The sequence below is a fragment of the Chiloscyllium plagiosum genome, unplaced genomic scaffold (genome assembly GCF_037043375.1).
Source record: "Chiloscyllium plagiosum isolate Xiang-an unplaced genomic scaffold, Cpla_swu_hap1 HiC_scaffold_7, whole genome shotgun sequence".
Taxonomy (NCBI): Eukaryota; Metazoa; Chordata; class Chondrichthyes; order Orectolobiformes; family Hemiscylliidae; genus Chiloscyllium; species Chiloscyllium plagiosum.
Genome location: NW_028270145.1, coordinates 67176001 through 67248089, shown reverse-complemented (window position 1 = coordinate 67248089; position 72089 = coordinate 67176001). Strand labels below are relative to the sequence as shown.

The 72089-nt window shown below is 39.2% G+C and overlaps 1 protein-coding gene across 1 annotated transcript; it reads right to left on the bottom strand.

Annotated features, from left to right (window-relative positions):
• Positions 1-19010: 19010 nt before the first annotated feature.
• On the bottom strand, positions 19011-59020 carry LOC122551636 (sorcin-like). The gene is made up of 8 exons (XM_043693874.2): positions 58808-59020; positions 41051-41212; positions 29812-29881; positions 28965-29008; positions 26007-26154; positions 22088-22201; positions 20044-20102; positions 19011-19579 (listed from the first exon to the last, which is right to left on the bottom strand). The coding sequence occupies exons 1-8, from the start codon at positions 58829-58831 to the stop codon at positions 19553-19555; spliced, it is 648 nt and encodes a 215-aa protein (XP_043549809.1). The 5' UTR covers positions 58832-59020; the 3' UTR covers positions 19011-19552.
• Positions 59021-72089: the final 13069 nt, after the last annotated feature.

Here is a 72089-nt window from a genome sequence, read left to right as displayed (position 1 = left end):
GTAGATGTAATCTACATGGACGAAGAGTATGATGCTGGAAAAGCACAGCCAGTCAGTCAGAATCTGAGGAGCAGGATAATTGATGTTTCAAGCATAAGCTCTTCATCAGGAATGAGGAAAGAGCTTATGCTCGAAATGTTGATTCGCCTGCTCCTCAGATGCTGGCTGACCGTCTGTGCTTTTCCAGCACCACACTTTTCGACTCTGACCTTCAGCATATGGACTTTAGTAAAGTATTTGACAAAGTTCTGCATGGTAGACTAATTAGTAAATTTAGATCACATGGGAATCAGAGGGAACTTGCAAATTGGATTTAAAAATTGGCTGGTAGTAGGGGACAGAGTTGGTGGCAGAGGGTTGTTTTTCAAACTGGAGGCCTGTTACCAGCGATGTTCCGCAGGGATCGTTGCTGCGTCCACTGTTGTTTGTCATTTATATAAATGATTTGGATGAGAATTCAGAGATTGGTTAGCAAGTTTGCAGAAGACATCAAAATTGGTGGAATAGTCAACACTGAAGAAGGTTATGTAACATTACAAAGAATCTTGATCATTTAGGTCAATGGGCTGAGGAGTGACAGATGAAGTTTAATTTAGATAAATGTGAGATATTGCATTTTTTAAAACAAACAGTGGCAAGATTATATAGTTAGTGGTAGGCATCTGGGTGGCATTGTTGAACAGAGACACCTAGCGATTTAGGTACATAGTTCTTCAAAAGTCACAGGTACATAGGGTAGTTAAAAAGGCTAAATTGATGACTGTGGATGGTGAAGATTAGAGTCAAGATTAGAGTGGTGCTGGAAATGCACAGTAGGTCAGGCAGCATCCGAGGAGCAGGAAAATTGATGTTTCAGGCAGGAACACCTCATCAGGAATCAGGCTCCTGCCCAAAACATCGATTTTCCTGCTCCTTGGATGCTGCCTGACATGCTGTGCATTTCCAGCACCACTCTAATCTTGAGGGTAGTTAAAAAGGCCGTTTAGCATGCTTGCTTTGATTGAGGTTGTACAGGATGTTATTGAGGCCACTTTTGGAGTACTGCGTACTGTTCTGGTTAACCTGCTATAGGAAGAATGTTATAAATCTGGAGAGGGTTCTGAAATGATTTACTAGGATGTTGTCAGGAATCAAGGATTTAAGTTATAAAGAGAGGTTGGATAGGCTGGAACATTTTTCACTGGAGTGTAGGAGGTTGATGGGTGACCTTATAGGGGTTTATAAAATCATGAGGGGCATTGATCAAATGAATAGCCAAAGTCCTTTCCCTATGGTGGATGAGTTCAAAACTAGGGGTGATAGTTTTAAGATAAGGGGAGTAAGATTTAAAAGGGACCTGAAGGGCAACTTATTCACACAGAGTATGATTCATAATTGGAATGAACTGCCAGAGGAAGTGGGAGAGGCAAATACAGTTGCAATATTTAAAAGATATTTGCGATGACCTAGTGGCTTTACTGCTGAACTGTCGCCCTAAATAATGTCTGGGACCCCGGTTCGAATCCTGACACAGCAGATGGTAAAATTTGAACTTAATAAAAATATCTGGAATTATGAGTCTAATGATGACCATGAATGCATTGTCAATTGTCAGAAAAAGCATATGGTTCACTAATGTCCTTCAGGAAAGGAAACTGCCTTCCTTACCTGGTCCGGCCTATATATGACTCTAAAACCATAGCAATGTGAGTGACTCTTAATTGCCCTCTGGGTAATTAGGGATGGGCAATAAATGCTGTCTGGTCAGCAACATCCTCATCCCTTGAATGAATAAGGAAAAAAATGAGAAGGAAAGGTTTAGAGGGTTATGGGCCAAATGCAGGTAAGTGGGACTGGTTTAATTTGGGAAACTTGGTTAGAATGGACAAGTTGGACTGAAGGTTCGGTTTCCAGGCTGCATGACTATATGCCTCGCCCATGTCAAAATGCAACTAGACCTGGACAGTATCCAGGCTTGGGCTGATAAATAGCAAATAATGTTGATGTTACACAAGTGCCAGGCAATGACCATTGCTGACAAGAGAGAATCTATCCATTGCCCCTTGATGTTCAATGATGTTACAATCACTAAAACTTCACCATCAACATACTGGAGGTTACCAGTGACGAGAAGCTGAACTGGATGAGCTATGTCAATACTGTGGCTACAAAATCAGGTCAGACGCTAAGAATTGTCTGCTAAAAAAGATCATCTCTTGCCTCCACAAAGATTGTTCGCTATATATACACAGCACTAGTCAGGTATGTGATGGAATCTCTCCATTTGCCTAGATGACCGCAGCTTCAACAACACTCAAAGTGTTCAAGCGCAGCAGGTCAGGCAGCATCCAGGGAACAGGAGAATCGACATTTCGGGCATAAGCCCTTCTTCAGGCTTATGCCCGAAACGTCGATTCTCCTGTTCCCTGGATGCTGCCTGACCTGCTGCGCTTTTCCAGCAACACATTTTCAGCTCTGATCTCCAGCATCTGCAGACCTCACTTTCTCCTCAAAGTGTTCAACACCATCCAGGACAAAGCAACCCTTTTGCCTGCCATGCCATTCACCATTTTGAACATTCATCAATGATGCAAAGTAGCTGCAGGGTGTACCATATTAAAGATGCACTGCAGTAATTCACCAAAGGTTCTCCAACAGAACTCCAAAACTCTCAACCTCTAACAATTAGAAATGCAAGGGCAGCAGATGAATGGGAATACCATTACCTGCAAACTCTACTCAAAGCTACACACCACGCTGACTTGGAAACATATCGCTATTCCTTCACTATTAGTGGGTCAAACCATAGAACTGCCTCCTGAACATTGTCAGAGCTCTGACATGTCAAGGATTGCAGCAGTTCGAGAAGGTAGCTCATCTCCACCACCTTCTCTCGGGCAATTAGTTCTGGACAACAGATACTAGTCTAGCCAGTAATGCCCATCTCATTGAAACTACAAATTCACACAGGGATCAACCAAATAAGTACTAGAAGGAGGATTCACCTTACCAATTGGTGCATGTGGAACCTGGGATCACTGTCTCAGAGTAGGGGGCAGGCCACTTAAGTTTGAGGTAAGGAAGAATTTTTCACTCAGAGACTGATGAAATCTTTGGAATTCTTATCCCCAGATATCTGCTGAAGCTCAGCGAGTATGCTCAAAAGTATGATTGATAGATTTGTCCACATAAATATCAGCAAGGAATATGGGAAAAGTGGTGTTGAAGTAGAACGTTCAGCCATGATCTCATTGAATGACAAAGTGGGTTCAAAAAGCTGAATGACCTACTTCTGCTCCTATTTCTTAAATACCAGACCAAACATTGCATGCTCAGCCTCAACTAAGCCAAATCTGCTCCTGGGAAAGAAAGATAGATGTCCATAGTAGTCTTTTTTTTTTAAACAAAAAATACTCTATTACAAATATGTGTTATTTTACAATCTTCTAAAATTGAATTGTATCGAATTTATTGTCACATGTATTGAGGTTCAATGAAAAGCTTTGTCTTGTGAGCAATACAGGCAGATCACAGAGTTAAATGACATTGATAAGTAAATAATAGGTAAACAGCAGCAAAATCAAAAACACAGTTACAGGCGAATGCTATGAGTTTGAGAGTCGATTCAGAATTCTAACAACAATAGGGTAGAAACTGCTTCAAAACCGGCTGGTATGTGTGTTCAGGCTTCTGTACCTTCTATTCGATGGTAGAGGTTGTTGAAAAGCATTGCTATGGTGGGATGGATCTTTGAGAATGCTGGCGGCCTTTCTTTGACAGCGGGTCTGGTAGATGGATTCTACAGATGGGGCATTAGCCTTTGTGATTGTCCAGGTCGCGTTCACCACTCTCTGTAACTGTCTCCAATCTTGAATGGTACAGTTGCCATACCAGGTAGTGATATATTCAGACAGAATGCTCTCATTATTCAAATTTCCCAAGAGTGCTACTGCCCCTCATTCTTTAAATGCTTGACAGAACTTCCACAATCATATTGCACCAGGGAGCAACATGCACAACCTTTATTGTAAGCTGTTGCATCATAAGATTGCTGTGAAAGTATTTGGTTTTTGGTATTAAACTTTTCTCGAACAGCGATGAGTTGAGGTCTGTAAGAAAAAAAAAATCTAAGGTTTGCACCTTTTTTTGACTGGACAGCACCTTATACTGTCCGGACACTAGATTAGCATTCATGATGGACCCAAAGGTTTTTCAATTTGTTTCCTTTGGTTAACTCTGCCAAAAATAACATTGCCGACTGCTGGGAAACCATCTTTAGTCTGGGTACTGACAGCACCCCTGTCACATCCTTTCTAGATTCTGCAATATTTATTTTAATAAATCATTCCTGGAATGTGGGCAACTCTGGCTAGGTGAGCATTTATTATGCAGAGGGCAGTTAATTGTCAACCACATTGCTGTGGGCCAGACCAGCTAAGGATGGCAATTCCTTCGCTATTGGATGTTAACAAACCATATGGGTTTGTCTGATAATTGACAACGATTTCATGGTTATCATTAGACTCTGAATTCCATATTTTTATTGAATTTAAACTGCTCCATCTGCTATGGGAGATTGGAATTAGGATTGCTGAAATAACAGTCTACACTAATACTGCTAGGTCAATGGCTCCTCTCAATTTCTTAAAGCCAAACATTAAATTGACAGAGTTTTTACTTTTTAGAACAGACCGTGAAAGTGTTCAACTTTTAATATTTGATTTTTTTGCTGAGGGAATGAGGCACAAGTTGGCTATGATTGTTTTAGGAATGTTACTTAAAGTAAATGATGATGGAAAGGCAATGGCAAACATTGAACAAGTACATGGGTAACTGCAAAAATAGCACCAGACAGGAACAAGCAAAAGTAAAATGGAAAAGGTGGCCAGTCCACGGCTAACAAGGAAAATTAGGAATAGTATTAAATCCAAGGAAGATTCATTCAAATTGGGCCAGGGAAAAACCCAGACCTGACAAGTGGGAGCAGTGTGGGTTTTTAACAAAAGAGGACAAAGGGATTGATTAAGATCGGAGAATTAGAGTATGAGAGTAAGCTTACAGGGAACATACAAATTGATCATTAAAAAAAAAAGTATATAGATATGTAAAAAGAAAAAGATCAGTGAGGACAAACGTAGGTTTTTTACAATCAGAAACAGGACAACTTAGATTAGGGCACAGAGACATGGCAGAATAACTAAATTGTTTTAGCTCTGACTTCACAAATAACATGCCACAAATATTGAGCAACGCATGGTCTAGTGAGAAAGGAACTGAAGGAAATTAGTAGGGAAATAGTGTTGGGGAAATTGATGGGATTAAAGTTTGACAAATCTCCAGGATCTGACAATCTTCACCTCAGAGTACATAAGGACTCAGCCCTCAAAATAACAGATGTGTTAATGGCCATCTTCCAAGATTCCATAGAATCTGGAACAATTCCTATGGATTGGAGGGCAGCTAATGTTCTTCTGTAAATAGTGGAGGTACAAGAAAAAACAGGGAACCAGTTAGCCTTATACAGTGGACATTTTCCTAACTACTGATGTAAGATTTAATAAGAGTCCTTGGAAAACAGTAACAGACTGGACACAGTCAGCATGAAAAGGAAATCACATCTGACAAGTTTGGCAGAATCTTTCAAGGACGTAGCCAGTAGAGTTGACCAGGGAACTAATGGATGTGATTTACTTGGATTTTCAGAAGGCATTCAATAAGGTCCCATATAAGAGATTGGCATGTAAAATGAAAGCATATGCAATTTAGGGTAGTGTACTGTGTTGGATTGGGAACTAGTTGGAAGACAGGAAATAAATAGGAATAAACAGGTAATTTTGAATGATAACCAGTGATCATAGAACTAAGTGCTTGGATCCCAGTTAGTCATACTGTATATTAATAATTCAGAGAAGGGAACTAAATACAAGGTGAAGTAGTTATGTCGGCCTTCATAGCAAGAGGATTCGAGCACAAGAGCAGGGATACCTTGCTGCAATTGTACAGGGTCTTGGTGAGATGCATCTGAGCACTATGTGCAGTTTTGGTCTACTTATGTGAGGAAGGATGCTCTGGCAGGATGGAAGAAGTGCAAAGGATACTTACCAGACCGATTCTTGGGATGGCAAGACTGACATATGAAGAAAGACTGGATCAATTAGGACTATAAAGTCTACATTCACTGGAGTTCAGAGGAATTGGGATGGTGACGAGGTCAAATCTCAGATATTTAGAATATGCTAACAGGACAAGATAAGGTAAAGGCAGGAAGGATATTCCTGATTAACAAGGTCTTTAGAACCAGGGGTTACAGTCAAAGGATACGAAGTAGGCCATTTAGCACGGAGGTGAGAAAAAAATGTCTTCACCTGGCGTGGTGAGCTTGCTACAGAATTCTCTATGACAGCAGACAGTTGAGGCCAAAATATTGAATATCTTTCTTCATCATGATCCTATTGAATAGTGGATCAGGCTCAAAGGATTGAATGGCCTGTCTGTATTTTTTATGCTTCTATCTGATGCAATATTTCATCTTCAGTTCTGATTGAATAATCATATTTGTGCTCTTAACCTTTGCTCTGCAAGCAACTAAGAATTTATTGCTTAAGAGAGTTGGTCTAGAATTCAGCAAGACTAAATTCTAATTACTGTTTTTAGACATAACATTTTGATGGTTTTCACAACCCTGACAGCTTATTGGCTTGACAATATATGAACAAATGTATTAAAAGCAAGAGTGAGTGAATTGATCCATTGAACATGCTGGATCAGTCAATAGGCTCTGCTCGTCACCTCAACTCCACTTCCCACCTAATCTTGATAAACTATGACTCAGGCAGCAAATATTGAAATATGACATCAAGCCCAAAACCTGGGACGGGGTTAAATTAGGGCCCAATCATCGAGGCAGAGGGCTCTCGGAGACCTGTTGTGCTCAGATCAGACCCAAGTCCACTAGCTTGGATTAGGAGCTCAGTCCAGGACGCACAAGTGCTGTAACAAAATCAAGTTACAGGTGATTGAGAGGCAGATGTTAGAAGTGATAATGCATCCTTATCATTGGGTGTAATCCCTTTTTCAGGATGCCTGCCCATTTAACATGGTTTATAAACTTCAGACTAGCATCTTAGGCTAGCTAAAGTTGCTCACACAAAATGTAAAAATTACTGAGTTTCTGGCCAGTTTGCAAGTAAAAGTAAACATCTTTAAATTGCACTATTTAATGATCTGTGAATGCTAACAGAAGCTGGTAAGGAGGTCAGGAAGAACAGATTTCCCTCACTATTAAGACTAATCAAGACTTTCTAACAAATATAATGCATCATGCTTTGGGGATTTATTAAAGAAAAATAAAATGATTTGCTACTCTTCGGCCAACAATAATATGCAAAACCAACCAGCTTGGTGGATTCTTTTCTTGGTCTTTTGTCACATGGCTTTCTTTCTTCAAAAATCAGAGAAATGGATATGGCGAAATGTGCATGACTATAAGACCCAGTTTAAATAACTTGCAATTCGTTTAATACAGCAATTTTAATGTTAAGGCTCTCTCAGGGAAGCAATCAATGGGTTAAGTTCTGGGTAGCAAATAACCAGAGTAAACCCAGAATTGTCAGTTTTATGAGGACGAAACTGACCCTCAACAACAGAAGGCAATAGTAAAGATAACTGCCATAACTGCTATCCTTAGCTGGTCTGGCCTACATGTGACTCCATACTCTCAGCACTTACCCAGATGGCACTAAAGAGTCAACTTGTTAATTAGGAATGGACAATAAATGCTGGCCTAGCCAGCAACACCCTCAGCCCATAAATGAATAACAAAAGTTGTAAATTTGTTGAAATAGCAAATTTTACATCAGTTATTTTTCCTTTCAATCATTATAACTTGACTCAAAAGATAATGCTCTGCAAATCAACTATTGCCAATCTTGAGATTTGCCAAGTATTAATTCTACTTATGCTTACTATTTTCAACATGCTATAATCACATAGCAAGTCAATTCATTTCAACTTCCATCCATGACATTGGATTCTTGAGATTCAGAACATTTTCCATAATGATATGTATATATCAGTTGCATTTTGAACCAAGTTCACCCCTGCCCTACCTAGGCAAGGTGTATGGATTGAACATTGGGTGAGGTATCAATTGGCTGGACAGCTGGTTTTCAGAGTAACATCAACAGCATGGGTTCAATTCCCACACTAAGTGAGGTGGCCATAAAGGACACTCCTTTTCAACCTCTTCCAGCTCCTGAGGCATAGTGACCTTCAAGTTAAATTACTATCAGTCAGTCATCCCTCTCTAAGGAAAGAACAGCCTGAGGGTCTCGTATGACTGCAGCAACTTTACTTTTGTACAAGTTCTGTGACTTGAATTGCTTTAAAGTGATGGTGTTGAGAATAGGTCAAAATGTATTTTGTTGGGTGTTTTAGAGATTGTTTCTTTAGCTCGGAGAGCTTATGATTTCTTCTTTGGTGTAATAAACATCTGTTCTTTTGTTAAGAGATCTGCAACCTTGCTTACTATGTCTCAATTAATGCTCACAACAGAAACTAACTTTTAAAAAAAATCTATCAAGCCAGGACCTATACTGGAATCTGATTTGTTCAATAGTAGCATCAGCTGGGACCATAACACTTACATGTTGTGATTCTCAGACATTGAAGTGTAATCTAGTTTTACATAGTTTTGATTTTCCTAAGGTTGAGCCTACTCTACCTATACTGCGGTCTTATTTCGTGGAATATATTAGTAGAATGGGATCAAATAAACCAAGGTAGTCACCTAAAGCAAAACAAAAACTTTTTACTTCTTATTTCCAGCATCCAAAGTAAACAAATCCAGCAAGTCTGCTAGCAACCATGGAAAGGGAGACAGAGTTATTGCTTTGAACCTGATAGGATTTCTTCAGAACTACATTTCAGCTCTCATCTAACTAAGATAACTCAAATATTGCAATTTCCAAACAGATAAAGGCAATTGAAGCCTGGTGAATTGCACTTTGTTAAATATAAAACAAATGATATACATATTAGTCATCACTCAGATCATACCAAAAGCATCATTCATGCAAGTTAAAACCAATGACAAAATTGATGAACTATTTTCTGTTTCAAGTGAATACAATAAAATATGCTCTGCAAAGCCAGTAAAAAAATTTACATTGTCATTAAAAAATTGGAGACATGAATGGAATACATTGGCTTGCATAATATTCATCAATAAGAGTTCCAGAGCCTTTTTCATCTCTGGTAATTTTTAATTGTGAATGATTGCGGTATTCAGGGCAACATTTTTCCACCCCTAATACATTCTACGCTTACGTGAGGAACAAGAGGATAGCCAGACTGAGGGGGAGGCCGATCAGGGATAGTAAAGGGAACTTACACCTGGAGGAGGAAGTAGGAGAGGTCCTTAATGAATACTTTGCTTTTGTATTCACTACTGAGCAGGACCTTGACGTTTCTGAAGACAGCATGAAATAAACCTATATGCTCGAACAGGTTGATGTTAAGAAAGAGAATGTGCTAAAACTTTTGAAATTAAAGATAGAAAAATAAATCCCCTGGGCCAGGCGGGATATATCCTAGGTTATTTCAGGAAGCAAGAGAAGAGATTGCTGCGCTTTTTGTGATAATCTTTGCATCCTCATTGTCCACTGGAGTAGTACCAGATGATTGGAGGTTGGGAAATGTTATTCCCTTGTTCAAAAAAAAAAGGTAATAGTGATAATCCTGGGAATTACAGACCAGCCAGTCTCACGTTTGTGGCGGGTAAAGTATTGGAGAGGATTCGAAGAGACAGGATTTATGATTACTTGGAAAAGCATAGTTGGATCAGAGATAGTCAGCAAGGCTTTGGGAGGGGCAGGTCATGCCTCACAAACCTTATTGAATTATTTATGGATGTGACAAAACACATTGAAGGTAGAGCACTGGATGTGGTGTATATGGATTTCGGCAAGGCATTTGATAAGGTTCCAGGCTCATTCAGAAAGTAACGAGGCGTGGGATACAGGGAAATCTGGCTGTCTGGATATAGAATTGGCTGGCCCATATAAGACAGAGGGTGGTGGTAGATGCAAAACATTCAGCCTGGAGCTTGGTGAACATTGGTGCTCCGGAGGGATCGGTTCTGGGATCTCTGTTCTTCGTGATTTTTATAAATGACTTTGATGAGGAAATGGAAGTGTGGGATAGTAGGTTTGCTGATGACATGAAGGTTCCTGGTGTGGTTAGTAGCGTGGAGGGCTGTTGTAGGTTGTAACGGGGCATTGACAGGATGCAGGACTGGGCTGATAAGTGGCAGGTGGAATTCAACCTGGAAAAGTGTGAAGTGATTGACTTTGAAAGGTTCGGATTTAAATGCAAAATGCAGGGTTAAAGGCAGGATTCTTGGCAGGGGGAGGAACAGAAGAATCTTAGGGTCCATGTCCATAGATCCCTCAAAGTTGCCATCCAAGTTGATAGGGTTGCCAAGAAAGCATATGGTGCATTGTCTTTCATTTGCAAGGGAATGGAGTTTAAGAGCCACAATGTTATGCTACAGCTCTGTAGAGCCCTGGTTAGACCACATTTGGAATATTGTTTTCAGTTCTTGTTGCCTCATTATTGGAAGTACATGGAAGCTATAGAGAGGGTGCAGAGATTTACCAGGATGCTGCCAGGACTAAACAACATGTCTTATGAATAAAGGTTGAGGGAGCTAGGGCTTTTCTCATTGGCGAGAAGGATGAGAGGTAACTTGATAGAGGTGTATTAGAGTATGAAGCATAGATAGAGTATATGGCCAGAGACTTTTTCCAGGGCAGAAAGGACTTTCACAAGGGGACATAATTTTAAAGGCGATTGGTGGAGGTTTAGGTGGATGCTGAAGGTAAGTTCTTTACATAGATTCTGGATTAGTGGTGCTGGAAGAGCACAGCAGTTCGCTGCTCCTCGGATGCTGCCTGAACTGTTGTGCTCTTCCAGCACCACTAATCCAGAATATGCAAGCTAAGTTAGTCTGATCTTTGAGTAGTATAAAAGATCGGCACAACATCAAGGGCTGAAGGGCCTGTACTGTACTATACTGTTCTATGACCTAGAATTTCACAAATTCACTACTGAAAGAGAAGAAATTTCTCATCTTTGCCTTAAAAATGTGCCCCCAAATTCTAAGATTGTGCCTTCTAGTCCTGGACTCTCCCATTTCTTTCCACATTTCCCCCTACGAATCTGGTTTGTTTTAATATAGTCCCCTCTCATTCTTAATTCCATTGCATGCAGGTCTTTTAAGCCATATGACCTTTTTGAGGGGCTTCATTGTAATAATTTCCTGCATACTCACAATTAAAAATTAGCTCCTTATGAAATTGTTTTTACTTGTAAAAGAAATGCATTGTTTGCAAGTGTCGTGGGGCCAGGATCAATTGAGGCATTCAAGAAGGTATTAGATGATTTATCTCCAAATGTGCTGGCAGGTGGGACTAGATTGGGTTAGGATATCTGGTTGGCATGGACGGGTTGGACCAAAGGTTCTGTTTCCATGCTGTACATCTCTATGACTCTATGACAACTAGGAGAAAGGGAGATTGGCAAATGTTGCAGAGCTACTGGGTTGACTGCAGCAAGGATGTTATAGGGAGAGACAGCGAGCAAGAGAGCGAGACAGACAGCGAGAGCGCGGGAGAGACAGACAGCGAGAGCGAGAGAGCAAAAGAAACAGAGACCAAGCAAGTTCAGACAGTCTAGCGAGTGTGGGACAAGTGGAAACTACCATGTCACAAACATTAATTTAATGTTAACAACGTTTTTGTTACTTTGCCAGGTTGATTAAAGGGATATCAAGGAATGAGTGACCATGCAAATGCTTTAATATGACATGAAACATGCAAAATACAAAAAATAACCCCTTTACATGAACACTTTTTTTTAAAAAATGAGAATGTTAAAAGGGGCCATCAACCAGCTTCACAGTTTGACTGCACTGTATTTCCCACATTTAAATAAAAATCGCCAATAATTAAGTTCATCTGCAAATCAAACGTCACCCTTATTTGGAATTCTCTCATATCATTTGATTGTTTTTTGATCAGAAACCTGCAAATCATTCCCAACAGCAACATACACCCCTAAACCACATGTATTGCTCAAATTCAAAAAGGCAGCTCACCACTTTCTCAATGACACGCATAAGATCAAAATGACAATCCCTCAATCTGCTGCAGGCAAGTAGGACAATAAAATCATAGCCTGGTAAAGCTGAGTCAGAGAATGCATTGAACCTTGAGAAAATTCAAATCATGCCAGCAAGGATTATAGTGCCAAGTTTTCACAAAACCACTTCCTCCTTGTTCAACACATTTTGGTAGAGAACAGGTTAAGCGAGTGGGCAAAAACTTGGCAAATGGAATATTATTTTGGTAAATGAGGTAATACACTTTAGCAGCAAGAATAGAGGACATGCCTATTTAAATTGAGAAAGATACAAAAAGCTACAGAAGGGGTTTGGAAGTCCTCGTGTGTAAGTTACAAAAAGCCAGCATATATATTTCAGCAGCCAAGAGGCAGGGCAGATCGAGTGTTGGCCTTTATTTCAAAGGCAATACAGTATAAAAGTAGGGAAGTCTTGTTAAAATTACACAGGCATGAGACAGGCCCCTTATTTTAGGGAAAACGTACTGACATTGGAGGCTATTCACTACACTGATCCCAGAATTGGAGAGACTACGTTATGAATGAGGTTGTGCAAGGTGGACCTGCACTCACTCAACTGAAAAGAACGAGAGGTGACTATATTAAAACAAACAAGATTCTTAAGGGAAAATGTGGCATGAGGTGGGAGAGACTAGGGCTAGAAGGCAGAATCTTAAAATTTGGGAATACCTTTTTAAGGCAATGACTAGGAGAAATCTCTTCTCTTTTAGTAGCAAATTTGTGAAATGCTGGGTCATTGATTATATTCAAAGCTGAGATAGAGATAGAATCAAAGCTTATGGAGAAAAGACAGGAGGGTAGAATTAAAATGATCAGATCAATCGATCTCATTGAATCACAGAGCATAATCGATGGGTTGAATGGCCTGCTTTTGTTACCACATCTTATAGTCACTATCATTGATACCCTCCTGTTCCACATGATGTATTTTGTACTTCACTAAAAGCACAATTTTTAAAAAATGCATATGCAGATAAGAAACTTTCAATGAAGACACAACTGGCCATCATTACCAACCTCTCTGGCCCCCCAAAACTATCAACATGGAACGTCATTTCTCCAGAAGTTAATATTCTTAGAACATGGGGTAAACCCCTCTGCTAATTTAAAACCTGCAACACAGAAAAGATTTATCCCGTGCAATAATCTGAAAATTCGAGAGGTGAAGAATTATTTAAAATAAAAATTAAATTTCTTAAAAGTATAAGAGAATAAGTAACAACTATTTACAATTTTTTCCTCTGACCTATCTTTTACCATCCCCTTCCACAATACTCTTCCAATAAAACCCCCAATTAAGATTTACTAAACAAAATTTCTTATTTCAAAACCAGACAGCTTTCAGTTTTCTGTATTCGTGTCTTTTGTTTCACAGGTTACTGATTGATAAAGGCACCTTTGAGGAGCTATTTTTCAGGCAGTCTTTACATGCAGATGGCTTAGCAGTTCTCCTCTCAACTGTTCTATTTTTCCTGGCTGTATACCCTCAAAACATCAGATTGTGTCATTGGCTCTTAAGTTTGTCAATATACTAAATTCAAACTAGATTGGAGTTTGATATTTTTTGGGGTATAATCTAAACTGTTTGGCCCAAGTCAAACCTGTTTTGTCGTTTCCAGACAACGAGGTACCCTGGCCACGCCAGTAGCTGCAGTATGTTACATTGTATCCTTTTTCAGAACACTTGGTGCTGTCTGGTAGTTTTTAAATTCGCTTTTAACTCTAGAAAAGTACAATACACGCACATCTTCATAGCACCTCCCCCCCCCCCCCCTTAAGAAAAAGCAATTCTAATGAAAAGATGGCTTCATTGTTTTTAAAAAAAACATTACCCTAACATACAGATAATTTTAATACAAGTTCACCTTCTTCTCAATTTGATAGGGACCACTAAATCTAGCTTTGAAGGGATCTCCTTTCACTGGTAACAGTACTAACACATGTCATCCCCTCAGGAAAATGTCAGAGTCTCAGAGCTTTTATCTGCCACCTGCTTCATTCTACACGGTGCCCTCTTTAGGTGCTGTTTAGCTAACTCACCTAGTCTATTTAATCTCTCCCTCACCTCCGATACATAATCCAAGTGTAAGATCTCCAACTTCAGTCCTGTCAATTTTTCTTTAATTAATTTAATTAAATTCATGACTGAATTTTAACTTTAAGAGAGTGAACGGAGTAGATTAATCTCTAATAGCAAACAATACAAATGGAATACCTTTATCTTGATCATTCAGGTAGTCCTGACAGTATGCTCTCAAAATGTCTTCAAGGTCTGATGCCACCTTTCTGAAGCTCCCTGGGATTCAGGATGATACACAGTGGACTTAACATGCTGTATACATAAATCCTTGGACCACTCCATCTGCCTAGCCAATTTTTCAAATGAAATAAAGAAGGCTTCAACATCTCTCTCAAAATGTGGCACAGTTTTGACATCATTACTGTCTCTTTTAGTCTCCATCTTATTAACTTGACTTTGCTGACTAAGTAGGAGAAAGTGAGGACTGCAGATGCTGGAGATCAGAGCTTAAAAATGTGTTGCTGGAAAAGCGCAGCAGGTCAGGCAGCATCAAAGGAACAGGAGAATCGACATTCGGGCATACGCCCTTCTTCAGGAATGAGGAAGCTTTGCTGACTAAGTCGCAACTTCTCTAGTTCAAATTCTCTCTTTGCTCAGCCAAGAACCTTCTGTTTATCTTCTAACTCCATTTTCCTCAATTGTAATTTAAGTTTTTCTACCTCTACTGTGCTCGTCTGATACACCTAAGTGTTTGAGTGTTGGTTAAACCTAAATCCAACTTGATAATTTTAAAAGTACAGCCTTTTAGTTTCCTTCTAAATTTTCTTGGCAAATTTGAGAATAATCTTCAAATCACAGAACTTCGTTAGCAATTTTAAGAGCTATTTCTCTCTTTTAATTTACTCAGCCATACGTCACCGAAAGTAAACAAACTGCCTCACTTACATTTTATTTAAAGATCTAGGACACTAACTGCAAGTGTTTAAATCTATTGGGAATTTTTTGTACCCCCAAGTCAATTCAAATAGGTCTAAAAAGGTTCAAATCATGAACCCGAGCCCCCAAACTGTTACGACACAGGATAAACCCCTCTGCTAATTCACAGAAAAGGTTTATCCTGTGCAGTAATCTGTGAAAATTCGAGAAGTCAAGTAGTAAAAATTAATTTTATTTTTTAATATATAACAGAATAATCAACCATTTACAATTCTTTCCTCTAAACTACCTTTTACATTCTTCTTCCACTAGTCTGATAAAACCACTGATTAAGATTTACGAAACAAAACTTCACATCTCAAAACCAGGCAGCTTTCAGTTTTCTCTGTATTCCTGTCTTTTCTTTTTCTTGGGGATTCTGCTTCACACGTTACTGATCAATATAGGTTTCTTTGAGAGAGTTTTTTTTTCAGGCAGTCTTTATATGGTGGTGGCTTGACAGTTCTCCTCTCAACTGAGAGATTTTCCCTGGCCGTATACCCCCAAAGCATCGGATTGTGTCATTGGCTCTTAAGTTTGTCAATATACTAAATTCAAACTAAATTGGAGTTTGTTTTTTTTTCGGTGGATAATTTAAACTAATGGGCTTAAATAGAATCTGTTCTGTTGTTTCCAGGCAATCAGCTACCCTAGCTACTTCAGTAGTGGAGCACATGTTACACTATCTTTTTTCAGAACACTTGGCGCTGTCAGGTATTTTGCTAGCTTTTAACTCTTAAAAAAAAAGGTACAGTACACCCATATCTGCATAACAATATGTATTGAGATTTTTATTTTATTCCTAATCCCATATCTTTTTCAATCCTTATTCTGAGTTCTGTATATGTTTCTTGATTTATAATTTTATGATTTAGACATATGATTTGATGAAAAGCCTCACTACTTCTGTGGTGTTCACAGATATTAGAGATTCTCTGTGGAGGGTATCATACTGGATCAGAGCAAGTCTTTGTTGTGTTGGAAACATAGATAACATAAATAGTAAATACTCAATAATATGCAAATTCTTAGCAATTGACAATGTCCTTGTAACCTCTCCCTGAGTGCTTTTGAAATAAGACAAAATAAATCTATTGTTACTGGAAGTTTCCTACTCAACTGAAATGCATTGAAGTTATATTTTTCATGCTATGTATGGCTCATCTGTAGTCAATAATTGCACGTTACAAAAGTTGTTTTCAGGATTACATCCATATTGCTTAAAAGCAAATGCTGAAATACTGAATTTCTGAATTATCTATTTAGGATACTTAAGAATATTGACCAAATATGTTCAATGATATGACAGTCACTTTTGAAGAGCCTGGATTACAAAAACCTTTATTTATAATTACACCTTTTTGTGCTCTACTATTTAATGTATTTGTTTTCTTGGTACAGAGCTTTACTTTGAATGGAAACCTAGACTGTATTCAGGTTCAGTTTCCTTGCAATTAAAAGATAACCTTATGATGAACTCAATTGGGAAACTGCATTAAAAATAATATCCTGGAAGATGGTTCATCAAAAACCCACATAAGGTTCTCTGTGATATAAACACTGACCTGGAGGGTACAACGGAAATTTTAAATCAGCTACTGTCAGGGATTCAAGAATTCCTTGAGTTGCTGCTCAGAGTAATTTCTCATCGTCATAAACTCCACTTGATACAAGATCCATAAGCCAACTGCCTTCAGTACATGCACATGGCTGATGACATTAGTCACCAGAGAATTGACCTTTTAACCTGTAAAATGCAAGCCATAAATTTGTCCATGGTCAAAATGAATTGAAATCCCTCCTTCAGATTGGTTTAAATGCAGTTTTAGTCAGGCATCTTCCTTTCGTTTGCTATGCAAACGACCTGTCAATTCCTATTGCAAAGTCTTCTAAAAACACAGGCTACAATTGAAGTAAGCTGACCCAATAAATCAAAGTTGTCTGAATCAACATTTCCCCAAAAACCACAATTGAAAACTTTACTTTCAACTACAAGACATTGAAGAGATTTAGTTGAAGTAGTAAAATGGAAGCCAGTAGGCATTTCCCATCAACTGATCCCCAACTGCTTTCAGCTGTTGCAGAACACAATTACACCACCATTTTTGGCGAACCTTGAAAAATTCCTACTACCTTGGATTGTGTGATATGAAGTTTGTTAGAATTGTGTTTTTGCCAGGTTTCTCCCTTTCTCATCAACATGTCAGCTGTGGTTCACTCTTGCTTGGATCAGAAGGTTTCATTTAAATCCCACTGCGAAGACTTGCACACAAATCCAGGCTGATTATCCTAAGGGAGTGCTATCATGTGCTGTCATTTGAATGTGATGTTAAACATAAACCACGTCTTCTTCCTCTGATGGATGCAAAATATTTTATCAAAAAGGTGCAGGTGAGATACCACAGTGACGTGATTAATACTCATCTCTCAAATCAACACCACTAAAGAAACGTATCTAGTCATATGCTTGTTTCTGGAAGCTGGCTATGCACAAATTGACTGCCAAGTATCCTACACTACAGCAGCAACTACAGTTAAAAAAAATGCACAATTTCCATGAAGCACGAAAATGGGTTGACTAGTAATTAGATTCAATCAACACAATCAGTTTTTGCCAGGGCACAAATCATTTAAAGTCCAATTAACAGTTACACTGAGCAGGGTTCAATGAATTATAGTCCTGTACCAAAAGACAGTTGCTATTGCCTCAGTTACGATAAAATAATTCAGCACAGACTAAAAATCAAAACTGTCTACATTATTTAGTTATACAGTCCTATTCCCAAATGAGTTTCAGTAGTATTTCAAAGTGCTGTTAAAGAAGTGATTTTAAATGAAGGGAAGCCATCCTTGTCTAAAAGAAGTTCGAGCCAAAGTGATCAAAAAGGACATCACCTGGAAAGTCTGAATGTAAATTTACTGTGTTGGTAATTGTAATGTTAATAGCTAACATAAGCCCTTCCTGAAGAAGGGCTTATGCCCGAAACGTCAATTCTCCTGTTCCCTGGATGCTGCCTGACCTGCTGCGCTTTTCCAGCAACACATTTTCAGCTAACATAAGCAACCTGAAGAAGCCAAAAATTTATGAAGATTTTAAAAACTTGATCCCAGAAAAAAAGATAGTTTGGTAGCTTAAAAAAAAAAATCTGTAGCCAAGACAGTAACCCCTACTAGCTGGAATTCCCCAATCTTTTTAATCCCAGCAACCATGAAAGCTCAATGTGAAATGTGGAGAGACTCCAACATTTAACCACACTATACTTGGTGGAAACAACCATTAAGAACATTTCAGCAAAACAATATCTTAAAATTTACTTCTTGTATAATTAAGGAATATTTTAAGGAGAGAGGAAATTGAACTAAGCAAAGTTTGGAATAAGGTCCTGCATTTATGCAATAATGAAGAAAATTATCCAATTGATCCAAATATGAAGGAAGGAATCCCAAAACACGATGTCCTGGATGCATAGAACTTCCTTCTCAGTTGGATGATTAGTCACATTGACACTGATCATAAACATACAAGAGGATTCAGTATGCAGAGTTCAATGTTAATTTGAATGGATGAAAATGGAACACATTACAAACTGAAACTGCAGCCTTCTTGGATGGAAGATATTCCCTCTAAAAGTCTGTGGATGACAGGAGTAGAGTGTAGTCATACAACTTAAAATAACAAGTGCATGCGGGCCTGTAAGTCTTTAAATTAAAATAAAATGGAGAGAAGGTAGGCAAGGATTTTTTCTGGAATGTCACTAGACAAATATTGCGCCCAACACAATCAGATAAGGCAGTAATTTCTCATTTCTCACAAAGACACCTTATCTAAAAAAAAATTTGTCACTAGTTTTATTTTATTCCATTGACAATTGTATATCCAGCATTAAACAGAAAGTAAAAGATTTTTATTACATGGTGAGAAAAGCAGTATGAAAACGTGAAAAAAATATAATCTTTTAAAAAATTGCAAATGGAAATGCTATTCAAATGCAAAGTGATGTTTGGTTCACAAAAATGTGATTATTTATATTAACCTTGTTACATCATACGTTACAATAGGCTAAAAACCTAAACATTTGTCTTAAACTACACAAAGTTCCAAGAGGCACAATTGCAGCAAAGCCATTTACCTGTAAATTAATATTTTGCAAGCTATGAAAGAAAAAAAAATTTGGCAAGTGATAGCATAACAAATTGTGTACACATCATAAAATCGAATTTCCTTTTTTATTTTACACAATAAAAAAAGAAAATATACAAAACCACTAGACATGTATGCAATTTGAGCAGGTTCAATTTATCCTCAATGCAATATAAATCACTGGTTTCAATCAGTCATCAGCGGCCAGTCTTTGCATAATGGATGCAATGTTGCACTCAAATGGACATGGTGCATTGGATAAACTTGAAAAGTGAAACAGAATGAAAAGGTTAATATACATTGCAATTTCTAAACATGATAAACACCAACAAAATTAAAATGAACAAACTTAAGTCAAATCCATCTATATCCAGCCAAAACTTTCATGGATTGAGAATCAAACAAATGTAACCACTCTTTTGGATAAGTGTCACATTTCATATTTATAGCAGTTTTATTAAATAACTCGACAAATGCAAGAAACTGTTAACCGGTTATTTATTATGACTATAATATTTAACTAAATAAAATGTTCTTAAAACTCTTAAAAATGAAATCTAATAAAGACTCCATACATATCAATGATATCTAATATCACGACCGAAACTAAATTAAAAACAATTTCTACCATTGTGTCCATCAGGGTCAATGATTGACGCAGTTGCCACTGCAGACAGTCAGAGCAAATAATTTCAAAGCTAACAAATCATGCATTTTAGGAACTTACATCATCATAAGCAAAGTTCACATATCCCTGCTGCAGACTGTCTCTTCGTCTGAAAGCATCTGCAACAAAAAAAAATCAAAGTTGTGCGCAATGAGTTCAAGTCACCAGTCCAAAAATGATAATAAATGAAAAATATCCACAGTACCCAGTCTTTTTTCTGGTTTAACAAAGGAAAAAAATATACATCATAGTTTTGAGTTGCGGTATAGGAAGGAATTAGGAAGCTATTTATCACAAGGGGAACTGAACATAAGTGTGAACGTTATGCCTGAGGTACACAGTTAAAAATCACACAACACTGGATTATAGTCCAACAGGTTAATTTGGAAGTACAAGCTTTTGGAGCGCTACTCGTTTGTCAGATAGCTACCTAATTTTGAACTTTGCCCAGCCCAGGCTAACACCAGCATCTCCACATCACGAGCTACACAGGACCTTGGTGAAACTTTATTTGGAGTACTGTGCAGTGTTGGCCAACTCTCTCAAGGATGGATGTTAATGCACTGGAAGAAGTTTAGAGAAGGGGAGTGAAAGCGAGAGGTCTTCTGAGGACTGGGCTAGCTAGGCCAATATCCACTGGAATTTACAAGAGGAAGAGATGACGACTGAAACTATGAAAAGATCCTGAGGAGGGTTGACAGGCAGACAAGTGAGGGTGCTTCCTCAAATTGGAGACTGTAGAACTGACAGTCAACAGTTTAAAAATTAAACATTACCCATTTAAAACAGAAAACACAATTCTTTTCCTCTCAAAATCAAATGACTTAGTGCTCTCATGTTAAGAATGCTGTGAAAGCAAAATGTTTGGAATGTTTGAGGAGGTAGCAGCTAGATTCTTGTTAAACAAGACAGTGAAGGGTCACCGGAGTTGGCAGGAATGTATATACAAGACCAGCCAGGAGTTTGATGGGGCACTCTTCACATTCCTTGTTGAGTACAATTCTAACAGTATTCAAAAAGCGTATCATCAAGGAAAAAGCAACACCTCATCTACTCCCTTCATCACCAACGTAGTCATAGCCTGTACCATCTGCAAGACATATTGCAGCAACTCACCAAAGCTCTTCTGACTGCATCTTCCAAATCTACGATCCCCACCCTCTAGAGGAAAAACAAAGGAAGCAGCTGCATGGGAACACCAACACCTCCAAGTATCCCTCTAAGCCGAACACCAAACTGACTTGCAATTATATCATCGGTCCTTCAATATGGCTGGGTTAAAATCCTGGCACTCCTTTTTTTTTTAAAACTACACTGTGACTGCCCCTATACACCAAATGATGCAGAGGTTCAAGAAGGCAGCTCACCAACCATCTTCTCCAGTGCAATAAATGCTGGTGAAGCCAGCAAACCCAAATGCCCCTGAATGATTAAAAAATATATGTTAAGTCACTTGGAATGCTCAGCCTCAGAATTGCTGTTGTAACCACATATTTTTAGAGCTGCTCCTATTCAGTTTGTAGTCAACACTGACATAGGCACCAACTCCTCCAGGCCAACACAGATGGACAATAAATATTGTTGTGTCTCACATCCCATAAAGAAATTTTTTAAAAAACATCTATGGGTCAGACCCAGGGAGCATCTGTTATAACAGGTCAGATCGCAATCTTAAAATTCTTGGGGAACAGTTATATGAACGAACAAGATTATTGGCTACAGGATAGAAAAAGGAAAGGTTTAATGAAATCAGAGACATTGAAAAGAATGGAGTTCAGTTACTTTTATGATTAAAGGTACGACTTTGATTATGGCTGTTAAGGACACAGTGCAATGAAGTGTGGAGTATCTTACAAACTGAAATAGGTGTAGCCCAGTCATTCAAGATTTTGATTAAAATCTCGAAAAAAAGTCAACCTCAAGTTAACAAATTAACATATCATATGTCATCTAGGCAAATTAAATATTAACTTCTTCCACCTCAAAGAAATTTAAGCAGTTACTCAAACAATATCAATATGTAACTCAGAACTAAATTCTTCAGAATACAGTACAAAATTGTCCTCCAATAAAACTGAGTAAGATATTCGAGGATAATGCATACCTGTAACTGCCCTTAATTTTACACAGCAGGCAACATAGTCATCAAAGTAGGTCTTGCCATCTTTACAGTAACGTTTTATAATACCATTTATAGCTTGAGCACTCAGTCGGTACCCTGAAACATACAAAATAATATTCTGAAACAAATGACTGCCATAGCTCATTTAGAATATTTTATAAAATATTATAAGCAAGATAGAAGGCAGAAAAATGTACTGAACCTAAGTTAAATCCTTAAACAAGTATTATTTCAAGGCTCAAATGGGTCACAGATTCGTTTGAGATTTTGGCTTTGAACCATACTAGATAGCAGGTATTGCAAAAACCAACCTTACCCAAAACGCCAATTAAAAATAAATTAGTTATTACACGACACTGTTCTTCCTTGCACAAAATGTAGTTTGCACGCAAAATGTTCTCCTTGGCACATGCTCATAATACTCTTGCTCCTGGCAAGACAACTCAGACATAGCTTTTCATGAATTAATAATTGACTGCAATGGATTCATGTCTATCCAGGAACTTTTTATCAAAAAAAAATAAAGTTAATTTTTATACTCAATATGGCACTACCTAAAATTTTGAGAAAACGTGGAGGCCAGTGAAAAGCTGTTTCAGTAAAATATAGAAGATGGAAATGTAATTGCAGGAATTGGACAGAGTTACAAAATGCGAGAGAAAATAAATTAGGAAGTGCAAACAAGTGATCTAATAATTTCAAGGATCCATAAACTTTCAAATTGTTTCAGTTGTTCAGGATTAATAAATGTATAATTAGTCCTATTAACAGTTTTAACAGAGCAACACTGACAACTCAAGTATCCTGAAAAAAAACTGGTCAGGAACTGATCGTTAATTTTTTCTTATGTTTTAGGTTTTCATGATCAAACTTACATTACTAATTCTGTATGATATAGGATCTTGATCAGCCAAAAATAATATTTTTGGAAAACTTTCAGCTTTAAATGTTGAAAACTGATGCACTCTCAATAAGGAGTTGCAAACTGGATAATCCCAAGTGATACAACACAACAGGCACTGCCACTAGCTCCAAAGCAGCAGCATAATATGAATATTTGTATAATTTGCAAATACAACCATTCGAAATTTTCTCAACAAATGCATTTCCCAGAGATAAGCCATGTGATACAGCTATACATTTTTCTAAACATCAGTATCAGAAATAGAACATAACAGATTTTGAGAAAGATCTAAAACTTAAGCTGTGCCAAATAAGCCACTGTAGACTCTCTTGTAACGTGGAGGTGAGCTAAAGAAAAATTCAGAATATGTTACTCAAGAATAACGTGAAACTTGAGAAACAATACTCCAAAGTTTACAGTATTATTTAAAATGATTATTTTAAAATTACAGACAAAAACCGGATATCGCTTAAGCGGAACAATTTAATTAACTTTACACTCAACTCTGCACTCTTACAACGTGACTTGAGTGGTTATTCTACTTAGCCAGTAATAACTTTGAAGTTCAATACAAACTTTTGGTGGAAGTCTGCCAGAAATCAAATTTTAATATTAATAGTTGATCACCAATGGTGGGACAGATGTTAAGTCAGAAAATGTGGTCTCTCCCTTTTCATTTCGCTGTCTGTGTTATGGTTTCTGGATATCCTTTCCATCTCACTATTTCTTTTCTGCATTTACTTTTTTAGGTTTTCTCCCCCCACTTTCCATCCCCTCCAGTTTCTGGTGTCATTTCCACCTTCCATTTATGTGAAAAAATAATAGCAGGTGCTATGGTGGTGGAATGGTGTGGTGGGAAAGGGAGCATCAGAAGATTCCAAGCTCCATTTTTCTGATGGGCGCTGTGGAAAAAATAATGCTTGAAATTTTCTGCAGCTCCCTTCCTATACTCTGCCCCCATTATTCACAGTTTCCACTACAATCTCTTCTCTGTCTAACTACTTGCTTTATTGCTGAAACTTTCCTTTTAAACTATATGCTCAAATCCTGTATTTCTTCCTCATCCTATGTTGTTGTATTTAACCCTCCATTTTAGACACTCCTTCTCTTTCTCCAAAGGAGGTAGGTGGCAAGTGGTTCCTTGATGGTCCTCCAAGTTTCCTCCAAACACTATGGGCGCACGGTGGCACAGTGGTTAGCACTGCTGCCTCACAGCGCCAGAGACCCGGGTTCAATTCCCGCCTCAGGCGACTGACTGTGTGGAGTTTGCACGTTCTCTCCGTGTCTGCGTGGGTTTCCTCCGGGTGCTCCGGTTTCCTCCCACAGTCCAAAGATGTGCAGGGTCAGGTGAATTGGCCATACTAAATTGCCCGTAGTGTTAGATAAGGGGTAAACGTAGGGGTATGGGTGGGTTTCGCTTCGGCGGGTCGGTGTGGACTTGTTGGGCCGAAGGGCCTGTTTCCACACTGTAATCTAATCTAATCTAATCTAATTTTAAATTAAAATTTTATTAAGGATCAAATTATTAGATATTTTAACTTATATTTCCTATGTTTACAGGACAAGAAATAAATGATTTCAGTGAGTAATCAATATAGTCAGACATTTTCCTCTTGCACATCACTTGAACAAAGCTTTTGAAATTTGCTCTCTATCTTTTCTTCAAATAATATCCAGTCAGGTACCAGAGAATTACTATGGTTAAAGATATATGCTCAGCATTTCAATCTCAAAATATACCAATGCATCCTGGGAAAGCGGACACATCACTCAAGGAGTTTATCTAACAGTCAGATTTGGAGATACGGAGGACTTCAATTTAGTAAATGCTAATACATCATCATACTTCATTAATTTTTGATTTTCAGAAATGTACTTTTTGCTTAAACTTTAAGAAATTATTATTCAAAGATTGGCAGTTAACATTAAAAAATTATTTGTGGGAAGGAATAATACAGAAACATGGGATTTTGTAGAGGTTTTCAACAATGAACTTATTATCTATTGGGATTAACAAATACAGTATTCCAGATGAAAAGCAACATTGTGTGCACCACTTTTCCATAAATTTTTGTAAAACTTTTTAACTGGAGGATGTGACAACTTTTTTTTTGTAATCACAGAGATGCTTTCTTCTCAGCTGAGTTTTGACACTCCATAAACAACCAGCGAAAATCAATTAGATTGCTATGATAAAGCACTTACATGATATAGCATCTTCAAAGACACTTTTCCAGTATATGCTCAACAGCTTTCACAACCTAGAGATGGTTGAATTGCATTATTGAGTGGTAACACTCCTCGAAGATTTAAGTCTAAGTTATATTGTACAGCTTTCTTAAAAGTGCCAGCCTGTATTTATTTTTAATATAAACCGATCTATTTGATTTAATGTTTAAACGACTTCAGAGTTTGTGGTGTCTAGGATTAAAATTTCAAACAAATAATTATTTAAATTTTTTAAACATTAAATTCCTGTCTTCCAAAATTGAAGACTGAAATACTCTAGACCAATATTTTCTATTCTACAAGCACAACTGGAGATCACCCTGCATAATCAATAATTGCTTCTGGTCCTGACAATCAAAACAAGTCATGCTTACCTATACTTTAGTTAGGATGTTCTCAAATTAGAGCTTTAATTCTAAATATACTTTGTGCAACGGTTTGCAGATTTTAAGTAAATTCAACTTTGCCAATTCCCACAATCCCTTTTCTTCAAATTTCTACTAAAGAGCATTTAAGATTTATAAACATACTTCAAAAACTTTACTGGTTTAGAAAAAAACTATCCTTAAAATAAACTGACTTTACAGTCTGTTTTAGCATAAATTCTTGTTACCACCGTAACAACTAGTTATTCTGGAATTACATGGCGATGTAAAGTTACAAATGCAAGCAGGAAGTTATAGGAAATTCCATCCAGTACCTTCATAGTATAGCAGCTTCATAAAACTTCCAGCACCTTAAAAGCAAAGTACAAGTTTCACTACTTACCCATCGATGTAATAGCCTGACCAAGCTCAAGTGGTTCTACTGTCCCACTTCTATCCTGATCATACATCATGAAGTTCTGTTTCCATCCATTCAGTGCTGCCCATAGCTCTTTAAATTCATTAAAGCCCATCTTTCCAGTCATATCTCTCTGAAATACTCCAGTCAAGGGTTATATTTGTTGCTGATAGAAGTGAAGCATCTACTGTATGCAGACTAAGTTCTAACCAGAATTAAAAACATTTCACCAAAAACTGCATTAAAAATGTTTTTTTAAAGAAGACATGACTCAATGAGGCTTAGGGAGACTGGCATCTAAAGGCCACAACCATTTTTCTCTATGCTACTAAAAACTTCAGTGGATAGTTTTCCTAATTTCCAATGGCTTCAATATTGATTAATGACTCATTCAATTAATAGTTGTATCCCATCAAAATTGACACACCCCTCAGCTCTGGAAGGCGAGCTCTGTTGCTCCTGTTTGGACAAAGGCCGTAATGAGGTTTGGCGTCAAGTTATCCTGGCAAATGTCAAGTTTAGCATTGGTGAGCAATTGCCATTTGATAACACTGTCAACACCTTCCATCATCTTGCCAATGATTGACATGAGATTAATATGGCAGCAATGAACCAGACTGGGTTTACCTTGCTTTCCGAGAACATATATGAATTTCCTTCACTTGAGGACAAGTAAAACTGACAGATTTATCCAACAATTAGATTTGTCATCACCCTAGCTTTACAATTCTAGATTTTTGTTTTAAAAAGTACTTAAATTTCAATAGCTGCAATGATAAGCTTTGATCTCATGACCAGAGTGCATTTGGCTGGACCTCTGGATTCCTAGTTCAGTGACACTCCTGGAGCAACCTGGCCAAGATCACCTAATCTGGAGCAAGTCCTCCGTATAACAGGAGGCGTGCTCTATGTGGCCACAGTTTTGGCTTCTCCAGTGTGTTCAGTCATTTCTTGATACAACATTGAGTAAATTGAATTACTGAAGACTGACATCTACAATGTTGGGATCCTCAGAAGGAAGCGAAGAGGAATCATCCACTCAGCATTTCTGGTTAAGAGTAGTAGCAAATGCTTCTAAGCATCTTTTGCATGGATGTACTGAGCTCTGCTATCATGGAGGATAAGGGTGCTCTTGGAGCCATCTCCTCCAGTTAGTCATTTAAATGTTCAGCACAGCTCATGCCCATATGGGATGGGACTGCAGATCTTTGTTGGTTATGGGATTGTTCAACTCTAACTTTAGAATGCTGTTTAGCATGTGTGCAGTCCTTGGTTGTAACCACCAGGAAGGGTCATATTTTGGTATGATTGGTACGGTTCCTGACAGGCTGTCCCTCACTTCATCATTGGACTCCCTGGCATGATGACTGCAATGGTACAGTTAGGAAAATACTAAACTAAAACGATACAAATTTTGGTAGAAAACAATTCTGCTGTTGCCAGTGCCCACAGTGCAGCATAGATATGCCTAGTTTAGAGCCACTAGATCTGTTCTAAATCCATCCCCTTTTGCATAGTGGTAGTGCCACACAATCTAGAAAAGGGTATCCAGGTATTATAATCGAACGTCAGCTCACATGGGCAGTACTATTCCTATCAATAGCATGATGGTAGTTACATTCTTTGGGACTCGGTTAGTAGTGGTGCTGCTCAGCTACTCTCGAGTGATGGACATTTAAGTACATACGTATCTGCACCTTTGGTAGTCCTTCTACTAAACAGTGTTCAACATGGAGGACCACTGATTCATCACGTGAAGGAGGGCAGTACTTGGTAATGAAGGAGTTTCCCCTCTCCTATGCATGGCTTGACCTCATCCATGCATGAAGTCCTGGGTAAAAATGCTAATCTCTATTTCTTACTATATACAGCATTGCCACCACTTTTGCTAGGTCAGTCTTAGTGTTACAGGACGCATCCAGGAATAGTGATAGTATAATCTGGGACATTGGTAAAGGGAGAGGATTCTGTAGGAATGAATGTTTCATATTGTTGTTTGATTAGTTTGTGGGAAAGCCCTCCCAACTTCAGCACAAGTCCACAGGTGTTAGCTAGGAGGTCATTGTAGGGTTAAATGGACTGAATAAGTTTTTTTTTAAAATACCACAAATTTTATGCTTATGACAACGTCTGGAGTATAGCTGGATTCTAAAAGAAGTTCATTTTTTGATGATAATCCAGTAATTTCAAAAGTCACTGTTACTGATAAACATTGATAAATATATATTTATTAAATTCCCAGTTGCCATGGTGAAATTTGAATTATTATTTAGTCCAGGCCTTTGGATTACCAACACAGTAACTTAGACACAAGTTACAGGGCTATATAAAAAAAACTATTGAGATACATTGTGGGAGAAACTTAGCTTCAAAAGGAATTGCAATGGAGAAGAAATAGACCTTAATAAATGTACTCAATGAAAAGTAGCAAATGTAGCTGGAATGTGCATCTTGTCTAACAGAATCTGCATTCGCAGAAACAGTTGACATTTCAAGTGACGACCTTCTCTAATGAAAGGTCACAGACCTCAAGCACTTGTTGCTGTCTTCACAGATGGGGCCTGACTCAAGTTGAGAAATTTCAGTTGTATTTCATATTTTCAGCATCTAGGTGTTTTGTTTTTTTACATTATACTGTTTCATAAGTGAAATCTTCTAAGTTTTAAATACAGTGGAACCTCGATTATCCAAATGACATGGGCGGGCAGTATTTTGTTTGATTAATCGAATTCTGGATAATCAAATAGCAGACAACATAGTTTGGCCGAGCACTAGGATTTTGCAATCTTACCAATCCAATATTCGGATAATAGAATACTGAATAATCGAGGTTCCTCTGTACCACAAAAACCAACACATAAGATTTTGGATTATACATCTGCACAAGTCGCTGTTGAGAAATATTCCTATGCTGCATCATCACATCAACAGTTATTAGGATACATCCAGCATGGCGATCATGATTCTGCAGGTCTCCAAACTAAAAGCTGAACACAAGACATAATTATTAGGCGTGTGAAGTGAATACTGTGCAGTAAAAGCAAAAATGCATGCATTTCACAAGTAAAACTTAGCTAGGATTGCATTTCTCTTAGTTATTAATAACAGGACACAGCCCAAGTACATAAAATTATAAAATCTAATTAAAACTGTTTTTAACTGCAAGACAATTTAATATTCTTAGATGAACAAGGAACTTCCTTCCAACCACATTAAAAATGAACTGGTTATACAGATAGTAGTTTACAAAACTTTAGGGCATCCAAATCAAAATGCTGGAAAAAGAAAACCGGCACTAGAGCAGCATTTAGTCAAGAACTTTCAATAGGACCAATAGGGGAAATAGCAGCCAGTTTGTTTCTACAATTATATTGCTAAAGACAAATAAAGTGACTAAAATGCTGAACATTGATTTTAATTCTCATACAAACTGGTACGCAAACTTTATATCAAATTATAACTAATTATTCTTGCCCACTTTTCCCTATTGTCATAGGTTATCCTAGCCTACCTTTTCTATAATACAAGGGGGAATTTGACCTTATATGGAATTTAAATTTGGAAATACAAGGCAACTTTTTAAAACAAAGATTGTGATTGGATGGGATTGGAAATAAGTAGATAGGATTTAGCCAGTGATTTGTGAAACAGGTGAACATGGTGAAACAGGAAATACTGCCAAATGAGTTTTTGAAAACAGCCAGAACAGCACGTTCAAACAAATACATTTATGCTGTTATAATCATGTATTTAATGGTTTTTTTTTGAGAAATCACAAAGAACTGCTTACGTTTGTAGGTACCATGTATCCCAGACTGTGTTAAACATCGCTGCAGTTCCTCAGCGTCCACTTCTCCATCCTGTAAAAAGAGCTTAAAAATTAATTGATATAATAGCAGACAGGAGTTTGTATTGTACGCAGTTTCTAACCACTTTACATTTATCAAAACATTTGACATAAAACATTTACAACTTAAAATGTTGTTCCAACTACTCTAAAATGTGCAGTCAGCAGGTATTATTGTGTTTCAATTAAGATTGAACATATTAACAGGTTAAGTTACATTGTTCGTTACGTAGCAAAATTTTGAAATATGGATATTCATGAAAGTTCTGGATTGGCAGGTTCAACATCTAAAAAAAATGATTCAACTAAATAAAATGTTCAAAAAACATAAACCAGCTTTGAAAAGTATATGTACATGGATGAATTATCAATTACCACATTTGGAATAATTTTGTCTTTTAAAGAAAATCTACTTGCACTGTTCTGTATTCATCAAGGAATAGAAAACAATCAAAATGCAATACAAAGTAGATAGAATTAAAGCCAATTACACATTTTGCAATACCAGGTTTCTAGAACAAAAATGCATACACAAGCAATTCATAAATATATTGTTCAAGATAGTTTTCCAACAGGTTCAAACAGCTCATGACTGATGTACCATTTTACACATTTGCTCTGTTGCATTTGCCACCTTGAACACTATTCCTTCTGTGGGATACTTTGTTGTAGTCTCAGTTCTCTTAAGAATCACAGTCAGCATCTGTGTTTACTCCCAAGCATTCTTAGATTTAGATACAGTGTTCTTTGGCATAGAAAGAGACCCTTTAGTCCAACTTGTCCATATTGACCAGATATTCTATATTAATCTAGTCCCAGCATTTGTCCCATTAACCCTCCAAACCCTTTCTATTCATATACCAATCCAGATGCCTTTTAAATGTTGTAATTGTATCTGCCACCACCATTTCCCCTGGTAGCTCATTCCATACATACAACACCTTTGGTGTCAAAAAGTTGTCCGAAATCCTTTTACACCCTCCTCTCTCACCTTAAACCTATGCCCTCTAGTTTTGGACTCCTCGAACCTGGGGAAAGGACCTTGGTTATTCATCCTATCCACGCCACTCATGATTTTATAAATTTCTGTAGAGGCCACCCCTCAGCCTCCGACATTCCACAGATAATAGCCCCAGATAATAATTCCACAGATTCAGCCACTCCCTGTAGCTCAAATTCTCCAACTCCTTTCAAAAGTTTAAGAACATCTTTCCTATAGCAGGGAGACCAGAATTGAATACAGTATTCCAATTTGGACTAACCAATGTCCTGTATAGCTGCAACATAACACCCCAATTCCTACAGTGAATGCACTGACCAATAAAGGCAAGTATATCAAATGTCTTCTTTACTATCCTGTCTACTTATGACTCCACCTTCAGGAACTATGAACCTGCGTGTCAATGTCTTTGTTTGGCAACACTTCCCAGGACGTCACCACTAAGCAGATAAGTCCTGCCCTGTTTTGCATTACCAAAACACAATATCTCACATTTGTCTAATTGATATTCTACCTACCACTCCTTAGCCCATCTGATCAAGGTCCACTGTATTCGGAGGTAACCTTCTTTCCTGTCCACTACACCTCCAATTCTGGTGTCGTCTGCCAACTTACTAACCACTCCTCCTATTTTCACATCCAAATCATTTATGTAAATGACAAAAGACAGTGGATCCAGCACTGATGTTTCTGGCAGGCAAGTGACTGACCATGAAAGGAAGAAATGAAGTTGATCATTTCTAGGAAGCAGAAACCAGTGTAAAATCTCCACCCTGAAGGGTCACATATCATATTCAAAGTCCAAACATGTTGCACTAATCCCAATTTAAATGGAATGTAGCAAACTAAAGTTGTTATACTTTATTTTTAAAACAAAAGGTTAGATTTCAGGTGTATTAACAGTTTGTGATTACTGCTGAAAGTTGCTTTAGAGAGTCTCCATTAGAGAGAGCAAAGAACTTCTAAATTTATAGACAAGACTATCACATTCTTTTCACTTAAGTACAATTTACTGCTTTAAATTTTTGCTGCATTTTCCACTTGTAACGTGAACTTTAAACGCCAGAGGCTGTCCAAGTGAAAAGATTCTACAATACAGTTTCATAGGAGCTACAGTCTTTACTTGTGGCTACACAAGGGCCTTGTAATCTCCAAGGACACAAAAAACGCTTACTCTTAACCTCTTTTAGAAGCAGAAATTCTTCAAATGGTTTTAGAAGATTAGGAATAATGCTACTGCAATACTATACTCCATGCACAATGAAATAACATTTTTGAAACAGAACTCCAACACGACAGCCCTGGTAAGGCAAGGGAGAGATCACAGTTAAAAAAAAACTTCTAAAAAACCAAGTTTGAACAAAATCAAACCAAAGTTCAGGCTTGTCTGCTAATTAAACTCATTAAACCTTGAGCCAAGACGTTTAGTTCTATCAAGACTTTTTTTGGCTGAGCTGGTAGATTACATTTGCTACATGAGGTGCAACAGTAACAATTTTCCTCAGGCTCCAACAAAATACCATGATGGAATAAACAGCAATCTTATGGGATAAATGGGACTTTTAAAATGAAAACACATTCTACATCATTTAATGAATAATATCCTGCAGTGAATGCTTTTTCAGACAGAACAAACAACTGACCAATCTGGGAAAAAAAACTGCAAACTATTCTGGCTTTATGAACTCCTACCGAGCCCTGCTACAGTTCTGTATGACCAGTAGCTTGGGTAACAATTTTTACTTATATTTATCATAAATATTCCTTGCAATCAGAGAAGTAAAATAAAATCACTAAACTTGTTTGTATGTGGCTAAGAAATGCTGCATCACAATCATGTATTAGTCCCAATGTGAAAAATTAAAACAATTAAGAACAAGCCTTTTACTTTCAGTAACCATAGATTTAGACAATGTAAAGATCCCTTCCCTCCATCCCTTCAAATATCATTAGGAGGGACAGTTCAACATTTATCTACTAATTTTGCTATTCTCCTTTCTGAATCCAACTTCTGTCCAAATCATTTTAAGTCCCCAAGTTAAACCAGAAACTCTAAAATTATGTCACAGAGATGCAAAATATTGTCTGGGAAGTTAATTGCTTATGGAAGTCTTTTTTGTCCACATATCTTCCACCATCCACTGTCTTTCTTCTACAATCAACCTTTTTCCGGTACAAGGTTCCCTGGTTCTACAGAGGAGATATTTTAGCCTCAAACATACATTAGCTACAAAACTTGGAATATTGCTCGGCAAAAAATAGACAAGCTGTCAAAATTTCTCTCTAGCACTCATCAGGACTGAAACAGTGACACCAAATTTCAAAGTGAACAACAACTTAGACTGACTTAAATCACTGTTCAGCCCTACAAACATGAATGCCTTTTGCTTTTCTCAGTCAGTCAATTTGTTCAAATTTCAAGTCCTCAGGCTTGTTTAAAAATCAGGACAAATTTCTGCACAGGATTACGATGTAAGATGCACAAAGTAAAGCAACACAGAATAGCAATTAATGAACTTTCAGCTTACCACCTTCATCCGTTGCACGCAGAACTAGTCCTACTCAATTTGCATCTTCAGCCAATCTCACCCTTGGCTAGAGATTCACTCTCCTGGCCTCAAGAAAACTTTGTTTTTAGCCGTTCCAGTTGTCTCAAGTTCACTATTATTGTTAGCTCCACAACCAATTCTGCACACCTGAATCTTCAACCACAATGAAATTACTTCCATACTGCATTCTCTAAAATTTCCACCTTTCCTAGAATTTCTGGCCTGCATTCACCTGCAAACATCTCTAAACTCCAGAAACATTTCATTAATGCTCCAGGCTTACTACTTAAAGAAACGTTAACGCAAAGGACCTATTCTGCACATTTTCTATTGTTTCCTTTCTATTTTCTACTATGATACAAGTAACCTAATAACACAGTCAGCTAATCAGGCCTACTTAAGTCAGGTTTTAATTGACAATTCAAATGTGGTTACTTGCGCAGTTTAAAGTCAGAGGGTGAGAGAGATGTACAGCATGGAAGCAGACCCTTCAGTCCAACTCATCCATGCTGACCAGATATCCTAACCTAATCTAGTCCCATTTGCCAGCACTTGGCCCATATCCCTCTAAATGCTTCCTTTTCATATACCCATCCAGATGCCTTTTAAATGCTGCAATTGTACCAGCCTCTACCACTTCCTCTGGCATCTCATTACATACACGCACCACCCTCTGCATGAAAAAGTTGCCCCTTGGGTCCCTTTTAAATTCCAGGGAACAGGAAGAAGGGCCTGTGCCCGAAACGTCGAATCTCCTGTTCCCTGGATGCTGCCTGACCTGCTGTGCTGTTCCAGCAATAAAGTTTCAACTTTGATCTCCAGCATCTGCAGACCTCACTTTCTCCCTTTTAAATTCCACCTCACCACCCTAAACCTATGCCCTTAGTTCTGGACTCTCCCACCCCAGGAAAAAAAAACTTTGTCCATTTATCTTATCCATGCCCCTCATGATTTTACAAACCTCTATGGAGGTCACCCCTCAGCCTCAGACAGTCCAGGGAAAACAGGCCCAGTCTATTCAGCCTCCCCTAATAGCTCAAACCCTCCAACCCTGGCAACATCCTTGTAAATCTTTTCTGAACCCTTTCAAGTTTCACAACATCTTTTTGATAGGAAGGAAGGAGGTCAAAACTGATTGATGCAATAATTTTTCAAATTTTCTCCTACAACCCTTTTTCCCCCCCCAAAAAACAAAAAAAAATGCTTTTAACCCACTCCCACATGAACCCTCTCTTCATTTATCATGTTTCTTTCTCAATTACTTTATCATAAACCCATTCCCCAATCCTCAGAGTCCTTAACCTTCTTAATCTCCTGCTACAATCCAGACTTGACTCCATCTTAGATAGTTTTAATACATCCCTCTGGACATCTATTTACATTCACCAAAGGGTATAAAGAGGTACTTATTGCTGTTTCTCTTCAAGATGATACCTCCGGATCATCCATTCACTTGAGGTCAAGGTGCTCATCATACAGGAGCTCATTATAGATAATAGCCTTATGAAAACCGAGTAAGAGACTATGATAACTCCTCCAAAATAAAATCTCCTTGCCCATTTAGAGCTCCCACCATTATTACGATTTAGTCGGAGCAATGTCAGCATAGTTCTCATCATTAAATCACATTTTAAATTTATCCTCTAACTTTGCTAGTACTTTTATTCTCCTTTGAGTATCTCATTTTCTTCGAAACCATGAAAATCAGAGCAGGGTAGATAAGGAAAAACTGTTCCCACTTGTGAAAGGATCAAGAACATGAGGGAACAGGTATGAAGTAACAGCAATACTGATTAGAAAAATCTCAATTCGAATAAGTAACAAATTCTGATTTCCTCATTTGCCAAATGATTGTTCAAGGTTTTACATAACAGACAGTGGTCAAAATTTAAGTGGAAACATAGGAAGTTAAGACAGAAGATTAAAAACTGAGCAGCTTTTGTGAAGAAAGCAAAGGCAGGGTATGAATGAGTATCTGCTGATATTCTCAAAAAAAAAAATCAGAAACTTATGGAAGAATATATAGTAACCATATGGGTTAGTTCCCTTTCAAAAAAGAAAGCAAGACATGGCCTTGGGGTTCCTTAACTAAAATACTTTGTTTTGACTTTACTTTTAAGAGCTGGATGCCAGTTAGTGGACTACTGAAGGTGGTGTAGCTTCACTAGGCTTTATAAAAATGGCCCTTTGGATGCTAGCAAGATATGGTTAGAAATCCATTGACTTTGAAAGATGAACAGCCATTTTGTAGCTGAATGTATTGTGCATTTTAGAAGGCTATATACAAGATTTCAGATCTTCAAACATTCAGTGTTGCCATTTAAGTCACTGCATTGAGACAAGGTGTCCATTTTTAACTTTGAGTTCAGTTCTGAGATTCACTTTTGCAGTAGACGTCTGCTGTCTTAAATATTCTTGGGGAAAACAGTTATTTCCAAAGCTTTTATTCTATGGTGACAAAAGATGGATCATTCAATGGCCAGGGCATTATAAAATCGTCCAGATACTGGATAGAGGTGCTAATACAAAGAAAGTTTAAGACATAGAATGAGAATTTTGTGGCAGTGAGCTGCCTTCTTGAACGACTACAGCTCAAAGTACTTTTAGTAGATGTGGATACCATTGTGGATGGCAGGATGGAAGCTGCAATCACAGGCTGATGAACCCCAGGACTTGTGAGGAGCAGTTAAATAGATGCTTCAGGTGCAAATCAATATCATTGTGATGAACGTCCCAAAGCAAAAAAAGCAAAGTCCATTGCTGAACAAAAAACTTCCAGCTGCTGTATTCAGAACCATGTTTAGTGTTTTCAAACGCATTTCTCAACTTGCCATTAGCAAATTTTCCTGAATTATCAGATTTTAAAAAAAGGTGCCTCAAATATAGTTCCTATATATCTTTCCATAACTTCAGCTGCTTACCCTCATCATGCATCACGAGAGAAAGATCAAATTTGATGGTTATGTTTCTAAAGTATATAACAAAGAAGATCACACTGCCCTATAGATACAAGTCTGCAGCAGCTTTGAATCAGCAATCCTATTTAGAATTGTTCCAGGTCCTGATAAATTTTTTGCCAGAGCCCACATTAAAGAGAATCAAGTTGACAAGTTCTTGACATCAGGAGCACCAAGCTGCATTTTCGAAGAGTTCCAGGCATCCAGATGAGATTCTTGCTGGCGAGTGTGAGATGGCGCCCAATCAAAGCTTATTACATAGAACATAGAAGAATACAGCGCAGTACAGGCCCTTCGGCCCTCTATGTTGCGCCGATCCAAGCCCACCTAACCTACACTAGCCCACTATCCTCCATATGCCTATCCAATGCCCGCTTAAATGCCCATAATGAGGGAGAGTCCACCACTGCTACTGGCAGGGCATTCCATGAACTCACGACTCGCTGAGTAAAGAACCTACCCCTAACATCTGTCCTATACCTACCCCCCCTTAATTTAAAGCTATGCCCCCTTGTAATAGCTGACTCCATACGAGGAAAAAGATTCTCACTGTCGACCCTATCTAAACCCCTAATCATCTTATACACCTCTATCAAGTCACCCCTAAACCTTCTTTTCTCCAATGAAAACAAACCCAAGTGCCTCAGCCTTTCCTCATACGATCTTTCTACCATACCAGGCAACATCCTGGTAAACCTCCTCTGCACTCGTTCCAGTGCCTCCACATCCTTCCTATAGTATGGCGACCAAAACTGCACACAATACTCCAGATGTGGCCGCACCAGAGTCCTATACAACTGCATCATGACCTCAGTACTCCGGAACTCAATTCCTCTACCAATAAAAGCCAGTACGCCATATGCCTTCTTCACCGCACTATTTACCTGGGTGGCAACTTTCAAAGATTTGTGTACATGGACACCAAGATCCCTCTGCTCATCCACACTACCAAGTATCCGACCGTTAGCCCAGTACCCCATCTTTTTATTACTCTTACCAAAGTGAATCACCTCACACTTAGCTACATTGAACTCCATTTGCCACCTTTCTGCCCAGTTCACAGCTTATCTATATCCCGCTGTAACCTGCCACATTCTTCCTCACTGTCTACAACTCCTCCGACTTTCGTATCATCTGCAAACTTGCTCACCCAACCTTCTAACCCCTCCTCCAGGTCATTTATAAAAATGACAAACAGCAATGATCCCAAAACAGATCCTTGCGGAACACCGCTAGTGACGGCACTCCAAGATGAACCTTTGCCATCAACTACTACCCTCTGTCTTCTTCCAGCCAGCCAACTCCTAATCCAAACCTCCAACTCACCCTCAATGCCATAACTCCGTATTTTTTGCAGTAGTCTACCATGGGGAACCTTATCAAACGCCTTACTAAAATCCATATACACCACATCTACTGCTTTCCCCTCGTCCACCTCCTTAGTCACCTTCTCAAAGAATTCAACAAGGTTTGTGAGGCACGACCTGCCCTTCACAAAACCATGCTGACTATCCTTGATCACATTATTCCTATCCAGATGTTCATAAATCCTATCCCTTACAATTACTATCCTCATTACTATGAAATCACCTCAGTAATAGGCATGTTCCCATTCTATCCCCTGTAAGACAGAAACTGGACATCCAGAATTCTCAACATGAAAGTCAGAGCAGGTACCTGGGAATTACTTGTTCAGATCACTACTTGCTCCTCTGCACCAATATCTACAGGGAAACAGCCATACACACCCCATTTTCATGGACATTGGTATCCACCATGCCAACCTCTCTGCATCATCATGGCACATCAGGGAGTGCTTCTGAGTGCACTGGTATATTTAATTGGAACGCTGCTACAAGGATCCTGCATACAGGGACAGTAACCCAGCTCAGATTGATCCAGACTGCATCTCAGAGCTGGTCTCTCATCACTTCCTCTTTTGGTGTCGACTTGGGTGCTCACAGTATTCTTGCCTTGCCTTTTTGCACTTTGCCCAGAGCTTAAATGTTCAAGTGGAATGAAGGGTCTGTTTCTGTGCTATACATCGCTATGACTCTATACTGCCTTGCTACCTAGTACAGTCACAAAACCAGGCAGCTTCTTACGGTCATCAGTAGAGAAACCTCGATTATCCGAAGGATATGGGTGGGGAGTATTTCATTCGGTTAATCAAATTCCAAATAATCGAATGCTGGATAACGGTTTAGCCGAGTGTCGGGACCTTGCGATCTTGCCAGATAATCCGATATTCAGATAACCAAGGTTCCTTTGTACTCCGCTAACACACTGTACATACTTCAAGGGACATGTCTCAAAGTATAAAAGGAGAGTACTCCTCAGTCGAATCAAAAGGAGACACCCTTTTGATATGGGGTCCTGGCACCAAGTTCAGCCAAAGGGACCCTCTGATTCCAGTCAGATGCTTGAACACAGTCATTAGTGACAATTAGGGTCATGAGTCTCTCCTGAGGGAAGAAATCAGATGTTTGTTATTTCACCACCCATCTTAGCACTTTCTGTCCTTATTAATGGGCTGTTTTCTTCTACAAAGAGAAATGGAGGGATTGAGGGAGACTAAAAAGTATAGCACCAGTTGTTAATGCTGATGCAAGTGGAATGAAAAGGTAGTGAGGTACAACAATTTTTAAATAAATAATTAATATATACAACAATAGGTAATTTGCGCAGGTCAGGCAGCATCCAAGGAGCAGGAGAATCGACGTTTCGGGCATGAGCCCTTCCTGAAGAAGGGCTTATGCCCGAAACGTCGATTCTCCTGCTCCTTGGATGCTGCCTGACCTGCTGCGCTTTTCCAGCAACACATTTTCACCTCTGAACTCCAGCCCTCACTTTCTCTAATGGGTGATTTGGCCAAAATAAAGGGCACTATTGGGCCCTATTTAAAAAAGAAAAAAAACACAATGGCATATGTAATGCTAAGTCAAGTAGGTATCTTCATTATCAATAGTGTACCAAGTATCTAATGTTAAGCTGCATTCATTTAGGCAATTGCAAAGTCTTTCAACACAATCCTGATATGAGCTGTGTTGATGGTGGACTTGAGAGTCAGAAGGCAAGTTACCTGTTGCAGGATTTCTAGCATCTGGGCCTACTCTTACAGCCATACAATGTATGTGGCAAGTACCAAAACTGCATTGTAACAATAAGCCAATTTTCATTCCACATTACTACTGCCTCCCTTATTCCATGAATTACAACTATTTTCAAGAGTTTCATGTGGTACTGTGTTAAATATCATAGTATTTATACAGCTAGTCCAGTTCAGTTTCTGGGTAATGGTAACCATCACAATGTTGATGGTATAAGATTCAGCAATAGCAATGCCATTGAACATCATGGGGTGTTGGTTATATTCCTTCTTGCCAACGGTCATTGTCTGGCATTTGTGTTGCGAATAAGACCATAAGAAATAGGAACAGGAATAGTCAAAATTAAGAGACTGAGCTGCCACACAAATATGACAGTAGCTAAAATGCTTGGTCAAAGTTTTGAGATAGACAGTAAGATTAGAGGAATTCAAAAGTCATAGCATCATACAATATGGAAGCACCGCACTGCCTTCGGCCCAATTCGCCCAGGTTTCCTGAACTGAACTAGTCCCATGCATTTGTTACATATCACCCTTAACCTTTCTTACCCATGTAGCTGTCTAAATGTCTTTGAAATGTTATTATTGTACTCACCTCTACCACTTCCACTGGCAGCTAAAGCTGTTAGACCTATTTAGTTGATTTGCTGGGCAATTTAGGAAGCTAGTGATGAGAAATTGAGACGTTACAACCACTGGAATCTCCATTAATGTGAACATGTGAAACTGCGCAAGTGAAAGCTATCTTAGTCCCATAAGCTGCTCTCCGAGAGCAGGAGTAACAATGAATTAAGAGTTGAGGGTCAACATGCCTTAAGTAAGGGCCGGGATTAAGGAGTTAGATAGTTCATGGTGACTCAGTCAGTATGGGCTTTAAACCTACACTGTTGGCATCACTCTACATCATAAATCAGCCATCCAGTCAACAACCTCTCAAGAAAATGAAGGCACAAATGCAACAAAGAAATTGATAGATTTCGAAGGCAAGAAGAATGATTTTAAAAAGTTTCCTACTTTTCTATTGAGACCTTACTTTTTTTCAAATGAGATTTAATGCATTGCATTCGTATCAAGCAAATTGAAATTTCTAAATCAAGCAAAAGATGGAACAATTTCTCTTGTTTTGCTACCAGTTTCAGAGTCAAGCAGTCTATGTCTGGTAAACAGAGGTTTGATGTAGAAAATTTCAGATTCCTTTCATTGTCAAAATCAGTTTTAACCAAACAGCATCCTCTTTATACCGGTGTGAATTCACTACTCTCCACCATAATCTCCTTTTGATTCTCAAGATTAAGGAAACTATAACTACGACTGTTCCTATTTGGCATAAATGAATACAAATTGGTGCTGTAGGCTAAAATATTTCACATGCTGCTGAATACTATTTTTGTTACAAGGTGAAAGAGTAAAAAAAAAAGAAGTCACCCTGTGAATAGATTTTTAAGGGAAAGCAAAAGTTAAGATTCAGGGCATGATAGAAGAATCTATGGTTAAAAACAGAGCTGCATATCATACAAAGTGCTTTGCCATATTTAAACACTTAGAAACCAAATTTTGTGGTACTTACTTGCCCAGCAATTGCAGTGAAGTAACTCCACATTGGATCCACTGAAGCAGCAGAAGGATACCCAGTATATGCAGAGTAAGGCTGGTATGCACCTGGTGGGGCAGCATGCATTGGTCCACCTGGCCCTGCCATTCCAGTCATATGTCCACTAAAGCCTCCATACTGACACAAGACAGAATGCCAAAGTTAATATTAGAATAAAAGGAAAATACTATTTTCTATGGAGTGCATTTAAAATTAGTAATATATAAATAAAAAAAAGATGAAGTGCTTGTTCGCTGTACTAATTAATATACATAGACATTTTTCTCACAGGGACACAGCACAATGCAATTATTTGAACAAAATTTTCATGCAAACATTATACAATATCCCACACTGAGTAAAAAGCCTTTTGAACCATACTACCATTCACAACCCAACTAATAAATATGGTTCTGACTTAAGTAAATACTTAATTTTCAAATACCATTTTCTTATAGGACATTGATGCTACTCAAAGATCTAAATTTGGAACTATTTCACAATATACTCACCAGAAAATCATGAAAATCGAGCTGAGTCAGTACTAATTTTTTTTAAAGGGCACATCATGCGATCAACCTTATATAATTCTTTAAGAAAGTAGATGGAGAGAATGCAGTACTTTCAGTTTAATATAAATTTCAACAAATAAACAAAATAATTTGATGATGTCCCTCACAGAATACTTAAAAACACAAGTTAATGTACAGGGATGATTGGTTGGTTAGAGGGAAGAAAACAAAAACTAAAAAAATTACAGCAAATAATGTTCCATAAATGTGCTGGGGTTTCAGGAAAAAGAAACGAGTTTAACAGAAAGGTTTGAAAAAAAGAGTATCAAAATCTGCTCAAGCTACTAAATTGAAGTGTACAGTATATTATGACAAGGACTATGAAAATCTTCCGGTTAACTATAAAAGCCAGCAAAATAGGAAACAGAATGGAAGATTAGTTCCATGCAACACGAGGCGCAGAATACAAATTCAAGGATGTGATTTGCCTCTACACAAAATGCTAATCAGGATAGTTGGATTTATAAGGGTTAATCTACTGCAGCAACCTTGTTCATTAACCAGAAAGACATTCACAATAGAATATAAATTTAAGAAAGGAAAAAGAATTAAACAAGTTTGAAAATATTTTAGTTAACACAGAATTCTTGACATCATCTTTGGTGCACAGACAATAACTTTTCAGAAGAAATTAAAGGACAATTGGTACATCAAAAAGAATATCAAGAACATGGCAAACAAGCAAATGATGACACCAAATCACATGCAGAGACACATGGTAGACCTGATAAGCAAACATACATAAAGCATTTCAACTTTCAGCCCATTTAGTTTTTTTTTTATGCTACTCAATTATGGCCAACCTTTAACAATTTCATTTATCAGCCTTCATTCCACACTACTCTATAATAACGTCAAGTCTTGGAAGAGTCCACTGGCTCAATTAGATTATATGGAAACAGTATGGAAACAGGCCCTTGGGTCCAAATTCACACCTACCCTCCAAAGAGTAACCCACCCAGACCCGTTCCCCTAGCCTATATTTACCCTCACTAATGCACCTATCACTATGGGCAATTTAGCATGCCCTGACCTGCACTTCTTTGGATTGTGGGAGGAAACTGCAGCATCTGGAGGAAACCCATGCAGACATGGGGAGAATGAGCAAACTCCACACAGTTGCCTGAGACGGGAATCGAACCCGGGTCCCTGGTGCTGTAAGGCAGCAGTGCTAACCACTGAGTCACCGTGATGCCCAATAACCACTGACTTCACTTTAAAAGGAATGGGAAACTGGTCGTTTCAGATTTTACTTAAAGAGGGCAAATACTGCTAACCCTAATTGTGTAAAAGAGAAATAAGACGATGACAGATTTCTAATACCATTTTTGTGAAGAAATACTTTGTCACTCAAATTGTCTAGGTCTGACTCAAAGTTCCAGCAAACTAAGACATCCCTTTGCAATCTTTTTGTTCCAACTTCCACAAGGGCCAACATTCCATTTTGTTCTAGTCTACTAGGTTTTAGAACCTCTTTGTACAATAGCTAAATCCATTTTCTCCCATCCTCTCACTAAGAAATAAATGTACATTCATAACCACAGACTTTTCAAAACGTTCCGTCAATGGAGTAGTTTCGAAGTGCAGTCTCTTTTGCAATGTATGACATGCAAAAAGCAATTTGCAAATAATAAACTTCCAAAAACAAATGTGATAATGACCAGATCATTTATTTTTAGTGATACTGATCAAGGAATAAGTACAGGCTGAAACACTGGGAAAGTGATCCTGCTATTCTTAGAAATTATGTAAGGGGTGTTTAGACTTTGAGAATGCCTCAGTATTGAACTAGGTCAGACTTGACTTCAGTCATCAAAATCACTGGAGTGAAACAGAAACCCCTCACTTTGACTGATATTTTTGAAATACATACATGGAACATGGGCATTGCTGGCTGGACAGCATTTATTGCCTGACCTTAGTTGCCCTTGAGAAGGTGTGGTGGTGGGGTGCCCTGTTGAACCGCTGCACTCTGTGAAGAATGTGTACCTACAATACCTTTAAGGATAGAATTCCAGGAATTTGACCCAACAATAGTGAAACAATGGAGAAATATTTCCAAATCATGATGGTGAGTGGCTTGGAGGGGAAACTGCAAGTGATTGTGCTCTCATCTATCTGCTGCCTTTGTCCTTCGAGATGGAAGCAGTCATAGGTTTGGAAGGTACTGTCGAAATGACCTTTGTGAATTTCTGCAGTGCATCTTGTAGATAGTACACCTGCTGCTACTGAACATCGGTGGTGGAGGGAGTGGATGCAGTGCCTCTCAATAGGCTGCTTTGTGCTGGATGGTATCAGGCTTCTTGAGTGTTGTTAGGGCTAAGCCCATCCAGGCAAGTGGGGAGTATTCCATCATGCTCCTGAATGATGGCTTTGGATCGTGGACAGGTTTGGGTGTCAGGCGAGTAACTTGCAATATTCCTAGCCTTTGACCTGCTCTTGTTGCCAATGTATCTATACAGGTAAGTCCAATTGAGTTTCGAGTGAGCGAGTGGAGCGTCAAAAGCCAGTGATTATATAGTCTCTTATTGGAGATGGTCATAGTCTAGCATTTGTGTTGCGTCAATATTACTTTCCACTCGTCAGCCCAAGCCTGGATTTTGTCCTGACCTTGTTGCACTTGAACATGGACTGCTTCAGTAACAGGAGTCACGACTGGTGCTGAACATTGGCTAACATCCCCACTTCTGAACTTCTGATGGGAAGGGAAAAGTCCTACCTAACAAGTCACAGCTTTAAAGTCCTTTTTCTGACACCCATTATGTGTCAGCAAGTAGGAGAAAAATATCCATTTTATTTCCTCTGGTTAGAAGGTCAAAAATAATTGCCAATCCATATCACAAGGTTACCTCCAATTTTGTGTTAGAAAAACAATGAGGCAATCTCTTGTGCAGAATGTTGTGTTCTCTTGGAAGTCATATATAGAAAAACCATTCGTTTACTCATCTGTCCATCACAGGTATCTTCTCAAAACCTCAACTAAATCAGGCAAAAACGATCTTTCATACAGCCATAGAGACTCATTAACTAATTCCTGTTGAAGTGTTCAAATCACTCCACACACAGTAACATTTCTCCAATGAATTAAATGAAAACCAAAAATTTGTGGTAAGTTTATTTATAAGCTCCAACTTTACTCAATAAAGGTGCTGATGACCCACTTTCTTGAACCAAAGCAGTCTGTGGTGAAGATAATCCCATGGTGCTGTCTAAGAGATTCCAGGATTTTGAACCAAGCACAGTAATGTATATCCAAGTCAGAATTATGTGTAACTTCTATGTGCTAGTATTTCCATGCACCTCTCATCCCTGACCTTTTTATGGCGCATTTTGCAGATTTGAAGGAGACAGAAGGCACCTAGTAAAATGGTAATGGAAGAAATGTACAAATGAAAACAGAGTATTTTCGGAAGATATGGAACATTGTCAATGTTCTAAAGGACTTGCATGTCCCTGTAAAAGGAAGATATTGCATGCAGATTTTTAGTGTAAGGAAACTGGAAGAGAAGAACAAAGATTATCTTACTACTGTTATACAGGACTTTAATGATAGCACACCTTAAGTACTGTGTTCAGCTTTGATCTCCCTATCTAGGAAAGATATACATACCCCAGAGATAGTACAGTCAAGGTTCCCCACAAGAAGGTTGTACCAAGATGGAAGGCTGAGTATATTTGGCCTACAGTCTTAGAATTTGGAACAATGAGCAATGACAAACTTGATTTAGAAAGATTGCAAAATGACTGTGCTTAGAAAGGGATATTCTAGGGAGATCGTCCAGTGAAGTTACTTGGATGGGAATGAGAAATAAGAGAGATAATCCCTTTATTGGGATTGTACTCTTGACCCCCCCCCCCCCCCCACCCCAGTCGTCAGCAGAAAATTGAGAAGCAAATTTGTAAGGAGATCTCAGTTAACTGTAAGAATAATAGGGTGGTAATGGTAGGGGATTTTAACTTTCCAAACAGACTGGAACTGCCATTGTGTCAAAGAATTGGATGAAGAGGATTTGGTTAAGCATATATAATAAAATCATTTGATTCAGTATGTGGATGTACCTACTGAAGAAGGAGCAAACTTGACCTAATCTTAGGAAATAAGGTAGGGCAAGTGATGGAGTTTTCAGTGGAGGGGCACTTTGGGGCAAGTGATCATAATTTTATCAGTCTTAAACACATAGTTATGGAAAAAAAACATAGAACTGATCTAAAAGTTAAAGTTCTAAATTGTAAGGCGGCCAATTTTAATAGACAGATGTGTGCAGGTAAAGAGATGGCTGGGACATGGGAAGCCTTCAAAAATGAGATAACAAGAGCCCAGAGACAGTATGCTCCTGTTGGGGTGATGAGCAAGGCTGAAACATATAGGTAATACTGGATGACTAGAGAAATTGAGATTCTGATCAAGTAAAAGAGAGAAAGGGTCAAGTTAAAGAGAGAAGCATATGTTAGGTATAGACAGCAGGGATTGAGCGAATCCCTAGAGTAGTACAAGGGTAGTAAGAGTATACTTAAGAGGGAAATCAGGAGGGCAAAAAAGGGAACACGTGATAGCTTTGGTAAATAGAATTAAGAATAATCTAAAAGTGTTTAGAAATACTTAAAGACAGAGTAACTAAGGAGAAAATAGGGATTCTTAAAAAAAAAAATCAACAAAATCACTTGTGTGGAACCGCAGGGGATAGGTAAGATACTAAATGAGTATTTTGCATCAATATTTCCTGTGGAGAAGGATATAGTAGAGAACTTGGGGAAAGAAATATCAATATCTTGAAAAAAGTGTCCACAATACAGAGATGGTGGTGCTGGATGTTTAAAACACAGAAGATGGATCAATCCCTGGGACCAGACCAGGTATACTCTAGAAATTTTGGGAAGCTGGGGAAGTGATTGCTGCTTCTCTTGCAGAGATATTTTTATCACCGATAGCCATGGGTGAATTACCAGAAGTGTGCAGTTAAAAGGTTACAAGGAAAAGCCAGGGAATTACAGACCAGTGAGCATGACATCAGTGGTTAGCAAGTTGTTGGAGGTATTCTGAGGGACAGGATCTAGATCACCATGTATTTGGAAAGGCAAGGACTGATTAGGGAGAGTCAATATGGCTTCTGCATGGGAAATAGTGTCTCAATAAGTTTCAAGTAGTGATGAAGAGGACTGATGAAGGCAGAGTGGTGAACCTTGTCTACATGGACTTCACCAAAGTGCCACATAGTAGACTGATTAACAAAATTAGGTCACATGGAATAGTGAGAACTAGCCATTTGAATACAAAAGTTGGCTCAAAGGGAGTAGACAGGGCAGTAGTGGAGGGCTGTTTTCTCAGATTGGAGGCCTCAAACCAGTGGTCTGCCGAAGGATTGGTGTTGGGTCTTCTGCATTTTGTCATTTATATAAGTTATTTGGATGCGAATATAGGAGGTATGGATTAGTACGTTTGCAGATGACACCAATATTGGTGGTGGAGGGGACAGCAAAGAAGGTTACCTCAAAATACAATGTGTCCTTGATCAGATGGGCTGATGGAGTTTAATCCAGGTGATACACTTTGGTAGGGCAAATCTGGGCAGGACATGGACACTTAATGGGAAGGTCCTGGAGAGTGTTGCTGAATAAAGATCTCAAATGTTTCAATTCCTTGAAAGTGGAGTCGCAGGTAGATAGGATAATGAGGTGGCATTTGGTATGCTTGCCTTTATTGGTCACTGCAATGAGTGAGTATAGCTCCATGGACCTGCCTCTAGTTCATAACTCCTTAACAGCTTTACTAAACAGAGACTTCTCTCTGAAATTTAAAATTAACAACATTGCACCATCCACTGCCTTTTCGAATTAAGCTGTGGATCCAAATGGGAAAAGGAACACGATTGGACACCTTCTGTGAACATATTAACACCCCAGATGGCTGGAAAAGCCACATGGGACATTCTTTATCACCGTGTGACTTGTTTGTCTTTGTGCACAGATTGGTTCTTGTAAGCCCCTCATTGAAACAGTGGGAGGCATTGGTGTGTTGGCAATGTTACTGGGACACTACCACTGAGTTACAGGCAAAATGCCTCGCAGTCCCATGTACTAGCTCTTGCAACCTATACAGAATTTCTACAGCTAGAACTGGAAGCTGGTGATGAACCTGTCTTTAGTTGTGATTCAAAGCCAATTGCTGTTTTTCTTACTCATTCATAGGATGTGGATATAACTGTCCAGGCCACCATTTATTACCCATCCCTAATTGCACCAGAGGGCAGTTAGGAGTCAACTAATTTGCTCTGGATCTAGAGTCACATGTAGGCTAGACCAGGTAAGGATGGCAGTTTCCTTCTGTAAAAGGTCATTAGTGAGCAAGATGGTTTTGACAATGGTCATCATCAGATACCTCCACATATTTACTGAATTCAAATTCCACTATCTGCCACAGCAGAATTGGAACCTGGGTCCTCAGAACATTACCTGGGTCTCTGGACTGGTGATAACACCACTAGGCCATCAGCTCCCCATGACTTATTGTCAGTTAGTGTCCCTCAGGGAAGGAGGTCTACCATTCGTAATTGTGTGGCTTATATGCTTTTTTAAAATTATTCACTCATAGGACACCGGTGCTGCTGGCAGTGCCTCTTCCCTCATTGCCCCCTTAAGAAGGTGGTGATGAGCTGCCTTTTTTAAACAGCTGCAGTCCATTTGCGTAGGTTGCCCAACAATGCCCTTAGAAAGGGAATTGCAAGATTTTTACCCAGCAACGCTGAAAGAATGGCGATCTATTCACAAGTGGGGATGGCGAGTGGCTTGGAGTGGAACTTGCAGGGTGGTGGTCCCATGCTGCTCTTGTCCTTCTAGATGGAAAGTTTGTGGGTTTGGAAGATGCACTCTGAGGAGATTTGGTGAATTTCTGCAGTGCATCCTTGTAGGTAGTACACGCTACTACTATTGAGCACCTCCACAGGTAGTGGTGCCAATCAAGCAAGGGCTTCTTTGTCCCTGGATGATGTTGAGTTTCTTGAGCATTGTTGGAGGTGCACCCATTCAGGCAAGTGGGGACTCCTGACTTGTGCCTTGTAGATGGTGGACAGGCTTTGGGGAGTCAGGAGGTGATTTACCTACTGCTGGATTCCTAGCCTCTGCCCTGTTGTTTATGCAATTACACACCGTTTATGAAAACGTCAATTCTCCTGCTCCTCAGATGCTGCCCGAGCTGCTGCGCTTTTCCAGTGCCACACTTTTTGACTCTGATCACCAGCATCTGCAGTCCTCACTTTCACCCGTTCTTTAAAATGGCAAGTCTAGCTAAAAAAAAATTAAAGTAACTCTTAACAGTCTGTTTATGTATGGTCTCAGAAACTTTGAATGATTGAATGTTTCTGGTGTTGCCAGTGACATTTGCATCCCAAAGAATAAAGAAAAAAAACTGAATAAAATGGAGAAACAGACTCATAGCTTTCATAAGAGATTACAGCTGTTAAAGGTGCTATCAAAATGCAATTCTTAAAGTCATGAGTTCGCCACAAGGCATTCCTCAAATCTGTACATCTCACAATCAATTTTATAAACATCAAGCAACCCCATCCAAATTGCCAATATCTCTGCATGCGAATCCTTTCTTACACTAAAATAGCAAAAACCTGTTGGGCAAGATAAACTGCGTCAGGGATAAAAATGCTGGAGACAAGGATTGCTGCAGTGGGTAAAGGAAGTTACCAAAAGGAGGAAAATCCACAATGTGAGGATCAACTTTGTGTCAAAGTTCAATGTTAGACTAAAATGGCCACCATCATGCGGGTGGAGAAACATCACCTTGATAGCAAAGAGGTGCAAAAGAAATTTCAGATGCCTTTCATAGTCAGTCTCTCATCTAATGTTGCTTGCAGAACATTGTCACAAAAATTCTAAAATTGTTGCACCCCAAAGGTCTTTCCCCTACGGCGAAGCAGTCCAAAACTACAGCGCATAAGTTTAAGGTGAAAGGGGAAAGATTTAAAAAGGGAGCTAGGGCAAATTTTTCATAGTATTTATGGAATGAGCTGCCAGAGGAAGTGGCGACATTTAGACAGATACATTGTTTGGAAAGGTGTAGTGGGAAATGGCCCAAATGCAGGCAAAGTGGGAAACCTGGTCAGCATGGATCAGTTGGGCTGAAGGGTCTGTTTCCTGGCTGAATACCTCTATGACTCTCGGTGTTGGGAGGTCATGTCATGGCTGTATGGGACATTGATGAGGCCAATGCTGCTGTAAGAAAGATATTGTTCAGCTTGAAATGATTTAGAAAAGATTTACGAGGATGTTGCCAGGGTTGGAGGGTTTGAGCTATAGGGAGAGGCTGAATAGGCTGGGACTGTTTTCCCTGGAGTGTCGAAGGCTGAGAGGTGACCTTAAGTTTATAAAATCATAAGAGGCATGGATAGGGTGAATAGCCAAAGTCTATCCCCCAGGGTAGCAGAGTTCAAAACTGATGGGCTTAGGTTTAAAGGAGAGAGGGGCAAGATTTAAAATGGACCCAAGGGGCAACTTTTTCATGCAGAGGATGCTGCATGTATGGAATGAACTCCCAGAATGTGGGCAGCATGTTGGCACTGTGGTTAGCACTGCTGCCTCACAGCGCCAGAGACCGGGGTTCAATTCCCGTCTCAGGCGACAGTGTGTGGAGTTTGCACATTCTCCCAATGGGTGGGTTTTTTCCGGGTGCTCCAGTTTCCTCCCACAATCCAAAAATGTGCAGGTTAGGTGAATTGGCCATGCTAAATTGCCCATAGTGTTAGGTGAAGGGGTAAGTGTAGGGGAATGGGTCTGGGTGGGTTGCGCTTCGGTGGGTCTACGTGAACTTGTTGGGCTAAAGGACCTGTTCCATACTAAGTAATCAAAAAAAGGTAGTACCAGTGGCAAGCAGGTACAATTACAGTATTTGAAGGGCATTTGGATTGGTGTATGAATAGGAACGGTTAAGAGAGATATCGGCCAAAGGCTGGCAAATGGGACTAGATTAATTGACAATATCTGGTCAGAATGGATGAATTGGACTGAAGGGTTTCTTTCCGTGCTGTACATCTAACTGTATGACTCAAGGCGGCGGTTACAGAGGTTGATTTCCTTGGCTGAGGAACATAGAACACAGGAGCAGTGTTGAGATACATGGTCAATTATTTACAGCTGAGTGGAGAATAATTTGTTTTCAGAAGAGAGAGAGTGAAAGAGAACTACATCCAAACAAATCCAGTATGTTCCATCACACTCCTAACTTGCACTTTAGATGGTGGACAGGCTTAGAGTCAGAAAGGGTCGTATTCACATTAGAACACCTACTCTCTTTGTCTTAATCTTGTAGCTACAGTATTTATGTGGTTGGTCCAATTACATTTCTGGTCAGTGGAAACCCGGCTGGAGAAGATTTGTCAATGGTCATACCGATAAACGTGAAAGTAACATTTTGAGATTCTTGAAGATAGTTATTGTCTGGTATTTGTGTGGCATGAATACTATTTGCTTAAGGCCAAATTTTGCCCAAGTCTAGCCCTTGAATGCACCTGCTCTAAGGAACTGAAATGCTTCCAAATATTGCAATTACCAGGGAACATCTCCAATTTTGATTTAGAGATAAAGAGATCAATAATGAAGCAGCTGAAGTTAGTTGGGCTTAGGATAATACTTTGAGAAACATCTTAGGTGATTCCCTGTAGTGGTGACGATTAGAGACCAATAACTAATGCACCTGAAGAACTCTAATGCAACATATAAGGCCGTAGATCAAAGATTTGGTAGGATTGCTTTTTGCAGCTATGACAGATAGAATAGGCTAAATAGTCACCTTCCATGATGCAAACGTTTACATGGATTTCACTGTCACGTTGATCTGTTCATCACCTACCAAATGCCCAACGGCCAGGACTGAACCGTTGATGCTATCAAGACACTGATAAACTGTGATATTCTCAGCCAGCATGGTGTTCAACATGGAAGAGTACAGATTCATCAGTTGAGGAAGAGTTCAGGGTAATTGCTAAGACTTCATGTGGTCCACAATCACACTGTCTTTACTAGTCTACGGGATAGTTCTCACACAAGCTCCAAAACATCGATGAGGATACCTTTGCCGGCTCATCTGGGCTAGATGCGCATTTGATTTGCGCAAGCCCTATAAATCAACATCAAACCAGGTTCCCTGTCTGTTTATGTCTATTAATACTACGTCTAGTGATTTGGTGCAACTGAATGGCTTACTGAGCCATGTTCAGCAGGTGTTAAGAGTCATCATGTTGCTGAGAGTTTGAAATTATATATCAGCTCTACTGGATGTAAGGTTTCTTTCCTCAAAAATAAATCAGCAAATAAGATGGATTTTTACAACAATTTAGTAGTTACATAGTCATCATTACTGATACCAACTTTTTACATTTGAGACAGAATTTAACTGAACTTAAAATTTTCCAGCTGTCATTTTAGGATTCAAACATGTCGCTAGACCATCAGACCAGGCTTCTGGATTACCAGTCCAGTAACATAACCACTATGCTACCGTTCCTAGTAAATTAGCAGGTCTATCATTACCATTTTTTCACTCTACCTCTCTTCTTACATAAAATGGAGGACATTTGCAACTTTTCAACCAAAAGACAATACCTGAATCTAGAGAGCTTTGTAAAATTATACATCAGCAAGTTCCTTACCTATTTCTTTTAAAGTCTGGTGTGGAAACCATCAGGTCCTGGAGATTTGTCTATCTTAAGGCCCATTATTTTCTCCATTACCATTTTTCTTACTTATATTAAATCCACTGAGCTCCTCCCCTTGACTTATTTTTAGGTCCCCTTGTACCGCTGGTATTTTGTCCTTTTTCTCCACTGTGAAAATGGATACAAAGTACTCATTTAACAAATCTACTATTTCCTTGTTAACTAATATATTCTTACCTGCATCCTCCTTTAATGGGCCACATTTCCCTTTACAACTCTCTTTTCTTAATATTTTTAGAAAAGCAACAACTGTTGCTCTTTTTTCAAATTCCTTTTCGCACCTCATCACTTTCTTTGCATCTCGTTTCCTATATCTCTCAGTCTGCTGGATTCCACAAACATGTGTATGCATCGAAAGCATTCATTTCAAGAAAATTATTTCCAAAACTCATTAGGAATAGTTCTGAACAACTATGAGTGGAAGAATGCCTGAACTGACTAGACCAAAATACCAAGCTCAACTATTCAGAAGTCATACATAAAAAAAATTGCCATCCATCACACAAAGCACCCACATCTTTTAAAGATAAGAAATATATGGGCCAAGTTTAAAATAATAACTTGTTGGGAAAATGTCGCAAACAAAAAGTAATGCCAAGTAGGCATTAAAATACTTCACTAAGTTATCACAATCAAAAATATCTTGCATCATACGCTAGGTTAATCTTTTAGATCTAAGATGGGGAAACATTTCACAAGTTTAGATTGGGGTTATTTAGCTTCAGCCTTTGAATCTATTCATTAATTTGGACAGTTAAGCTGTGCAATTATGCATTCTACATTATCCCAATGTTTTATTTCTCTGGCCACAATTTTGCTAGCAGAGGAAAACTGTAAGGCTTGAATTGGAAGGTGGAAATTAAAAATCAAGCTCATGCACCTAAAAAGAATTTGTTCTGTTATCAGTCGAGACTTTTAATAAAGATGACATCTTACGAATTGTCAGTAGTTAGTTCAATCCAACTCTCTTCTCAGTTAAAAGGTCCTGGGGATCAAGTCCAACTTCAGAGATTGGAGAAAATAATCTAACACAGTAGTGAAAAGGTATTGAACTGTCATGGCGCTGTTTTTCAGATAAGATGTTAAAATAAGGCCCCATATTAAAAGAGGGCAGTTAGCTACACAGCTAGCTTGCAGTGCAGACCAAAAAGACCATCAGCATGAGTTCAATTCTTTCACCAGCTGAGGTTACATTAAAAATTCAGCTTCTCAACCTTTCCCCTTGCCTGATTAAACAATCACAAGTCATCTCTTTCTCTAATAATAATAAAAAAAAGTAGTCCTCCACTCTGGAAAGACCAAAGCAACGTTTCATAGTATCATCATGCAATAGTCACTGAAAGTAAGTGCGCATGTGCAATATGTTATCTCGCGTTATAACAAACTACGTTAGCCTTAGATTACCTTGCTATAATTATACCAGGCATGGACGAGGCTACATCTGGAATATTTTGGGCAGGAAGGATGTTCTTGTTTTAGAGGGAGTGCAGCAAAGGTTTATCAAATTAATTCCTGGGACAGGAAGATTGAAGCATAAGCAGAGACTGAGTGGGTTAGGATTGTAGTTACTAGAGTTATAGGGTAGCCAGGAAGGACCTGAAGAGAGAGCTAAGAGCAGCAAGGAGGGGACATGAAAGGTCCTTAGTCGGTAGGATTAGGGAAAACCCTAAGGCTTTCTATAGGTATGTTAGGAATAAAAGAATGACTAGGGTAGGAATAGGTCCAGTCAAGGATAGTAGTGGGAAGTTGCGTGTGGAGGCAGAAGAGATTGGGGAGACACTGAATGAATACTTTTCTTCAGTATTTACTCAGGAACAGGGCATTGTCGTCGATGTGAATACTGAGTCACAAATAAGTAGAATGGATGGCTTTGAGGTATGTAGAGAAGAGGTGTTGAAAATCCTGGAAAAGGTGAAAATAGATAAGTCCCCTGGGCCTGATGGCATTTATCCTAGGATTCTCTGGGAAGCAAGGGAGGAGATTGCAGAGCCATTGGCCTTGATTTTTATGTCCTCTTTGTCTACAGGAGTAGTGCCAGAAGACTGGAGGATAGCAAATGTGGTTCCCTTGTTCAAAAAGGGGAGTAGGGATAACCCTAGTAACTATAGGCCGGTGAGTCTCACTTCTGTTGTGGGCAAAGTCTTAGAGAGAATTGTAAGGGATAGGATTTATGCACATCTGGATAGGAATAATGTGATCAAGGATAGTCAGCATGGTTTTGTGAAGGGCAGGTCGTGCCTCACAAACCTTATTGAATTCTTTGAAAAGGTGACGAAGGAGGTTGATGAGGGGAAAGCGGTAGATGTGGTATATATGGATTTTAGTAAGGCGTTTGATAAGGTTCCCCATGGTAGGCTACTGCAGAAAATACGGAGATATGGCATTGAGGGTGAGTTGGAGGTTTGGATTAGGAATTGGCTGGATGGAAGAAGACAGAGGGTAGTAGTTGATGGCAAAGTTTCCTCATGGAGTGCCGTCACTAGCGGTGTTCCGCAAGGATCTGTTTTGGGACCATTGCTGTTTGTCATTTTTATAAATGACCTGGAAGAGGGGTTAGAAGGTTGGGTGAGCAAGTTTGCGGATGATACGAAAGTCGGAGGAGTTGTTGACAGTGAGGAAGGATGTGGCAGGTTACAGCAGGATATAGAGAAGCTGCAGAGCTGGGCAGAAAGGTGGCAAATGGAATTCAATGTAGCTAAATATGAGGTGATTCACTTTGGGAAGAATAACAAAAAGATGGGGTACTGGGCTAATGGTCGGATACTTGGTAGTGTGGATGAGCAGAGGGATCTTGGTGTCCATGTACACAGATCTCTGAAAGTTGCCACCCAGGTAAATAGTGCGGTGAGGAAGGCATATGGCGTACTGGCTTTTATTGGTAGAGGAATTGAGTTCCGGAGTCCTGAGGTCATGATGCAGTTGTATAAGACTCTGGTGCGGCCGCATCTGGAATATTGTGTGCAGTTTTGGTCGCCATACTATAGGAAGGATGTGGAGACACTGGAACGGGTGCAGAGGAGGTTTACCAGGATGTTGCCTGGTATGGAAGGAAGATCGTATGAGGAAAGACTGAGACACTTGGGGCTGTTTTCATTAGAGAAAAGAAGGTTTAGGGGTGACTTGATTGAGGTGTACAAGATGATTAGGGGGTTAGATAGGGTTGACAGTGTGAACCTTTTCCCGCGTATGGAGTCGGGTATTACAAGGGGGCATAGCTTTAAATTAAGGGGGGGGTAGATATAGAACTGAAGTTAGGGGTAGGTTCTTCACTCAGCGAGTCGTAAATTCATGGAATGCCCTGCCAGTAGCAGTGGTGGACTCTCCCTCATTATGGGCATTTAAGCGGGCATTGGATAGGTATATGGAGGATAGTGGGTTAGTATAGGTTAGGTGGGCTTGGATCGGCGCAACATCGAGGGCCAAAGGGCCTGTACTGCGCTGTATTCTTCTATGTTCTATGTTCTACAAATGAGGGGGATCTCATAGAAACAAAATGGTAACCAGACTAGACAGGTTAGATAGAAATGAGGTCCCCAGTGGTGGAGAGTCCAGTTCCAGGAATCATAGTTTCAGGATAAGGACCAAAGTCCTTACAGAACGCAGAGGGGAAATTCCTTCAAGCAGTGAGTGGATTGACTGTGGAATTCGCTACCATAGAAAATCTGGGGGGCCAAAACATTGTTTTCAAAAAAGGCTAAAGGGATCAAAGGACAAAGAGGAAGGCTGGGATTAGGGCATTGAGCTACATTATCATCTTGAATGACAGAGCAGGCTTCAGGGACTGAATGGCCAACTCCTGCTTCTATTTTTGACGTTTCTATTTCCCCCTTAGACAGATAAGAAAGATCCAAAAGTAGCATTGTAAACAAGTGGAGTTCTCTTATGCCTTGAGAAATATTTATCTCACAACCAAGATCACCAAAACAGATTTTAGACCATTAGTTCATTGTTGTGAGTTGCTGCATCAACTGGTCGCCTTTATGCTATATTACAATGGTGACCACATTCAAAATACTCAGTTGGCTGTAAAGCATATTGGGATACCCCACAATTATGAAATCTGCTTTATAAAAGGAGTTATTTTGTTTTCTCTTTTGAGAAGTCAGGTAATTAAGCAGAGTAAAACTCCCTCAAGTCCACATAATAATAAGACAAGTGAGCATCCACCACTCTCGTGGATATTTTTCCATTAACCATCTATGTAGCTTTTAAACCAACAACTATGAATATTTTAAAATTTTGGGTCATGGTTCAAAGGCAGATAATGCCCAAAACTTAATTGTTAAAGGAATCATAGCCAAATATGTCATTCCATCATCTGGGTTGCCTTGAAATTCAGCTCCCAGATGTAAAAAAACGAATTCACCATTAAGTATGCATTTAAATATTCAAAAGGATTAAGACTTCTGAAAAGGATAAAGTAGTATTTCCATCCTATTGTCATTTGAATTGGGTAAGTGTAAATTTTGAAGAAGTTTTCAAAAATATCATGCAGCACTTAAATAAACTTTCCAATTCACTGCATCAAGATGAAGTAGGTTTTGGGAAAAGTTCCAAGAATAAATTAATTAAAACATTTTGGAAAGGTGACATATTGAAAATTGGTTACATGTAATTGTTTAATTTCACAATAGCTTGGTTTCATTAAATAAGTTTTACTATTTATTTTCAAGTGTTTACTAACAATGTATAGTTGTTGACTGACACCACTTTTGTTGAACCCAAATATTGTGCACATAAATCTAGCATTAAGATAGATGGTAAAGTTTTTTTTTTAAATCTTATTGTGCGTGTTCAATTTTTTAGTAATGGAATGCTAAAAAAGGTAACTGACAATTTCTTGAATTCCAAGATGTGGTGTGAATATAATGAAAGGAAGATGTAGCATTGATACAGCATCTTTTAACTCAGGACATTCTAAAAAGTTTCAGATATACTTCTGTACTTCTTCAAATAGTGCCACGGTATCTTCAACATTCTCCTAAATAGGAGGCCAGGGTCCTGATTTAATCTCTCATCAGAAAGACAGCACCACCAACAGTATAAGACTGCCTTCAGTAGACAACTGAAGGGTTTGTTAAATTAGACTATACTCAAGTCTCTGATTTAAGACTGAAGATTGAACCTCTCCCTTGATTTAAGGAGGTGAAAATGCTACCTTCAGAAGATTTTTTTGTGACAACGAAGGAGAAAAGGATAGTTTCCATTCCTCCCCTCCCACCCCCAAATTGAAGCAGAATATGCAAGTTGAATTAAGTGAACTATTTTGGAATTAAGAATACAAAAACAAAATTGATAATAAGAACTTTGACAAGATCTAATTTTCAGAACTACGAAATTTAGGTTCTAAATCTCCAATAGGGATTTTCTAAATTTTATTAATGCATGAAAGCTCTCATTGGACAAGGGGATTCATGAGCTCTTGAAATTTATAAGGCAGATTTTGTTTTAAATTTTAAAAACTACTTATTTGATTCAGTAAATCAATTCTTTTAGTATCTTTTGTACTCAACCTTCTTGGTTCCCAAGTGATCACCAGTCAAACGGAGGAATCTGCTGTGTCTTGCTTCAGCCTGCAAGAGCACCCAGAAACAGCTCCCCCACTTTTCTCTTGTGGAGAGATGTTTGACCAAGATTAGTGACATCGACAAAACACAAACCTTTTTTTTAAATTAAAAGTCGTACAAACAAATCTAAAGTTCAAGCCTTGAAGATGTGAAAATATTTTTGTTACAGAGTCGAATGGAACACTAGTGAATAAAGCAGGAACTTAACAGTAAATAGAAATTGCCACAAACTAACGAAAAAGACACTCCATTTTACTTTGAGGTATAGGTTTACATGATCTGCCAGTTAAAATGGAGTGCCTTTCTCCACTAGACCACGGCAATGTACACAAGAACTGGGAAATCTAGTCTTACACGTCCCGAACGCATATGCAATTAAAACTACAAGAGGAATTCTGCACAGAATAAAATACTGTAGAATAGAAAAAAAATCACAAAGGGTTAACTCTCAACAGACTTCGACTGCTTTGCGTCGGCTCCATTCTGGCGAAACCAAAATCATTAAAGGAATTCGCGTCCTTACACGTTCACCTTATTCCCCCCCCCCCCCCCCCCCCTTCCCCCTTGGTGCCAGCATTCTCAGCGGCCATGGAATTTGAAATGGGAAGGTGGAGGCTGAGCTCCTGATGCTGAACAATGAGGGAGGGGATGAAGGGATGGGGACGGGATACCAGGGAACACACCTCCTGTCACCAGCAGCAACAGAGAGAGAGAGAGAGAGAGCCCGAGAATAATGACTGCGGGGAGCCAGGGCCGGCCGCAAACCCCGGGATCACATGCAGAGGCAGAGACCCGCAGAGATGGCCTGGCTCCCGTTACCCCACTCTCCCGAACATCAAACAAAAACCAGCCTCAGCCTGAGCCTCACTCACTCACCGCGCCATATCCTGGGTAGGCCATCACCTCGAAACGCGCTGCGATTAACACTGAAAGCCGAGAGCCGCCCGAAGGTCCTTTACACTCCGCAACCTCCGAGCCTTTGAAAAACGGTTGATATTTAAACGGCAGTTGCTGCTGCCAGTCAGTCAGTCAGTGAGTGAGTGTGAGTGTGTAATGATACCGCTACCTCCCTCGGCTCCTCACTTTCCTCCCCCTCGTCACACCGACACAGTCACCGATCTGTTCCCCGCCTTCCCACCACCCCTATTGGACAGCCGGCCCTGAGTTCCACTTTCTGATTGGTCGGTGATGCTGACTGACGTTCGAGCTCGCCAATCGGATGAGGGTGCTATGTTCCTGTGTGACTGTGAGAAAGCGAACCGAGCATGTTGTAGTTTCGCACGTTCAGATTGTGCACTCGGACCTGACGAAACACATTGAAGAAATGCAAAGGTCTGCATGCTGCAAACCAGGCCCAAATTCTATACAAGGCTGCATCCCACAGGGAAATTTTATGATATTATGGGTGTTGAGCAAAATCACACAATGGCTGTTCCAAAACCCTCAAAAACAACTCTTTTCACTCACAAGATGTTGCTGCGAGGCAATGTTAACTGTGGTGTTATGTTTTCGCTGGGTATTAGATTCGATATGTTCAAGGCTCATCAAGTGTAGCTATTGCACACCTCGATGATAGGCTGGTTCAATGAGCCAGAGTCTAGACTAGAGTGGTGCTGGAAAAGCACAGCAGGTCAGGCAGCATCGGAGGAGCAGGAAAATCGACGTTTCGGGCAAAAGCTCTTCATCAGGAATATGATTCAATGAGTCATCAGCCCAAATCTTCTACTACATGGATCATTGGAGATGGGAAATGAATAGAGATATGTGTCAAGATTTAGTCTTGGTGCCCACACATCAGCTAAAACATCAGGGAAGTTTATGAGCTGCTTCCATGCTCAAACCTTCCACGAGTGATTCCAGTGTCTAAGTGTTGGGACGCATGAGACTTAGATGAATAATTCACCCTGGGTATAATAAATTCCTTATATACACACACAAATACAGGGGAGAAAGCATAAGTGTTAAAGGCAATGTTAAGAGGCATTTAGACAGACAAACAGGCAGGGAATAGAGGGGCGGATGGGATTAATTTAGAGTAGCAATATGGTCAACACAGACGTGGTCGGCCAAAGGGTCTCTTCCTGTGCTGTAGTGTTCTATGTTGTTATGGACAGAGGGAAAAACTAAGAAACCACATCAGTCGTCTCTGTTCATGAGATCTCCTGGGATGGTTCTTGTGCTGATCCAGATGTTTTCACTGGTTTGCAGGAGGCACAGGGTGACTGGTTCACACTTATAAAGATCATTGACTTACTAATTAAAAGTCACCATTTACAGCCATTTCTAAAAGAACAGTAAACTGATTTTCTTCAGACTTAAAGGGTTTTATTGCTGCAGGGAACAGGCACAGCTCCTGAATTGGTGGAGCTCAATGGATTCTCTCTGTCATGTTCTCTGCCTCAAGATGTCCAGCTACCTGAGAACTAATCACAATAGTTGTTGGCAGGCAGAAGGCCTTTGTCATCAATAAGTAGTCCTAATCCACAGACCAATCAGCTATTTTTGCAGCTTGAATCTCCATTTGTATAAATCCTTGGTTCCAGCTCACATGAACTCTCCCCCACTGCTGCTTGAACCAACATCTGTATAAACAGTGCTTACAATGAATGTCAGACTACTTGCTTTTAAAACTGCAGTAATCCTTCAGCAATCCTTTTTTTGTGAAACAGGTTTTTTGCCATTTCACTCCATGTTCACAAACATATAGAATGAATGTTCACCAATTGTTTTTCTCCAATCTATGCAGGTCTTTCAGGAGTAAAACAGAAGGTACAGATGGTGATTAGGTAAATCTCACCCATACTCATACTGTTTCTAGCTTTTGGTAACCCAGTATTCTCCTCCTCCTACATAAAGTGTAAGTAGCTAAGTAGCTAAAGATTACCTTCATTATCTCCATGCTGCAATTTACTTTCATAATAATAAAAGTCCAGATTAACTAATCATGATGTTGTTCAACTTTGAAAGGATTACTTTACCCATTTGAGTGCTGCAATTCTCCAGATAGATGCCAATTATAAAATCATACAAATTCACTGAATACTGTGGAATAGTGTGATACTGCATAGGGTTGTTCCCTTCCAAAACTCTGATATTCTCAATCCTGTATAAAGACATTATAATAGGGCACTTGGATAAATTCAAGGTAATTAGGCAGAGCCAAAATGGTTTTGTCAAAGGAAAGTCACACTTCATTAATTTACTGAAGTTCTTCAAAGAAGGAACTGATGCTGTGGATAAAGGAAAACCAATGGATATATTGGACTACATTTCCCAAAGCATTTGATGAGGTGCTGCATCAAAGATCAATACAGAAATTAAAAGCGCATGGTGTTGGAAAACATATTGGCATGGATAGAAGATTAGTTGGTGAACAGGAAGCAGAGATTTGGAGTAAGTGGGATGCTTTTCAGGCTGGCAGGATGTCACAAGTAGTGTGTCACAGGAGTTGTTGCTTGAGCCTCAATTCTTTACAATTTATACAAATGATTTGAATGAATTGACCAAATGTGTCGTAGCTAAGTTTGCCAATGACACAGAAGGTGATTTGAGAAGAGAACTTATGGTATAGGTAGGTTAAGTGAATGAGCAAAGATCTAGCATATGGAGAATGATAAGGATAAATATGAAATGATTAATTTTGACAGAAGGAATAAAGAAAAAAATATTATCTAAATGATGAGAGATTGTAGGGCTCTGAGATGCAGAGGGATCTGGATGGCCTAGTCTATGAGTTGCAGATGGTTAGTATGCAGGTATAGCAAGTCAGGAGGGCTGATAGAATGTTGTCTTTTATTTACAATGGGAATTGAATGCAATAGTAGGGAGGTCATGCTTCAGTTTAGATTGGATTAGATACCCTACAGTGTGGAAACAGGCCCATCGGCCCAACAAGTCCACACTGACCCTTCAAAGAGTAACCCACCCAGACCCATTTCTCTCTAACTAATGCACCTAACACTGTGGGCAATTTAGAATGGCCAATTACCTAACCTGCATATCTTTGAACTACGGGAGGAAACCGGAGCACCCGGAGGAAACCCACGCAGACTCGGAGAGAATGTGCAAACTCCACACAGACAGTCGCCTGAGGCTAGAATCGAACTTGGGACCCTGATGCTGTGAGGCAGCAGTGCTAACCACTGAGCCACTGTGCCGCCCTTATGCAAGACATTGGTGAGACCATACATGGAGTACTGTATACAGTACTAATCACTGTTGAAAATCACACAACACCAGGTTATAGTCCAACAGGTTTAATTGGAAGCACACTAGCTTTCAGAGCGACGCTCCTTCATCAGGTGATAGTGGAGGGCTCGATCGTAACACAGAATTTATAACCGCTGTACTAATCACTGTACTTATAGATGAATTTGAATGAGTTAGAAACAGTTCTGAGGGGCTGAATGGACTATAATTCTGAGGAAGGGTCGCTGGACCTGAAACATTAACTCTGGTTTCTCTCTACAGATGCAGCCAGATCTCCTGAGCTTTTCCAGTAATCTCTGTTTTTGGTTCTTTGTAGACTAACCTGGAATAAGCGGATTGCCTTGTGAGGAAAAGCTAGATAGACTGGGCCTGTATCCTCTGGAGTTTAGAAGAATCAGAGGTAACTTGATTGAGGGGATTTGACTGGGTGGAAATAGAAAGGATATTTCTTCTTGTGGGAGAATCTAGAACTATTGGACATGGTTTTAAAATAAGGGGTCAGCCACTTAAGACACAGATGAGACAAATAAAATTCTTTCAAAGTGTTGCAAGCTTTTGGAATTCCAAGACAGTGGCTGCAGAATCTTAATATTTTTAGGGCAGAGATAGATAAATTCTTAATTAGCAAGAGTATGAAGAACGATCAGGATATTCAGGAATGTCGAGTTGAGTTTAAAATCAGATATGCTATAATCTTATTGAATGGCAGAAACCTACTCATGTTCCTTGTTCATACATTTCTATGCATGAAGTGGTATCATTCCATGTGATATTATGGAGAATAAAATAGCAATCCCATCACCTTAAGGTTTTCACTTTCACCAGCTATCTTTAGAAGGTGTGCCTGTACTAAACCTCTGAGCTAAAACATAGTAATATTGTTTTGATATTGAGTCAATGTTCCAAGGTCAAATTATTAGTTGCCCAACAGGACACTTCAGTGACATGTCTTCATGGGCTTATTCTACAATCAGGAGCCATCATTCTTGGTCATTCCTAGCTGCCTTATCGGTAGTATTCCTATCCTCACAGCCAGGTTTGTGTGTGTATATGTGTGTCCATCCGTCCATCCATCCGTCCTTACTCAATGAAAAACATTCAGCCTCTTGGCTCCTTTTGCCTATATTCATCAAGTAGATAATTCTTATAAAGTGTTCTTGTTCTTATTCAGAGAATCATAGGAACATGCAGTGCAGAAGAGGCCCTTTAGTCCAACAACTAAGGGTGGCACAGTGGTTAGCACTGCTGCCTCACAACGCCAGGGGCCCGGGTTCAATCCACGTCTCAGACAACTGTCTGTTTGGAGTTTGCACATTCTCCCCGTGTCTGTGTGAGTTTCTTCTGGGTGCTCCGGTTTCCTCCCACGGTCCAAAGATGTGCAGGTTAGGTGAATTGGCCATGCTAAATTACCCGTAGTGTTAGGTGAAGGGGTAAATGTAGGGGAATGGGTCTAAGTGGGTTGCTCTTCGGAAGGTCAGTGTGGATTTGTTGGGCCGAAGGGCCTGTTTCCACACTGTAAGTAACCTAATCTAATCGACAGTGCGCCAACAAAAACTCTAAATCTATACTCATCCCACTTTCTAAAGCTCGCACATAGCTTTGAATGTTGTGACATTTCAATTGCTCAACCAAGTATTTTTCAAAGGTTGTGAAGTTTCCTGCCTCAAATACCCTCCAAGACAGTGCTTTTCAGATTCTCACCACCCTTGAGATGAAAACATTTTTCCTGAAGTCCCCTCTAAGCTAGACATACTTGGATCTTTTTTTGAAAAAGAGAAAACTGAGTGGGGGGGGGGGGGTGGGTGGAGGGAACGTCATTGTGGTGTGAAAGACTATGATGGATATGGACAGGGTGAATAGAGAGCAACTGTTCCCCTTGGTTAAGGGGTCAGTCACCAGAGGGCATAGCTTTAGGGTAAGGGGCAGGAGATTCAGAGGTGATTTGTGAAAAAGAAACTTTTTCACTCAGTGGATGGTGAGAATTTGGAATTCACTGCCTGGGAAGGTAGTGGAGGCTGGAAATCTTACAACCTTTAAAAGGTATTTGAATGATCACTGGAGGTATCATAACATTCAGGGATATGGGACAAATTGAGATTAGTGCACCTTTAGTGGTAGTTATGTCAATGGGCTGAAGGGCCTTTTATTCGCTGTATGAATCTATGAAAACCTCCAGATTTTCACCTTAAAATTATGCCCCCTTGAAATTGACCCTTCAACTAAGCAGCACAGTTATTTTCTATTTACCCTTTTCAAGCCCCTCAAAATCTTATATTTTCAATCAAGTCCCCTTTCAGCTTTCTCTGCTGTAAAGAAACTTGATCCTATCCAGCCTTTCTTCATAATGAAAGTGCCTCCATCCCAAGAAACATCCTGGTGAATATTGTCCACACCTCCTTAAACCCGTAATTGTTCAAATTTAAATTTTTCACCCTTTCACTAGAATGTACATTGTTACCAAATAGATACTTTCATCTAAATCATGCACAAAATGACATGTTTCACATTCTGCTACTAAGAGTTCTGCCCTTTACTGTATACTTCCCTCCTGTATTAAATCTTGCAAAATGCATCACCTCAAACCCCATCTACCATTATCTGTCCAAGTCTCCAGCCTATCTATATTCTGCTGTATGCTCTGACAATCCTCCTCATTATCGGTAGCTTTCCCAATCTTTGTGTTGTCTGAAAACCTACTTATCAGGGCACATACGTTATGCTCCAAATCACTTATATGTATTACAAACAACGGGGGTCACAACATTGATCCCTGTGAAATGAACCCTACAGAAAATTGTTTTAAAGCCAAATAAGCTTAAATTAATTCATCAACTTCAATTTTTTTATAAATGTTTGATGTAATTCTTGATGTTTTTGGGAATATTGTTACACCTGTAAGCAAGAAGAATAAGAAGAATAACATTTGAGATGAATGGGGAGTTAGAAGTGGAAGCGTGATACATAAAAAAGGAGATTGATTTAAGAGTTAACTCCAGAGATGACTATGGCTGAGGATATCTAGATATTGAAAAGACAGAGGCTCCTAAGATTTGGTAGAAGCATAGGTAGGGTTACCTGGGAGCTTCAAGTAAAAATTGCTGGATCTTTGTATTTGGGGCAATGGCAATGGTTTAGTAGCATTGTCAATGAGAATCTTGAAATTTGCTACCAGCTTAGGGGATCCTTCAGTGCTAAGTGTCTTCTCTATGTTGGTGCACTAGGAATGAGTTTAAAGGAGCTTTAGCTAAAGTGGAGAGGGGCACCTGGCCAAAGAAATGTCTGTTCATTAATTCAGGTCCTCAACTTGAATTAGTCTCAAACTTTTGCTATATTTATAACCTGGGACCAATTTTGCTTGAATCAGAATAACTTAATCTCGTAACACAGATTCCTACCTGCTAGCAGAAAGAATTAACTTCTCTTTGCCTGTTTCTTAAAGAGATGGAACTAAACATTTGCCAATTGGTGAACTCATGTCATTTTATGTATTTTTAAAAGTTCTGAATGATTGTGTGCAGTCTTCGATTTAAAAATAGGACTTGATCCAAAACAATTTTTTTGCTGAAATTTTTGGTCAGAAATTTTAGTTTTTACAACTTTATTTATTTTCACTAAAGTTCTACAGCATTTTAGATTAATTTTTTGAGCTTCTTTCTGAAACCTATCTTTGTCAATTCTCCTAATTTTAACACCTTGAGCCCTTGGCATCAAACTCAGACCATTTGTTTTCAAATTTCAGATTAGAAGTATCCAATTTAAAATTCACTTTTTCTTTTGAGAATTGTATCACAAACAAAATCTCAAAATGTTTATATTTTGTAAAGTTTATAATTCAAAAACAATCCTATTCAGGTCTAATTATCACTCCACACATCCCAATTTACATGAGAAGAAATCATTCTGAACATGTGTAACTTTGTAACCAGATTAAACATTCCCACATGTTTGTCAGAATATTCTAGAATCATAATTCTGGCCAATAACCAAGATTCCCCAGCTTGTTCCTTGAAAAATTTATTGATTTATTTATTACCCTTCCTACAAGTTTCATTGCTTGTTGTCTTTTCTTCAAACTTCTGAACTGTAATTGGACTAAATCCTAAGAAGGACCTTAACCTGTTTAGCTCAAACAAAAGAAAGCCTATAAGCTTCCACACAGTGCAATAGATCTACAACTTGAACTTCCATAACATTAAAATAAAACAGGCATGCTCAATCACAACCATATATCACTGTTGGAAGCTTCCTTACACTTCCAATCTCCACAACACTCATTCAAGTTAACAAAATTTTGAACAAATGAAAAAAAAACTCAAGTTTTAAAACATACAGAACCAAGGGGTTAATGAATCTCTGATGGCTGTGGCAAGCAGACACATAGAAGTGTCCCATTTAAAAAAGAAGAGATGAGACTAAATGAAGTGTTTCTTATCTGACATTTTTTCAACAATATTCTAGTTTACTGTCATGCTCCTAACTTAAATCCTGTGAACCATTCTCTGACTACTTTCTAAGTTTAATTTCTCCAAGGCCTTGTCAGGACTGGTTTACAATGGACCCCTTTGTCTACTGTTCCATTTCAGTTATTCAGTATTATCCACTCCTGGGATAACCCCACCCCCAGTTCATGCCCCTCTAGGACCACCCATACGTACAGCTGCTTAAGAGATAATTTGCCTGTTATGTACTTCACAACTAACCAATCTATAGTACGTTCATCTATTTCTTTATCTTCTGTGTCCTCTCGTTCTAGACTCCCTAACCAGGGAACACATGCTTCCCACATCTAGTCTGCCAGCTCATGCTATCTTTCTTCCTGGCTATGTTATGCTTATGTTATGTTCTTCATACTTGAAAAGCAGTGTAATACCGCCACTGATCACAAATCTAGGTATCCAACTAAGGATTCCTCTTGAACAATCCAGGCAATGGATGGATTAAGAGAAAGTGAGGATTGTAGATTCTGCAGAGTCAGAGTCGATAAAAGCAGGTCAGGCAGCGTCCGAGGAGCAGGAGAGTCAAGTTCCAGGCATAAGCTTTTCATTAGGACTGCTAATTTTCATGGTGACTGCTTACTGATATCCTTGATGGAAGAATGATGCTTGTATGCCACCTTTCCATCTATATCTAGGTACCTGACCGTGAACCAAATCTCTGAAGAATCATTAAGTCACCAGCTAATGAAACTAACTTTGGAATCAGCACAGTAAATAGGACAGATGCTCACTGAATCCAATCTGAATTATGGCAAGAAACTTGTATCAATTGTATCCCTGCAGTTGTAAATAGCTGCAATTTTAATATACAGCTTAGGTCAAGCTGAGTTATGAACCAGATATTTATCATAAGCCTCTTTTTCAAGTTTGTTAGATCTCTATATTTTTAGACATCCCGTGTGCACTAGCTTTTGATGCCCTATCTCTCTCCTCAAGGAATCTGCCTTTTCTGGACCTGAACTATTTCCTTATTAAAGGGTCATTTGCAGCTTTATTTGTCAATCTAATTCCATATTTTCTTCATGATTAATTTTCACTTTAACATGTTTTGTGTGAAAATGTTTGCTATATTTCTCTGCTCAACATTAGGCACTATGCTTCTAAATAATTATTTGTGTATACTGTAGACATTTTTAAAAAGCTTAGGTAAGGCACTATCTGATTTTTAAAAATCAAATGCTAAATTGCCCATAGCATGCTAAATTGCCCATAGTGTTCAGAGATGTGTAGGTTGGGTGCATTGGTCAGGGGTAAATATAGGATAATGGGGTAGAGGAATGGGTCTGGATGGGTTGCTCTTCAGCGGGTCAGTGTGGACTTGTTCGGTCGAAGGGCCTATTTCCACACTGTAGGGATTCTATTCTTTTCAATGAAAATCACTTGGTGACCTAGCACCTTGCAAGTCACTGCCTTGAACAATGGATAAACTTTGTGGTCATGACAGCAACCCTGCTTAAATATGGTATTTTGATTAATAATGCTTTAAGGTATCATGAAGATGTTTAATGGAAGATACGTGATTTTCTTTCCCAATTATTGGTTCATTTCAGAAAATAAACATGCTGTGAATTTAAACTTTAGCTTGCGTAGAATTTTACATGTCAGCACTGAAAAGAGCCATCCTCATATCATTGGAAAAACATCAACGCCCTGATCCATGTTAAGCTTTTGAAATGTAAACAAAGTCATTTCATTTAGATAGTACAGCACCTGGCCAAATTGCCTCAGATACAAGTGACTATTTTAAAATGGAGAAATTCATTATACAGGGAAAGGTAGCAGTTATTAATTCATAATGATATTCTATGAACTGTAATGTCATTTATCAAAGTGTTAATCAACAGGTCAGCTAGAGTATATAAGTGCTTCTGTGTAATTCTTCCTCAATTTTTCCAACATTCTAAGTAACAAGTGCCTGATTTGCATGATAAAGAGTACAAAACCTGAAAGAGAACTGCTTGAATGGACATATTCAAGTAAAACATGAAACTAAGACCTAGTGTAAATGTTGTAATGGGTCAAGTCAAGGTTGAATATGTCATTATACTACTTAAAGAACAAGTAAATGTCCCTCAGTGTACTTCCTCAATTAACAGCACTGACTATTCACCTTTGTGTTATTGCTGTTTCTTGAGACTGACATCAGAAAACTAGTAAGATGTATGCTACATTACAGTGGTAACTTATCATATGAATGACACATAGAAGCCGAAAGATGTGCAAAAACAAAACGGTTAAAAACAAAATGGTTAAAAACATAAAGAGAACAATGTTTATAATCTTGTTCACTGAAGAGACTGACAACAGAAGTGAAAGAAACAATTGCCAGGACAAGCAGCATGGTGAATACATTGCTAGGTGTAGTATTTTCTTGGTACACAGGCTATAATTAGAGCACTTTGGGTATCAGCACTGCTTGTTGCTACTGAAGTTCAAAAGATCACAGCATGTGCAATTTTGGTCTTTATGCTGATCTCATGCAAAGAAGCTCCTAACCATTGAGTGAACCTGCCAGTATTATTATGAAGTAAAAATTTTAAAAAAGCAGCTGCACCAAACAAAAGCTGCAGAAGTTATTGGAAATAGATATCATCACTTCCTATGTAGGAGTACAAAGAATAAAGAACAAAGAAAATTTACAGCCCAGGAACAGGCCCTTTAGGCCCTCCAAGCCTGAGCTGATCCAAATCACTGTCTAAATCTATTGCCCAATTCCTAAGGAGAGTATCCCTCTGCTCCTCACCTACTCACGCACCTGTCCAGACGCACCTTAAATGAATCTACCGTGCCTGCCTCTACTACCTCTGCTGGCAACACATTCCAGGCACCTACCACCCTCTGTGTAAAGTACATTCCGCATGTATCCCCTTTAAACTTTTCACCTCTCACCTTGAATGCGTGACCTCTCATTATTGAATCGCATTGAATTGGGAAAAAGCTTATCTCTATCCATCCTGTCTTTACCCTTCATGATTTTGTCGACCTCAATCAGATCCCCCCTTAATCTGCTTTTTTCTAATGAAAACAATCCTAACCCACTCAACCTCTCTTCATAGCTAGCACCAGGCAACATCCTTGTAAACTTTCTCTGCACCCTCTCCAAAGTGTCCACATCCTTTTGGTAATGTGGCAACCAAAAATGTACACAGTGTTCTAAATGAGGCCAAACCAAAGTCTAGTACAATTTTAACATGACCTTATACTCAATACCCCACCCGATGAAGGTAAGCATACCATATACCTTCTTAACCACTCTATCCACCTGTGCAGCCACCTTCAGGGTACAATGGACCTGAACTCCCAGATCTCTCTGCTCATCGACTTTTCCCAAGACTCTTCCGTTTACAGTATAATTCGCTCTAGAATAAGACTTCTCAAAATGCATCACCTCACATTTGCCTGGATTGAACTCCATCTGCCACTTCTCCACCCAACTCTCCAGTCTATCTGTATTCTCCTGTATTCTTTGATAGTCCCCTATGCTTTCTGCTACTCCACCAATCTTTGTGTCATTTGCAAACTTACTGATAAGGCCAACAATGCCGTCTTCCAGATCATTATGTATATCACAAACAACAATGGCTCCAGCACTGATCCCTGTGGAATACCACAGGTCACCTTCCTCCATTTCAAGAAACTCCCTTCAACTACTACTCTCTATCTCCTGTTGCTCAACCAGTTCTTTATCCACCTAGCTAGAACACCCTGCACACCAAGTGACTTCACTTTCTCCATTACTTTACCATGGAGAACCTTTTCAAACATTTTACTAAAGTCCATGTAAATGATATCTACAGCCCTTCCTTCATCTATCAACTTGGTCACTTCCTCAAAGAACTCTATTAAGTTGGTAAGACACAATCTCCCCCATACAAAACCATGTTGCCTATCACTGATAATCCCATTCTTTTCCAAAATAAATAGATTTAACCCTCAGTACCTTCTCCAGCAACTTTCCCACCACTGATGTCAGGCTCACTGGTCTGTAGTTACCCGGAATATCCCTTCTTGTACAGGGAGACAACATTAGCAACCCTCCAGTCCTCCAGCACTTCACCTGTGCTAAAGGATGCTACAAAGATATCTGTCAAGGCCCCAGTTATTTCCTCTCTCACTCCCTCAGCAACCTGGGATAGATCCCACCCAATCCTGGGAATTTGTCCACCTTTAATATCCTTTAGCCTACCCAACAATTCTTCCCTCTATATGTCAACTTGATCAATAAACAAACTTCTATCTCTAATCTCAACATGCATCATGTCTGTCTCCTCAGTGAACACTGATGCAAAGTAATCATTGAGAATCTTACCCATTTTCTCAGGTTCAACACATAACCTTCCTTCCTTGTCCTTTAGTGGACCAACACTTTTCTTGTTACCCTTTTGCCTCTTATATATGAATAAAAGGCCTTGGGATTCTCCTAAATTCTGCTCGCTAAAGTTATTTCATGACCCCTTTTAGCCCACTTGATTCCTTGTTTAAGATTGGTCTTAGTCTCCCGATATTCCTCCAAGGCCCATTCTGTTCTTAGCTGCCTGGACCTTATGTATGCTTCCCTTTTCCTCTTGGCTAGTTGCATGATTTCTCCTGTCATCCGCGGTTCACAAATCTTGCCTTTCCTATCCCTTGTTTTCAAAGAGGCATGCCTATCCTGCACTAACTTCAACCTAACTTTGAAAGCCTCCAACATATCAATTGTGGACTTCCCTTCAAGTAGCTGCTCCCAATCCACATCCCAGCTCCTGCCAAATCTTGATATAATTGGCCTTGGCCCAGTTTAGTACTCTTCCCTTCGGACCACTCTCACTTTTGTCTACGAATATTCTAAAACTTACAGAATTATGGTCATTATTCCCAAACAAATTCCCCACTGCAACTTCTACCACCTGGCCTGGCTCATTCCCCAACACCCAAATCCAATATGGCACCTCCCCTCTTCGGACTATTGATATACCGCTCTAGAAAACTTTCCTGGATGCTCCTTCTGCCCCATCCAGACCTCTGACGCTATGTATCCCAGTCAATGTTGGGAAAATTAAAATCTCCCATCACTACCACCCTGATGACTGTACATCTTTCCATAATCTGTTTACCTATTTGTTCTTCTACCTCACGCTCACTTTTGGGAGGCCTGTAGTGCAGTCCCAACAATGTAACTGCACCCTTCCTATTTCTCAGCTCTACCCATAATGCCTCATTTCTCAAGGCCTCCACAGTGTCCTCCTTTACACAGCCGTGATATCATCCCTATCAGCAATGCAACTCCTCCCCCCACCATCCCCCCACTTTTACTTACCTCCCTGTCCTGTCTGAAGCATCTATATTCTGGAACATTTAGTTGCCAAACATGCCCTTCCTTCAACCAAGTCTCTGTGATCTCAATAACGTCATACTCCCAGGCACCAATCCAAGCCCTAAGTTCATCTGCCTTACCCACTATACTCCTTGAATTA

Excerpts from the sequence above, each read along its gene's own strand:
- LOC122551636 (XM_043693874.2), bottom strand. The coding sequence starts at position 58,831 with ATGGCCTACCCAGGATATGGCGCG. Across the intron at positions 41,213-58,807 it reads CCTACCCAGGATATGGCGCG|TATGGAGGCTTTAGTGGACA; the intron begins GTGAGTGAGTGA and ends GTCTTGTGTCAG. Across the intron at positions 29,009-29,811 it reads GATACATGGTACCTACAAAC|CTTTTAGTTTGGAGACCTGC; the intron begins GTAAGCAGTTCT and ends TCTTGTGTTCAG.